The sequence below is a fragment of the Ylistrum balloti genome, unplaced genomic scaffold (genome assembly GCF_031769215.1).
Source record: "Ylistrum balloti isolate Yb309-2 unplaced genomic scaffold, AGI_CSIRO_Ybal_v1 Utg370728, whole genome shotgun sequence".
NCBI classification, from domain to species: Eukaryota; Metazoa; Mollusca; class Bivalvia; order Pectinida; family Pectinidae; genus Ylistrum; species Ylistrum balloti.
This window is the reverse complement of record NW_026782431.1, coordinates 522913-583860: the sequence shown is the minus strand read 5'-3', so window position 1 is coordinate 583860 and position 60948 is coordinate 522913. Positions and strand designations below refer to the sequence as shown.

The window sequence follows — 60948 nt, the reverse complement described above, 5'->3', positions numbered from 1 at the left end:
GTAACATGTTATTTGTAAAAAGTTTCAAGGAAGAAATCTGACGAATCCTGAAGAAGAGGAGCGAAAATATGGAGAAAGGACATAACAAGGTGATTGAGTTTTTTGTGATGACGTCAGACAGATATAAAACTCTTGTAGGGATTATACATTAGTGATATCCGGGATGTTAATATCTAACCACCGTAGTTCACGCTACAGTAAATATATCTAAATCAAAAGTAGAAATCAAACGAACGTTTAACATATTGTAATCTTTAATTCAACTACACAAACAGCTACATTACAGCGGGATCTAAGCGACCTGTATGTTCGGTTATGGAAGATATCGACACTTGTTTATCTTATAAAAAGGCTACAACATTATTACTGTAACCGAATGATGTAAACATGTCAAACCTTACCCTCTAACTTCTAACACTTATTTATACACTAACATTTAACTTATATTTCTTACTTATTCGTAACGGATAAATAGTACATGAAAAAAATAAATAACCAACGATAGAGTATAGTAATAACATGTAACAATATTGTATAGCTGCATCTATCTGGACACGGTTTTCCTAGATAAGTGACTCTGAAAGCACTCAATGCAACGATATGGATACTTGGCAGACATGCATTTGTAAAACCTCTACTATAGATGATAGGTGGACAAATGACCTGTAAATATGGAGATGAAAAAAGCATCCCGAGTTAGTACTCGAGATATCCGAGTAAGTAATCGAGATATCCTGAGTGAGTAATCTAGATACCCCGAGTGAGTAATCAAGATATCCGAGTAAGTAATCGAGATATCCTGAGTGAGTATTCTAGATATCCCGAGTGAGTAATCGAGATATCCGAGTAAGTAATCGAGATATCCTGAGTGAGTATTCTAGATATCCCGAGTAAATAATCGAGATATCCGAGTAAGTAATCGAGATATCCTGAGTGAGTAATCGAATCATTCCGTGTGAGTAAATCAACTTCAGGGTGATTATTTCTAGAAATACTCATAACAGGAAAATCTCGACAAGAAAAAAATGCACACAGTATCAGTTTTAATGACAAAGGATAAGATGGTAAATTCTATTATCATGGGCATGATATTTTAGTCAAATTTAGTATTTAGGTTGAACGCTATTTAGATAATCATCCCCTCCCCCAACCCCTATCTCTAAGGAAGGTAGCTGAAGTAGTAACTTAAACCAAGTTAAATAAAGTGAGACATCTTAATAATATTAAACAAAACAAATATGAGTGTAATGACAAACGACGTATTATGAGACGATATGAATTTATAAATAAGTGCGGATACTGTGGTTAATGTATGTCTATGTAAACAACTTAACAACAAACACATATGGGTGGGGGGAGGCTTTTACCCGTTGTGACCTTAAACCAAAACTACTGGGTCTATAAAACCGGGTGTAAGAGTCAAAATGAATACAGACATGTATTTAAGGGCGAATTAAAAGATATCATTAGCATTTCTATCTATGGAGTAATTGGTCATATTATAGAATTCTGTAGTTACTATAAAATCTATGATGATGGACGGATGAAATCAGATACAAACGTACCCCGTGTAAAGGCACTAACGGTCAAGATAAGGCATATGCTTTAATGTAAAATCTTACATTTTTATCACAGGTAGGCTTTTAAATAAACTAATTAACACAAAAGTACATAACCAATGAACATGTGCGGAATGATTCAACTAGGGGCTTTATATAGATAATATGTATAAACTAGTGTAATTAAATAATTTAATTAAAGTTTGTTTTAAATACAAGTATGTGTCCATGAGTTACACACATAAAAAAGTATAGCGAGTGTATTGATAGGAAATGCTGACGTGTCAAGGTGTATATCACAGGTACTGTATTAAATGGCATTAAGACTAATGGTAAGTGTTAATTACATGATATCACTACGGTATAATGTTAATAGTCATTAGTAGCTATCTACTATCTACTTAAAACGAGACGCAAATTGAAAATGAAAAATGTAAGCATTGATTTCATTAACGTTGGCATTCCTGGGCATGAAGCGCAAACTGGATAAAGACTAACTCAGCCAGTTAAATTTTCCCTAGTCTTATGTTTCCGTGACGTTTCATACTATTATCATCATCACCGGTAACAATTTGTCGGTAATAAGACATACATAACATCGTAAACAGATACACAGTCTAGACGTAAATGCAATTTTCTAATAAGAACTATTATATGAACACGGCCATAAGAACACGTCACTGCTTGACCAGACAACACATCACTGATAGACCAGTCAGACAACAAGTCACTGATAGACCAGTCAGACAACACGTCACTGCTTGACCAGTCAGACAACACGTTACTGCTTGACCAGTCAGACGACACGTCACTGCTTGACCAGTCAGACAACACGTCACTGCTTGACCAGTCAGACAACAAGTCACTGCTTGACCAGTCAGACAACACGTCACTGCTTGACCAGTCAAACAACAAGTCACTGCTTGACCAGTCAGACAACACATCACTGATAGACCAGTCAGACAACACGTCACTGCTTGACAAGTAAAACAACACGTCGTGCTTGACCAGTCAGACAACAAGTCACTGCTTGACCAGTCAGACAACAAGTCACTGCTTGACCAGTCAGACGACACATCACTGCTTGACCAGTCAGACGACACATCACTGCTTGACCAGTCAGACAACACGTCACTGCTTGACCAGTCAGACAACACATCACTGATAGACCAGTCAGACAACACTTCGCTGCTTGACCAGTCTGACGACACGTCACTGCTGGACCAGTAAGACAACACGCCACTGCTTGACCAGTCAGACAACACGTCGCTGCTTGACCAGTCAGACAACACGTCACGCATGACCAATCAGACAACACGTCGCTGCTTGACCAGTCAGACAACACGTCGTGCTGGACCAGTCAGACAACACGTCGCTGCTTGACCAGTCAGACAACACGTCGTGCTGGACCAGTCAGACAACACGTCGCTGCTTGACCAGTCAGACAACACGTCGTGCTTGACCAGTCAGACAACACGTCATTGCTTGACCAGTCAGACAACACGTCGCTGCTTGACTAGTCAGACAACACGTCACTGCTTGACCAGTCAGACAACACGTCGCTGCTTGACCAGTCAGACAACACGTCGCTACTTGACCATGACGTTTGCTTGCTACGTGTCTCATTTACGTGATTACTATTATATCAGCCATGGCAGGATTTCTTATAGTGTCTACTATTACAGCATTGGTAGTGTCAGAATGTACAACGCCAATTTTGTACATATCCTGTTTAACAATTTTTCAACCGAAAAACACGTGTAATTCTCAGTATTTGTTACTAACGTTAACGCATATTTCTGTCCATTGAACGTAACAAAAACAACATCTGGATCCGACTCCGTCGTATTTCTGGCCAAGTATTGACTGTTCGATGATGCAACCTGGCCTAATAAAGGTAAAGTCATGTGTCGGCTCTATCATTGGGAAGTGTCTAGGACGTGCTCTTCTTCCGTGTTCGAGGAACAGTGGTCTTGAGTTTATCTATGTACCGTATCTCCATCTCCTCCACCAGTCCCATCACCTGAGAAACAAATCCTGATTATCAACAAAGGAATAACCGACACAAAAACCATTGAAAAAACGAAAGGAAATCCAAGTGTTCAATATGTTTGTAGAATATAGAGACGTAAATAAATTTGTTGTATAACAAAAAGAAATCCAAGTGTTCAATATGTTTGTAGAATATAGAAACGTAAATAAATTTGTTGTAAAACAAAAAGGAAATCCAAGTGTTCAATATGTTTGTAGAATATAAAGACGTAAACAAATTTGTTATCAATTCTGTAACTGTGTAACTGGACCCTCTGGTCTATTGAATTGAATTGAAATAAATAAAAAAAAAATGTCGTAAGTTTGACTTTAAATCGACAACAACAAGGTCAAAATATGAAAGAAAAAAAAGGAAATGATTACAAAGCTACCTTCAACAGAGCCAGGGTGTTAACACCGCAAGTTCAAACCAGTAGGTGTTTTCAGCTTCATTGGCAACACGTGACCATCAGTGGTACACTAACATCATTAACGTTAATGTATAACTTTTACAACAGTATTATTTCAGTAAGATGACGTACCCACACGTAGAACGTGGCAGCTCCCAGACTGGTCACTCTGATGTCCGCCAAGTCGGTCTTCCCAATCATCTTCTTAGCTCCGAGGGCAATGTCCAAATCCATTTGGTTGATGTCGAATTCGTTTATGCGCCGTTTTAGAGACTCTTTACCTGTTCGACCAATGATGGCCTGTATATTCTTCCATTGCTTTGAAAAGAAGGGAATCGGGAAAAGATTAAAGGTGTTTCTGGTGAGTTAAAAATATGAAATTGTATGTAAAGGACAATACGAAAGACGCACATTTGGTCAGATTGGAATCAAACTATGGTCACGGTGCATCATGCGTATGTTATCCAGCTTGTATTTGACTGATATGAATTCGTCCCTTTCAAATGAGGCCCTATGTCCTTATAATGGAAAAAAGAGATATTTGAATCAATAATGAAAGAACTGAAGTTTGAAATCTTATTTAACATCATCGTTTTTTCTTACCTTTGTCTCATCCTCGTAGTTACCCAACAGCAACAGAGTTGCCTTCATCACATTATGTATTTCCGGAAGTGGATTGGAGAAGGACCGGATTTCCGCTATTGTAGGCTGCTCCAGTGCCATGACTGCGTGAAGAAGTTGTTGGATCTTCCGCAGCCTGGCTATCAGGTCTCGCGCCATCCTCATTTCCTGTGGCATATAGCGTTCGTACTTTTTTGTTTCTACTAGATCAACCGATGATTCCAGAGGTTCAAGTTTCTTTTCATCTATCGCTTCTTGCAGCTCTGTAGAAATAAGAAAATTATTTTAGCGTTAAAAGAATGAGGACGGTATAATGCTGTTATCGTTTCATTGCTCGCAATTTTACATAAGATGGAGATGTAATCATACACGTGCGAGTCCTTTCTCTCCTGAATCCATGTCATAACTAAAAAAACTTAAAAGCTCACACAAACTTTAACCCATAGTATCATAACATCAAATTCTACACCTTATCTTATCAAACAGTTTGTCGTCGGTAAAAGTATATGTCACATTTTACAACTTCTGCACATGCATTCGAATGGGACGTGCTTGTTCAGTTTATTTTTAGATTATATTAAAATTCACCATAAATCAACAAAAATAACGTTTTATGTTTTAGTCAATCCGCCCTCAAATCGATATCACATAAAGAAATACTGTCACACACAGTCACATGAAGTATACCACTTCCGGTAAGTGTAAGATATCTATTTCTCTTACCCTAGACAGGGATATCCACACGTTTTACCGGTGTGAGATTTCCTTATCTCACCCTAGGGCGAGACAAGCTACACGAGAACTGTGCACGTTCTTAACAATTATGTGACGTCAATATCTTGATCCGGAAGTGGAAACACATTGGGACATGGATTACGTGACATATAAATGACGTCATTTCAAAATATCGATTTGATAATCTGTGTTGGTTTTGTGTATATATATTGAAGCCACCTGATCAACACTTTCACATTAAAATTGGTTGTATATAATAAATATCATGCCTTTTTATGTTTAACTGTACCGTTAATGGGAATTATATTTTGTGCGGGATATCACAATAATGCGTGACGCGGCTGCGACAGTCTCGCCACTACATATTCATACGCTTTCCGCGTAATTTTGTTTACAAACATTCTATTTCGTCTTTACACTAAGCGGGGGGAACAGGGTAAGAGAAAAATAATCAAGCCTCGTGTTTGACAACTTAATAATCTCCCCTCGGGTTGAGATCCCCCTATCTCACCCCAAAGGGGGTGAAAGATTTTATTAATCTTACCAAGGTGAGACAGCCTGCACGCACAAGAAGTCACATTTTGGGTTCGCGTAATTATTAATGACGTCATTTTTATGACGTGTCGAGGTCAGTAGGGGTCATTGATGTTATGAAAAGTTTTCATCAGGGCTTCAAATGCAAAGGTTAAACCAACGGTTATAATGTCATATATGTACTTATTTGCTTATTTAGGGGGGAGGAGGGATAGAAAAAGGATCATTCCCTACCTTGAGGGTAGGCCATATAAATATCTCCCCTTAGAGGAGGTTCCTGACAGTCTAAACTTGGCAAAGCCCTCGGTTAGACAATCAAGAATCTCCTCGGGGAGAGATTTCTCTGTCCTAACCTCCAGTTAGGGAAAGATCCTATTCCTCTGTGTGATATTGCTTACAAAATTATGATAGTGAATTTATAATTAAACTGGAAAAACATTGCTCAGTTTATCTTATCCGTAGTGTCAACCAGAGGCATTATCCTGCTGTCGCGGGATATTTGAGCTCAATGTGTTGGCGGTGTTTGAGTCAAGGAAGTGATTCCGTTGGTAGTAAATCAATTGGAAACGTGATACTATATACACTATAGAGGATTTCTGGCAACAAAGTGATCAGAATCGAACATATAGGATTTCTTTTTTTAAACTAACATGTTATCCGCTTTAAGAAAGTTGCAAGTATAACTTACGTTTGCGGGTCTCTTCTATATCTCTGAAAAGAGAATCGTCGACTTCTTCCACCTCCGAGCTGATGACTAGATAATTACAAATGTTCTTTGTGATTGTCCCGTACGACGGATCATCTATCAATGCAAATATGCAGAGTGCACTTTCCTCGCCAGGTGGCGCGTTAACCTCGATGGTATATTCTTCCTCATCCTCTCTGACACCTTCTTCCTCCATTGGGATGTCATCCAATGCTTTATTCAATCCCACAATTTTGTACGAGAGATTAAGACCAGCTGCTGTCCGTTTTAATTTCTCAAATGATACCTCTACATATCCTCCCTCAGAGAAAATGATGGCATTAGGATCCGTGGTAGCGTCGAGGCACGACTCCTCCAGAGTCTTACCTGGTCCCCAACCTGCGGCACAACATTTCGGAAAGGAAATGTTTCCATCTGGTTTACCATTTACTTTTATTTTGTAAATTGCCACCCAATCAAAGTCATATCCTTTATCTTTTCTCCTGGAATCCTTGCCTACTATTTCGAGTTTGTAAACACCGATTTTTGGAAAACGACAACGAACTGCAACCGAACTGTCGTTTGGATAATATACGAAGTCGTGTTGACTCGTCTTTTCCTTAATATGTTTCCATTTACCGTCGACTTGGGAGAATAACAAACACATGAACTCAAACTCGTGTGCCTTTTCCTGTGGCAGTCCAAATAAGATTTCAATTTCCCCATTGTCTGTCACAATTTCACCTTTCTGATGGGAAAGAGCCCTCATTTCGAGCTCGAAGAAGCGCTCTTTTAAGTATGCTTTCTTTTCAAACTGTTTCATACTGAGACTTGTTTCCAGTAATTGCCATTTGGATTCTTCGGGAAAATGAGAGTAAATCAACTGTTCAGGATCTGGAAGAAAGAAGGACTCGTCAACGAAAAATCTAGCCGACTCGTGTTGATTTCCATCGCCATCTACGGCACATGCGCCCCAGTAGGCATTAACGAGTCTCCAGACATTGTCCACCAGCACCGCATTCCATTCACCGTATAAACTGTCCTTGTTGTCCTTGACCGATTGACCAATTGTATATGTGCTGCCTTTCATATAACCATGGATGACTACACAGCTCAGTTTAGCATGTCTATACAAGAGGAAAAGTTAAATGAAAGAAATCAATTAGTAACCTAATCCGTTTTTGTAAGAGCATTATTATGAGTCTGTCGTAATTTTGGCTACAATATGTCAAACAGTATGGCACTTATCTTCAAATATCATCACAATTTATAACGAGGCTCAGTCTGGTGTATGTCAAACTGTATGTCATAACATCACAATTCATAACGAGGCTCAGTCTGGTGTATGTCAAACTGTATGGCACATTATAAACAATGCAATGGATGTCATTAGCATGTAACAAAATTTTGATATTTTGACTTCAAATATAAAATTACTTTTCTATTAACACCGGAATATGAATATGTGATATATACAGAAACATCATTACTCCGTGAATAATTTTTGGGAAGCATGTTGTTTGAGACCATCAATCCATTCTGTACCTGCACATAAGACTGAGAAGCTGTGCATAATTGCCTTTCTTGTTCTTCAGCCGGCTCAGATAATATGGAACACTTCCTTCCCTGATGGGCGGCAGAGGCATCTTAATCTGGTTCAGGTTTTGTGACGTCAGCCAGGTGTAAATTGACCTGATTCTGCCGAGATCGTCTGTGCATGGCTCTACAAGGTAGGTTACAAGGTTGGCCATGGAACCTTTCTGAAGGTCACTAGAGACCTACAGGAAATCAACAACAGTTTTTTTTCAATTAATTTCAAATACATACTTTGAATAAAAACATTGCAAGTGAACAAAACTTCAGACACATTAACATATATATATATATATGATTCATACGGATAGCAAATTTAACAAACGAAAGAACATTTAAAAATGTGTCATTAGCGGGGACGAAGAGGAGAAATAATGACAGATTCATTTCTAACTTTAATATCTTCTTAAGATCATTTGAAACTGTCTTCCAGACCTTATTTGTTTAATACCTTGCTAAATCGTAGTTCACTTCCGATCCGTTCATGAGTAGTATTCAATTATTTTTATCATTCTTATTGGAACATACATAAAATATTGAAAACAACAACAAAAAATGCCGACATGTCAACAGAATCTGAGTTCAAACTCAAATTGGATGAAACTATGGCAAAATATGAACAAAGAAAGATTCATATGGATATTCCTTAAACATACAAATAGAATAGGCCCAGGTGTTCTGGAATGGTATGCGTCTTCTATTCTCTATATGAGAGTAATATTAATAGCTATGGAACCACTAGTCATACGAACAAGCATCAAACATTGATGCCTACACATTAGTTTTTATCACATCATATGACGTACCTTCAGTGCTCGTTCGTCGATATGTTTGTACATCAACAGATCGAAGATCTCGCTTTTCTTGGTATGTGGCACATGTGGTGGAGGGAGCGATTCTAATGACGATTTATCGATGACATACATGTGATGTGTTTCTGATATGTCACACTTGCGGCTGAATTTATATGTGGCATACTGGATAGGGTTGAGAGTGTCTTTTTCCTGTAAAATATAACTATCGTTAAACAATAAAGATAATGGCACACAAAACACTAGTTATATCTACCTCCTTATTCTTTCTTGTAAAAAGTGAATTACACAACATAATGTGGTACACTGAACATTACTGATTATATACCCTCAATTTTATATTTGTAAAAGTAAATATGATATCTGAACATCAGTTTGTGAACATTGACATATATCTTACATGACCACTTGTAATATTTCAGTCTTAATGGCTTTTGGTTAATAAATATTCAAATCTCAAATGTTTCATGTATCATCTTCGTGAAGATGACCATTTATTTTCGGTAAATACCAACCTGTAATATCTTTATCTTAATGGGAGTTTAGTAAATATATAAACACATAGGTATGTGTGAGAGCATTAATTTTTAGGCGAATATTCTGAACATTACAATTGTGGCATGTTTCCAGGAATTTATGTACATGTTTTATGTCGACGTTTATATGAATATCCTGTTTATATCTTTGTTCTTTGATAATTGATATTTATGTAATATTACACTGTTATATATGTACAGGTATATATATCTAATGAAATAACCTACACGCTATCAATATCATGTTAATACGGCACGTTGATTGGCTGGTATGTTTTTTTCTACCTTTCACCTCTATGTACCCGTAGTGAACTTACAATATGTTGGTATACTTTTAAATGCCTTTAGGGCGTCGTGTTCATTCGAGCGCAACTGACGAAAAAAATCCACAATTATTCATTCACAATTTAAAACGCAAACCAATGATTTTATTAGTTCCCAAGATGGAGCATTTGCACGCGACTAATTTGTGACTTTCATTCTATATCATTCGATACTTCAGTCTGATCAGATATTGATTTTATTGATTTGCATGTTATCGATTGAGAACAATGGTGTTTATTAAAAAAGAATTTCTCAATCGCGTTAGGCAGGTCGTTATGGTATGTGGCAGAAATGTCAGGTCTCCACACACAATCCGGTGTTTGTTTTCGTCTCGGTTTATACCAACGTACTGCAACATATTCGAAATATATTTGAAAAGGACAATTAAGATTATTTCAACCTATGAGAGATGTGTTTATGTGGTAGAGCGGTCTGGCTGGTCTGAATCACCAATAGGGTATGTGTTTGTCACTGGGATCTACTCAATAACACAGAAAGTTAAGCCATCAATTGAGTTTTAATCAGTCCCAACATGCAAGTGGAACTCTAATCAAAATCTGGTTACAAACGGCACTTTATAATCAAAATCGTGATCAAAGGGTTTTTTAAAAGTATATGCATAGCAAAATAATTTTATAGAGGAAGCTGTTTATTGTCTTCCTGGCCAGGCCAAGTCGTCTCTTCACCTATTCCTCAATAAGGACTGTACAAAACACATACTAAAGTACATGAGGATAGTGCAGCTCTATACAAAATTATACATAATTATTCATAGTGTTGTCAAACTGTATCGAATGTTTGAAGCTTTGTCATCGTCAGTGATGTATGAAACCTTGGAGGTGACTGAGGAAATCGAAATTGGTCATAATTCAATGCTTTTTATAATTGTTGTTTCATTTGAAATGATCGTCATCTTTAGATATAATTATCAACTATTCAACACGTTATTGACTTTTTGGGTATCTTGCCGACTATGTCAAGTTTACATATCAGTATTGTCATGATAACTTGATATTATAATTAAATATCTGTAACAAGTTGATTGTGGATAAGTACTACCTAAATAAACTGGCATCCCACGTAATCGTCAACTACTTTGAATTCACGAGTTTTTAAAGTAATGTTGTAATATTCATTTCTACACCTCACCAGCTGGAGTTAATGGGTGACTTTTGTCGTAATTAGACCTTATCAGAACCAGACATTTTCATTTCACTTCGTTTTCTTGCAACGAGATGATAATTGACATGATACATATGATTATGAATATATTGGTGATAACTTGTTATTTAATAATGATATCTTACATCTTATATATGATGCCTTCTAGTCTATAAGTAACAAGGTATTCCATGTATACTAGTTGTAGGTGGGCAACACTAGAGATAATTACAGCTAGACACTCCTTACACGTACCTACTCATACTCTCTCACTTCTACAACTTTCTTTGTCACCGTAACATGAAACTATAAATCTCCAAAACAGGCATTTGCTGCTATGACTGGAATGTCAGCTCAGTGACGTCATCAAACAATCACAAGGAGCATGTGTCCCATTACGTATCGATAGGAATCAACATGTAATTTAAACCCGCGATAAGTTAGAGATGGAGATATATTTAGACCTATGTGGGGGATAATGGCGGGCTACTAGTACTGGTGAGGTCATATACTGTGGACTAGAGTGCACGAGTATAACTGTACTTTTAAGAGTATTGGTTGACACTTTCTCTTGGAGAATCTGACACACAAATGAATAGCACATTTCAATGTTTTAGAGTTGGATAGAGTAGAGTCAAACAATGAATAAATCTACATCATACATCTGTTTCGTCCTTCTGGGATTCGTCAGTGATGATACATCATACATCTGTTTTGTCCTTCTAGGACTCGTCAGTGATGCTGAATTATACAGCTGTTTCGTCCTACTACGACTCGTCAGTGATGCTGAATTATACAGCTGTTTCGTCCTACTACGACTCGTCAGTGATGCTGAATTATACAGCTGTTTCGTCCTACTACGACTCGTCAGTGATGCTACATCATACAGCTGTATCGTCCTACTACGGCTCGTCAGTGATGCAAAATCATACATCTGTTTCGTCCTTCTAGGATTCGTCAGTGATGATACATTATACAGCTGTTTCGTCCTTCTAGGACTCGTCAGTGATGCTGAATTATACAGCTGTTTCGTCCTACTACGACTCGTCAGTGATGCTGAATTATAAAGCTGTTTCGTCCTACTACGTCTCGTCAGTGATGATACATTATACAGCTGTTTCGACCTACTACGACTCGTAAGTGATGCTGAATTATACAGCTGTTTCGTCCTACTACGACTCGTCAGTGATGCTGAATTATACCGCTGTTTCGTCCTACTACGTCTCGTCAGTGATGCTGAATTATACCGCTGTTTCGTCCTACTACGTCTCGTCAGTGATGATACATTATACAACTGTTTCGTCCTACTACGACTCGTAAGTGATGCTGAATTATACAGCTGTTTCGTTATACTACGACTCGTCAGTGATGCTGAATTATACAGCTGTTTCGTCCTACTACGACTCGTCAGTGATGCTAATGGCCTAAAATTTGAAACCTATGATTCCTTATATTAATTATTCTCGGTAACTATGACCAATCCATGGTTTCAGATTTGATCTCGTGCGTACTACACTAGGAAGTAAATACTGCATAAAACAGGACATTTCTGGCAGAAATCCACAGATATACGTGTTAAATTCCTTGTGTCCAATTACCGAATATATTTCAAAGTGTTTATTTGAACCATTTAAATCCTTATAAAAGTAATAAATCACAAACAATACCCAAGAATTAAATACAGCAGAGTCAGATAATGAAAGATACTGTTTCTTACCGCTATGTTGTCCTTCTCATTTGTAATGCAACGAGAACAAATATTGAGACCAAGGAACCGGCTGAGAAATACCCAAAGTGATCGAAAAAAAGTCGAAATCTAAACTGGCAGGTAGAACAGCGTAATAATGTTAAAACATAGCTTCATATACCCGTAACGAACGTGTTGTTGAAGCTTGTTCAGAATACGTGAGGAGATAAATAGTACCTTTATCCGTAGTTCATGATGTCTTATATGTATATATATGTATTTATGTCTTATATGTATTTATGTCTTATATTTATGTGTTATATGTATTTATATTTTGTATGTATTTATGTCTTATATGTATTTATGTCTTATATGTATTTATGTCTTATATTTATGTCTTATATGTATTTATATTTTGTATGTATTTATGTCTTATATGTATTTATATTTGTATGTATTTATGTCTTATATGTATTTATGTCTTATATGTATTTATGTCTTATATGTATTTATGTCTTATATGTATTTATGTCTTATATTTATGTCTTATATGTATTTATATTTTGTATGTATTTATGTCTTATATGTATTTATATTTTGTATGTATTTATGTCTTATATGTATTTATGTCTTAAATGTATTTATGTCTTATATGTATTATATTTTGTATGTATTTATGTCTTAAATGTATTTATGTCTTATATGTATTTATGTCTTATATGTATTATATTTTGTATGTATTTATGTCTTAAATGTATTTATGTCTTATATGTATTTATGTCTTATATGTATTTATGTCTTATATGTATTTATGTCTTAAATGTATTTATGTCTTATATGTATTATATTTTGTATGTATTTATGTCTTATATGTATTTGTCTTATATGTATTTATATTTTGTATGTATTTATGTCTTAAATGTATTTATGTCTTATATATATTTATGTCTTATATGTATTTATGTCTTATATGTATTTATATCTTATATGTATTTATATATTATATGTATTTATATTTTTTATGTATTTATATCTTATATGTATTTACATTTGGATATTTATATCAATGGTAGACACCACATATATATCGTCTTCATTTTTGTTAAATATATGGTTGATGTTAAATATCTGAATGGACCTAGAGTTCGGATTCACTTTACAATTGTTTATTAAAACCTTCATCTGTAATCTTTATTAAATGCAATATAGGTAAATAATTATTATCACTTGTGATATTTGTTTAAAAAAACAGCATGCCATTACTATTTTGATATGGGATTTTACTTGAACATCGAATTACAAGTTAAATGAAATTAAAAACTTTGGTCTTATTAAAGTCATGATCTCTATAAAAATCGTGATAGGTACTAGTTTCACCAGTGTTTACAGGTGTCAGAGGGACCGTAAAGGTGAGATATAGCTTTGTAAATCAATCATATGGGCACAACTGGTAAACAAGACGCCTTCAAAGGAGAAGAAACAGAGCCTCATTCATAAAACCGTGCTCCAACACCGCATTGTACAGTCCGGGGTCCAAACTTTATAAACTAAGTCTGGTACAGGAAAGAAATTGGACATTTTCTATTTCACTACCGCACAGCTACAGGTGAAATAAAGCATTTCTATGTAACCCATGTTGTATATTCTAAAAAGGAGATTTCAATTATATATATAAGTGTGTGTGTGTGTGTGGTAGGATGTGCGTGTGTGTGTGTGTGTGTGTGTGTGTGTGTGGAATCGAGACGCTGAAACAAATTCAAAATCAATAGTCGATGTAGTTATTCATATATATCATGAATTTCTGTAAAATACATCTTGGCCAAATCTTGAAATTCTAATGGGATGCCAGGAAAACAAGATAAAGGCCATTACCCTCGTATTAAGATCCATAGGATCACGTTGAAGTTTTTATAATCTAAGGACTAGATGTATTTTCTACCGCCGCATTATATTGACGCGTCTTGCTACACTTAGTCACCTTGTCACCCCCCCTGCCCTTACCAGTAAACACTAATTACTACTAAACATTAACATTGATCAACACGATATGTTGAATTCAATCAGGACTTCTGGCTGTACACACTTAATTGTAAAACATATTTAAGCTGTTTTCGCACTAAAATGTCTTTTACCACAACTGTCACGCATAAATTTATGTGTGTATATCAATGTGATATAGGCCTCAGGTGTAACCATTGCTTTGTGTTATCACAAAAGTGGAACATTGTTAGTTGGCTATAGGTCAGTACATAATGCATGATTAACTTTATAAGTAAATGATCTATCAGTGTGAATCACAATTCTGTAGGTTCTTGTGTCAAGTTTAATTGATTTTTCTGAAGTGGACACACACAACAACTGAATTCTAATATTAACATATTAAACATGGTTAAAATATGCGCTGATTAAGTCGTTAGCAAAGTAATTAAATTTAGTATTTAACTTTGATTCGTGATAATTACAGTTCCATAAGAAAGAAAATCTCTCTTCCTTGTTCAATATTGGCCTAGCTTAGCTTTTTTTTAAAAATTCCTCCAGGTGGTGAAGAAAGAATATCCCTCTCCTTTGTTTATTATTAGCCTGGCTTTGTTTATGTTTCAGTTCTTCCCGGTGATTATAACCAATCCATGTTTACAGATGATTTCAGATGTGATCTCACTATAACAGGGAAGTAAATATGAGTATGACACAGAGCATACCTGGCAGAATTCTACTGACACCTGTGTTAACTTCCTTGTATCCACTTACTGAATGTAACAGTAAATAATCACAAACGATACACAAGTAAATAGCACATTTCAATAAAGATTTAGCAGAGCCAAATAATGAAGGAAACTGCATCACACTGCTGTTTTGTCCTTCTCGTCAGTGACGCTAAGAACCTTATAATTCAGAACCAAATAGGCGACCGACAAAACACCTACATGAAATAGACAGTTAAGGACCGGACCCTTCACATCAAAAGCTTATATTTGGAGGAGTAAAGGGTGAGGGGTCCAAAACACACACACAAACGTCTTGTGAATGCCCTGTATATGCATGACACATCTATGTCTAGTCTAGGTCTAGTCCGTGATTTCAAGAGACTGATTAAAGTGGGAAAACCTAGAGGTTGATTAAGAAAATTTATATTCGGTGAAACAGAGATATAACTGTAGAAAAGGAGGATCCTTGAACCCATTTGTACTTTCTTAGTTCTTCAATATCGGATAATCAAAATAAATCTATCGGGTTAGAGGAATGTGGGGTAATGATTGGTTTGAAGAAAGAAAAAAAACTTATGAAGCAGTTCAGTCTTATATAGTTTTGTGATCAATGTCGGCTTAAAGATGTTTTTGAAGAAGCAAAAGACGGAGGAGGTCTTCTGAAGGAAAGAAGTTTAATCTTAAAAGTTTTGAGTAAAATGTGTGCTAATGAATATTCTGAAGGAGAAAAAATAACTTTGTGGAGGAGGTGGTACCAAAAAAGAGAATCACTAACTTAGCGGAGGAGGCAATTTGAAGAATGAAGAAAAAAAAGAACTTACCGGAGGTGGTGGTTTGAAGGGAAGCAGTTTAATTTTCAAACTACTACCGTTTCCCATGGTCCTTTTGATTTAACAGTCTTTAAAAGAATAATTACGTATCCATATTAGACGATATCTTCTAAGGACATCCGTTCACTACCGTAGCTGGCTTCAAAATGAGGAAAATGATCCGTGTAATTGTTGGACTTTAAAAGGACGCGATTTTCCTATGATGAAATTATCCAGAATAGTCAGTCAGCTGATGTGTACTAATACACAATTCTTGTGTACAGCACAATACAATAAACAACAGCCCTATTGATTGACGCAGTGCTCGATTGAAATAAATGTACATATATATAAAAAAAGGCATATATGGTTCGCATATACAGTGTAGTATTATTGACAATCCGAAATAATGTGGCTTTTCTTAATAACATACACTGAGGTATCACTGTTCAAATGTTACCATGATCCACTGGCGTTTGCTGCTAAATACTTGGTGAAGACGCGAATGACAGGAGATCTAAAAATCTGACAGTCTGACTTCCTTCCTCAGGAGCGTTTTTCACACCTTCAAAAAATAATGACACGTGTTTGTTATATTTCTATACGAAACGAGATAAGTATCTTTTCAGCTCACTGGCTGTTTAAAAAAGTATTTTATGAAAGCTTTCCATCAGATCGCTTCGTGAGAGTAATTAATACCACAGAAAGTAAAAGCGACTTTGTGAGTCAATTTTTTTAAAACAAAGGATGATTTGTTCTCATTCATGCCTCCCCCAAATTAGTGCCACTCATTGCCAACCAACTCCAAAGGGCAATTCTAGACAGACTCTTGGTGATAAAACGAAAGCGGGGGTGTAACCCACGGACAGATAACCACAAACTTACGCTATTTTACAGGATTTTGTCTTACGCTTCATTAAAAAATTCTAATCATGTGGAAGACTTTTATGAAAGTTTTGTCGCCGATTAACTTCTTGTTAAATTCTTGTTTGTTCAGTAATGGAAATAACACATTACTTTAACAATTGCCAAATCAATTAATTTCACCTTTATATTAATCAATTAAAGTTGTAAAAAACGCGTCCTACCGCTCTAGGGCTAACTGTAGCACATATTCAACTTTTCAGGTTATTTTAAATAAAAATGGGACATTAGTACAGTGTAAACCACTTAAGAAAAGAATGTAGTTATATCTGAATTATAATCAGCACTTAATCATACAAAAAAGATACGACAGTGCCACTGTCATTAAATGAAAACACAAAACCAACAAAAATTACGTTATTACCTAAATAGGATAATGTAATCACGTGACAAAAAACACGTCATGCCATGTAAAATCCACGTTATTACGTAATTGAGACACATGTAAGAGTATGAAAACAAGAGTCCCATAGGGCCGGTATCGTTCATCTGGTTTTGTTTTATGCAAGCGAAAGGAAAAGGATTAAAAGGATTTGCGTTTGTTGCTTCTTTGTGGCCTGCCCTCCTAAAATTTGGACAAATACTGTCATTTCTACAGTATAAGGATTTCAGATAAGTTGCTATATATATTCCCTTTTTGGTCCAGCCCATCTAACTCCTGGGGATCCAGAACCACGGTTGATATGATAATCGATTCCCTTTCATCCAAGGATGCTCGAAAATTTTATAAGTTATTGTCTATTTCCTTGTGAGTCCAATCTACCCAACTCTAAGGTCATGGCTCACCAGTTATTCAAACCATGTGTGCAAAAACACAGAAAAACTTGAAAAAGCCTTTTTTGCGTTATTGCGTGTTTCTGTTCACGTAATAACACAAAATGATTATTTTGACTTTTTTTATTCACAGTGACACTAATAGGATTTCGTACAAATTCAAGATCAACGTACCGACGGCAAACTGTGAACCAAAGAAAAGATAACAATTGACACGCAGAACATTGTACAAGGAGAATAAGACAAGATGTTCCATACGGTTAACATATTGGTTATCCTATCTGCATATCTAATACTCATCGTGTAGTTAATCAAATGTTTGCATTGGTAGCACCGAATATTGATTTTTGTTTACATTTTGGATTTAAGAAGCTCGTTCTTTTTGTGATGATGAGGATAATAAGTTCATTCTCTCATTAAGACAATCCGCTGCAAGAAAGTATCGTTTTACCCAGTTCGGCATAATCATTAACCTAATTCACGATTTGTTTTTTCTTACAATAACATGCGGCTGAATAGAAGGATTCTCTCCTAACATTGTCCCATGTATGAGATTAATTATTATTTACAGTTTAAAAACACAAAAAGATATAGAAGGAGACTTGCCATTTTTGATGTGTTGTCACGTATGCTTCCAAAAGGATGTTATATGAGTTTATTGAATGTTCTTGAAAAGCCGGTGTCCATGACCGAAGTCAATGACTTTTTTGCAGCCAAAACCCATACACTTGTTTTACAATCTCCCAGAATTGTCTCATTCAATAGAAAACGTATATGTCGTACGATCACTACTTCAGTGTGAGGCAGCAACGTCAAGAAGTCTCTTAAACGATTTCTAGGCGTAGAAAATACCGACATATCAACAGCATCATAATTAAAATTCATAACAGATAAATCAAGGGTGTAAAGAAGGTTTTAAAAGGCGACTAGCAGCGGAAAAGTACTAGCAGAAAAAGACCGGGTGTTCAGGAAGAGTAAGCGCAAATTGTCATGAAAAGTAAGCCGTAAGGATTGTTGTTGTTTACAGATTACACCAATTAAACAAAAGAAAAGGTCCACAGATACATGTATTATGTAAAGATAAGCCAAGCCTGATCGATGAACCTAGGTCAACCCAACACATATCATGTTCTCAAATCGAATCCTTTTGAAAATAAAGGATTGATAATAAACGAGAGAATGTTTTTCAATGTTTTCTGTCTATTATGCTTATATTTTACTAGTGCCAACCCTTCTCACAGAACCTTTCAGGTCACTGATCATTAATACCTCTCTTGATATCAGCGAATTCAATTTCTAGTACCGAAGACTTTTAACAATTCCTTATCGTTGGTTTCATTGTTTTTGTTTATCAACGTACTCGGGTAGAGCCAATGCAGCAATAGAAATGTTAATTGATGCAGGGGAGATTTCATCAGTAGAATAACATGCTGAAAAAAGGGATTTATACAACTGTAATACAGTAGACATACCTGATAGAATGGACATACAAAGAAGAAGCAAAACAACCAAGTCGTTTTCAAATTAGATTGGTGTAAAAGAAAAACCTCATTGTATTCAGTATAAGTGATTAGAATCACTAACCATCGCTGTAGGGTTATGTAATGTACATCAACCCTTCAACCAGCACTAATGCATAACGAAATGATTGTATCGCTTTTATGACCTAACCAGTGTATTTACCACCCACTCTGCTGGACGTAAGATTTTACCTTACTGCTTATTTTAACGAGCCAAACTAAAAGTGTCGTGTACCTTAAAATACTTATAAAGCCAGGTTACTTATCTCTGCTACAAACACCATGTCATTTCACCAGTTAACCAGTGCACCAGACAAATGGCGTCGAATTGGTTTGACATAAATATGAAAAACAATGAACATTCTATAATACAAACAAAATATGTAGTGGCATTTGAAACAAATAAGTAAATAAAAAATACCTACACAGGTGCGACTTTAAGCCTATCACATTCATTCTGTTTATAATGCTGCAGTATCTTAAGTTCGCGTGTGCTAAGTATGTACTAGAGATCATCCCTTGTTTCTTTATCTCAGCTGTCTAAAATAGCGCTCAACCGATTGAAATTAGAGCTAGTATTTACCAAGGTAACATTCCACATTCCATTATGGTACAAATAGCACCTTTCAATACGAATTTAAAATAAGATACGGTACAGACAAATAATTAATCGAACTGCATCTTGCCTCAAAATCCACGAGTAAAATCGATGCCTGTAAGGCAGTATCCCCGAGAGCATATACGAGGCTAATATATCAGATCATCATTATTTTTAATCCTCTACCAGGATTCGAATTCGGGTCCACAGCTAGCATTTATTTTGCAGGATATAGTTAATACAAGACGATTTATTGAGGATTTGATCTGGATTTAATAACATGTATATGGGTAAAAGTAATATTCAATCAAACTAGGGGGGGGGGGAGAACATCTGAAAAAGTACAAGGAGAATAAGACAACGTGTCCCGGAAGATTAAGCGTCTTCTGCTTCATTGACGAAACCCGCCATGTAAACCTTGGTTAATCCAAGTAAGTAATGATGCGTTCTTAAATGAAAACAAGGTATACAACAACGGAACCAACAGAAAAACTTATCAGATCCCATAATGTCCAGCTATATATTGCACAAAGAAAAAGAACTTTTCTCTCTTTTGAAAACCTGTGTCAGTTGACGAGTTCTTGCTCAAAAATCGTGATAATGGGACCAGGCCCTTGGATATTGAATCAAATGGGACATGTAAACACCATAGATTGGCGATACAGAAATGTAACCATCAAGAAATAAACGGTCTTGTCTTTGATTTGCAATTGTGGTGGGAATATAAGAAGGACGTAGTCAATATTTTGTGTAATATTAAGACAAGACGACATTAATATATCTGAAAGTGAAATCAAACGACTTTCCAATGTCTCCGATAATTTCAACCTCTAAAAACAAAGACAAGTGAGCTAACAGGTGGACACATTTAGTTCAAATAGGTATGGCAATAGTCTGTTGGAAGATCTTACCACCAAACTCGATATTGTTAACCAGAAACACGATCTTTTTTATGATTTCGCCCTTCATATATTTTTTCTTTGGTTTAGAAGCCTTTTTAGGAAACATTTCTCAGCGTAGTTCACAAACACATGCGTGTACCGCAGTTCACCTGCCTTGGAAAAGAAAGCTGTCATAACAAGAGAACGAAAGCCTTCTTTCAGTTTACAATAGAGTATAGTGGTGTAAGGAGAGGAAAAATCAAATGTCCATCACACTATTAGCATACCATGTCATATGAACACTGCGATGCTACATTTAGCATAGAAGTTATCAAAACATGTGATAAAGTTGTTAAACGTTTAGATCAACAAGCAACACGAAATTTGTTGACAATTTTCATTCTCATTATACAGAGTAGAAATGAATGTCAAGGACACGTCAGACTGTTAGAAAGCAACCAACAGTGACAAAGGTGTTGTATTTTTTTTATTTCTAAGTAGTAACAACTCACCTCATTCTTCGACATATGGAGTTCGCATGTCGCTTTTGATTCGATATTCTTGCGCGCGTTCCAAATATCAAGACTGTCGTGAGAGATGAAAGTTGGCCAAAAACCATACAGGTTTTTGATAGATGCAGGTTGATGAAACCTATAAGACGCCATTTTGATCATTTGATCATATTGAGAAATATTCCATTGCCTTGTATGATTTGGCGTTAGTTGTGTGCGGTTATCGGTGTATATAGTTTTGTGAGCCTGAAATATATCATTTGCTTGAATGATAAAGATTTACATGATGTTGTTGGTGAAGATTGAGACGTTAGCGATATACCTTGTATCTATATCGTTGTCTCTATGTAAATCATTTGATCATATTTTTTTGTAGACATGTGGTTTACCTCTTGTTGATCCAGTACAGGATATAGCAGACGAGCCATATACACTGATCTCGTTTTCAAAAGTGCGTTCCATACAGTAAATCACAGGTTACAGGAGACAAAAAAGGAAGGCCCGTGTATTTTGAATTTAGAGGTTATTGTAATGGTATTTAATTATTAACGCCATGCTGTTTTCAATGGTATTTTCCAAATATCTTTCTTTGTATATATTTGTAGCTGTTTACTTTTTTTCAAATAAGCTGGTAACTGCAGTATTTCATCATCATTATAGAAGAAAAATGGATGATCTGTTCATGAAGACTTTAACATAACCAGTGATCTTGAACGCCCCAGATGCCAAACATTCATTTCTATCTTATTTAGGAGATTTACCCTGTACCTGCGTGATATATTTGTGATATAGCGTCATACAACTTATCGGGTCTGAGATCAGAACACAACAATTTCCCGGGACTGGTAGCAGCCACAGAATCCATGTTTTAAGATGATATCCTATGAAAGTGTCCAAACACGGTAGAAATGATTTTTACCTTTTTATATTAATTTCCTTCAGTCAGATATATGAAACGGACCACATGTCACGAATGGTCTTTCGTCAGTTACCGGAAGTAGGGGGTGTGGCGGACAAGAAGAAACCTGTTATTTTATCTGTGACCGGTTATTGTTGGTGGGTAATAGGCCCTGTAGTGTCCTACAATGGGACGTTTTGACAGAGAGTGGTGACATTGCGTGCATTTACGTTATAAATTAGCTATCAGTAGAAATGGTAAATACTGTCTATAGACTGCAAAGTGTGTATATTACGGTGTGTTGTTTATAACTACATTCACTCATTAAGTACATGATGTACCGATAACAATATCATATGAATGTTCAAGGAAGTAAACACTTAAACAATAAATAAATTGTTCATAGACCGTTAGTGTCTCCCTGAATAAGGGTTCATTGAAAAGCACAGCTTCATTAAGCTGGATAACGAGATAACGTTTTTATAAAGTTAAGTAAAGATTTAACAAAGAATTTGGGAAACGAATTTTTATTTCTTTCAAAATTAATTCATTTTAATTTGCATTGTCTGTTTTGAAATACTGGAGTGGTGGTTAAATGAAAAAATAACACACAGGTCATCGGCATATTTAAATATGAAGTTTCTAATAAAAACTGCTTAGGCTTTTAAGCTCTTCGGGATGTCGTTAGTGGCAAAATATATTGCACTATGAGGAAAGAGTCCGAGAATATCGAAGTTCTATTTAACATTAACCCATTATTGTATCAATTTAACGTATGAGGAGCGAAAGAGTGTTTGTTCCTAGCCGGTGTTGCCACATAGGTACATGAATGGTGACTTGCAGAATTACAGTTGAAGTATTACAACACTAAAAAGGCACAGCAACAGAAACTCGTCAACCAGTTATCCAAAATCATAGCAGTGGAGACTGACGGATAACATCAATTTATATATCAATTAATAACGAATTTAAAAGATGTTGAATAGGTACGTAAGGAAAATTAGAAAAAAATGAAACAGGGCTTTGCAGTTGTAACATTCTATTAATAGCCTGGTGGTTTTATGACGTCATGCTTCTGATGATTCAACGCTTTGCATGTCATCCTGGCGAACCCAACAGTTACTTTATGATTTCTTACGTGTGAATATGTGAACCAGAAGAATGACAGATTACGTTTATCGTCAGTAACAGACATGACATGTAGGTAATAAATACAGTGTGACACTCATTCACGTGTTCAATGTACATACTCTCTAACACAAAGCATTCGTGATTTATTCGATAACTACATCCAGTGGTACAGTGCTGCAAAGACGTCTAATCGAGAAATTACGTCATCGTAAACATTGAAAGTTTTTATTTCTTTATTTTTGACAGGTTTGTCCAGTTTAATTTACTTTAGCAATACTGCAATCATGAAATAGATGTTTTCATGAAAATGGAAAAAAATGTAGGTGTTGTGAACACAATGTACACAAACGAATTAAAAACTTGTAAACATTTCCATGTCAATTTTCAAACTATAAATCATTGTTCAATTTGGACGTAAGATAAGACCAAACCAACATAACTGGCAAAAATTGATGGTCAATGTTTTTGTTATTGTGAATATACAATTATCCCGGAACAGATTATAACGATATCAGATATTACATCACGTTTTGAAAAAAAAAATAATAAAAAATGAAATTCAGGTACGACGCAAACATTTCGTAAAATGAACTGTTTTTTTTTTGCTTTTCATTTTGGTTGGTGTTTTTTGTTTAGAATATTCTTCAACAGAGATGAAAGTGACCAGTCCCATCAATACAACAGTGCGATATGAACAAAAAGCCTGAATTAAACAGAAAAAACATGTATGTTATGGAGGAAACTAAGATGATGTCCGATATGGATTCCACGTGGTTTTTATCTATATGTAGTTGGCTTGCCATCCTCCAGTTGTGATTAAGAACTGAACCCTAAACAGCTGGAAATATTAAAATGTTCCTACATAGATAAATTCATATAAATTTGTGCTGAAGCAAGAGGCTATAGTCTTCTTCAATATTTCACACGTTTCGCGGGTCTTTGAGAAATGTCATGCACCATATTGGCCTGCATGCAAGTATCTCGAGGTTTTTTTGTTAAGATAATAGGGTAGATTTGATACAAGTTATGTAATGTCTTCACATCACATCAATATTTTCCAATGGATATATTGGAAGAATCCGGCGCTAGATCTGACGGTTTGGTAGCTATCCTCGACTAATCGTTCTTTTCATTGAGCACTTTTGACACATTGACGACTCGTGTGCTACCGCCTCAATGTCCGGTGGTAGTTACAGGTTCGAACAAACCGTGCGCTCGAATATCATTAGAATTCTTGTCATTTGTTTTACACATCCTGGCAATAAATGCATATGTAAACAACGCAGGCTTTCTCCCGTAAACATCTTCGTCATCAAAAACATCAGCGCCTACTGCAGTCCTGGAAACGCACAGCATCATCAGGCCGGAAAACCCTACCACATGTGAGATGATGGTGCTTAGTTTAGGGTTGTCTGGTAGAAGCGAAGTTGTTTGTAGTAACCAAACGCCTCTCCAATAATGTATACTTACTAGTGACGCTACAACATGGTATGCTTTCTCCACCAACTTCCGCACTATGTAAAATCTATGTTTATCTCTGCAGAAAATTCGGACAGAACGTTCACCAGTTAGAATCGGTATTGCCAAAAATATACTCATTGCAAGAGAAAAATAAGCCGACAATACCGAATCCTCAGGATATAGGTAAACATCCGCGACACTCCAGTGACCGTGCCAATACGCTGAACAAGTGTTACAGAAGACAAGGTTAAACCCCGTCTCAGCGAAGACTGCAATCCATCCCGATCTATTCTGAAAAATATAAAACAAGTGTTTTGTTACAATACAGGAAAGGAAAGTGATCACGATTGCTATCTTATTTCTTTTTCTTTGTTTTTATCAAATCAGAGATTTTACAAAAGATATGTGAATGTCGCTTTTTTCAAATACAAAGATACCGTAAAAAAACATATTTAATTAAACCTAAGACTTGTCAGTGATACTTAGGACCAAAGTTAGTTCCTAAACATTAAATGTATTCTGAATCGTGTCTTGTATACAAAAGACCACTGTATGATATGAATAAGTATAGGAGTATCTAGTATGTCGATAAAAATGGATCAATCACAGAAGAAAGCCAAGTGTATACAAATTCCTATGTTCTGCCTATGTAATTAAAAGTTTGGGGAAATAACTACTAAATACTGCTAATTAATGACGAGATGATAATTTAGTTATCTATATACATACATATCTATATTTGTTTGTTGTTTAGAAGTGTGATATATACATTCTACGTCAATTTCCAGTTTTTTTTTTTTTTTTGGAGAATGTTATTTGTGTTCGCGTCAGAATTCCACTTAAAGGGGACAGTTTAATTTTATATTCGCCATTACGTTATGATATCCAATCGGTGTCAACTTTGGTGAGACCAGCTTACTTATGAATCAATATTCAATATAATAGGGACAGATACTCACGTCGGAGTCATCGTTTCGCTTAATGGGAATTACCGTAAAATAGTCCCGTTTGTCCGAATCATGCATGACCACTAAAGGTGGTCCAGTGGCTTGACCCATACGTCCAAAAATAGAAAGGGCCAGAAAGGACACCAAATAAGCAATCCAGTAGTTGATTCCGTAACATTCCAGTAACCCCCAGAGTCCTCGCCACTGACAAACGTATAACGTAGCCACAAGGTAGGCGTGTACCCTGGTTACGACACACAACCCAAACGAAGAAAGGTTTTCGGGAGTCAGAAGCATATTTAAAGTGTCCTGAAGCATTGTCATCATCAGGAGTAGAACATTGCCACCAAGACACGATATCCACAGGCTAAGTTCATAGTTTGTTGGGAGTAAAAACAAATCTAACATATCCCAGGTTCCACGCCAGAAAAATACAACTAAAGCAGCGATAATACTAAAGTTTGTAAACACATCGACAGACAAAATAAAAGCTGTATAGCTAGATTCCATTTTTACAGCAGTGTGTAACCTATATTTAGAAAAGGTGTCCGTGGTTATTTCGCTACGGTCTAATAAACATACCTGATTACCTAAAGGATGATATTCAGTGAAAGACGAACAAGACACCATGTTATTTGATTCTCTTGGTCGACACCAAAATCAGTTTAACCCAATTAGATAAAATACTGCACAACTGCGAACGCCACATATACTAACACGAAAAAGAAACGCCGGGTACACTAAATATACTACAAATGATTTATTGCTTGGCCTAGAATAATGACACTCGGTCAGGTTGATGTGTTGTTCGCGGTCACTAGGTACACGTGTTTAAAATCACACAATACCTGAACTCCGCGCTCCGTGCGAGGCACGTGCTAAAATACAAGAATCCCGTGCAGGGGAAGGTAATTGAGTTCGCCAATGGAAAATTTCAGTCTATTTGATACTGTTCAAGTATTCGGATTGATTTTTCAAAGTTTGATTCGAATTAAGCAATTTACATCCATGCCACGATTGACGGAAATCCAGCGGGGACAGGCTATAGGAATGCTTTTGCAGGGTCAGGGCCAACTTCAGGTTGCTGCACATTTTGGTGTGCATATTCGGACAATTCAACGTCTTGTCCAACGTGTGCGAGTGACGGGGAGGGTCATCGACCGACCGCGAAGTGGACGTCCGCGCGTCACGACGCCACATCAGGATCGGTTTATAAGACTTTCTCATTTACGTAATCGCCATATCACAGCTACCGAAACTGCAAATAACACTATAGGCAGTCATAACCGCCATATTCATCCTGATACGGTTCGAAACCGATTACGCGTCAATGGCCTACGAGCTTTACGTCCCTATGTTGGTCTGCCTCTAACTCCTGCGCGTCACCAACGCCGATTGGCTTGGTTACAAGCACACTCGCCCAGAAATTATGCTTCATTGACGAATCCCGGTTCACTCTACCGTTCGGACGGGCGACGTCGTGTATATCGACTAACGCCGCGATTGGGATTATCTTACAGGGTCTTAGCCCTCGACTGAGATACCCCGATCTCGCTCAGTTACAGGTGACAGATTTTATCAATATATCACTGGGATTTATCTGTCTCATCTGCGAGAAATATCCATACCTCATTTGTGCTGAAAAGTCCTTAGTTTTCTTTTGCATGTTCACTTTAGTTTTGAGTCACAACGACTGTGTATTCTGTCTGTTCTATTGATTGTTTTAGTGAGATAATGTCGTCATAAAGTGAAAGACAACAGACGTAACAATTAATTCCATCTCACAACAGCAGATAATTAGAAATAGATTATATAAATACATTCGATTTTGTAAATATCTGTTGTGTAGATGGTTTAGTGGTTTAGTAAAACTCTTAAAAAATGGTTATTTTTGTATCAATTTATTTCATTGTTACACTTAACATGTAGCGACGCCAATGTCTCCAAGTGGCCAAGGTGGAGTCTGGAAATACTGGTTTATTAAGAGATGTGACCCATAAAATTAGATTGAACTTGTACCTGCATCATATTGCAATTGTGCTTTTAGTACATTTGGTAAAAAAAATAATAAAATCGACGCTCTGGAAAAGACTCTCCGATTTTGGTCTATCTAGTCACTTTAACTGTATATTTCCGAATTTCAGGTCATAACTGGATTTATTCCTGGTTAATCTTGTTCATCAAATATTCATTGGAAAGATAAAATATGTTTTCTTCATTTTCCCGTTGGGAATTCGTACGAAATTCATATGACCAGGAGGCCATAATTAAGCGGGGTACATCTGTCACCTATTCAGAAGCGACCGAAAGCTGTATTTTAGCACATTCCTTAAATTCGACCGATTTACTTTTGTAAAACCTGCTTTATTGTCAATATTAATTTGAACAAGAGATTGGGTACAAGTTATTATGACATATTAAAGCAGTCTCCCGTCATATATTTATTATTACTTAACATCAGTGAATAGGGTATCAAATGAAGGAGAAACATTTATGTATAACTAAACCGACACTCGATCACAGCATCAAAACATTTCTCAAATCTGTTGCTGGATTTGATAACAATTTTTTACATGTCTTAACACTCATTCTGGAAGATGTTAAGGTCTACAGAAAGATCTGAACTCCCAAACAAAAAGGATCTAAATTCAACTAAGGCATTCAAATTTTGAAACATATCTCGCCTTTTAATGTCAAAAGTTGACATTCAAAGAAAAACCATGTTCACAGTTGCACACTGGATCTTCGCAAAGATTCACTTCAAAGCCATGTTTGAAACTACGACATTTCAGTGTCAATTTACTATGTATATAATTCAACTTTCGTTTTCCAACACTGAAGGAAGTAGGTAGGGATGCTGGATGGCACTGGTCACTGATAGTTCCATCAACGAAGAGTAGAAAGTATAAAAGAGAGATTTGTCAGAGAAAGTCTGAAACGGAGGGATTTGTCAGAGAAAGTCTGAAACGGAGGGATTTGTCAGAGAAAGTCTGAAACGGAGGGATTTGTCAGAGAAAGTCTGAAACGGAGGGGTTTGTCAGAGAAAGTCTGAAACGGAGGGATTTGTCAGAGAAAGTCTGAAACGGAGGGATTTGTCAGAGAAAGTCTGAAACGGAGGGATTTGTCAGAGAAAGTCTGAAACGGAGGGATTTGTCAGAGAAAGTCTGAAACGGAGGGATTTGTCAGAGAAAGTCTGAAACGGAGGGATTTGTCAGAGAACGTCTGAAATGGAGGGATTCTATAATGAATTTTGATATATAATGATAAAATAAATTTTATACAAAAGTTGTAGTTTTCTACATTTTCGTCGATCTGAAAGAGTGTCTAATCCTGATTCGAACTGCATATCTTTAAGGCCTGCATGCTATGATACGAGCAGCTGTTTTTATTCCAATCTAGTACAACCATCTCATAATTCTTATGCTGCAATAAAACTGACAGAATGAATTATTTAAAAATCTATCAACTGATTTGATTAAATATTTCATTAAAGATATAGATAAGAGTTAAAATAAGGGGTTTTGTTTGTTGTAATGAAAAGATTTTATAGGAAACTCGAATAAAATTGCTGTCATATCCAATGAAGTTTGGAACTAAATTCCGCCTGGTGTGATTTGTAGTAATTATTCTGACATATGTTAGGAGTGATACCAGGGTAAACAAGTGTTGAACAACAAGCTGCAATAATTTGAATTGATTATATCTTTATAGTCCAGAAATATAAACTGCTAATTTGATTCGCAACAGAAAGACAAAAGAAGTTTGCCGCTTGTGTGGAAGTCACGCGACAAAAATATATAATGTCGTACACGCGAAAATTCAGGTATGTGTATAATGCCACATTTCTTGTTACATGGTCTCGACCTGTTTAAAGATGAGTGAAAAACCTCTTGATGTTGTTTAATTCTTATTTGAAAATTTCAACTAACCCGTGGCTCTGTAACCAAGCTTTCATCAACAGGAAGCCTGAGACTTCGACACGTCTGGGCTCTTGACATGAGAGTGTTTCTCTGTGGATGTTTATGATTTAAATTCTTTTTCATAACAAGAGTCTGTGGTCGCTTTCACGAACCAAGCTCAAATTATTCAACCATAAACGGAATTACGAACGCACTATTCCACGGGTTTTACTTAGGTAGAAATCTGACTATCGCCCAGATATATAGCTGCGACCAAAATAAAAAATCCGGATAATTAGTCAGAACTTATTGGATAACGAACGCACCAAATGTTTGAATGCATAGTTTCGGGAAACAATGAACCAAAATAAAACATCACCCATGTTATCATTTACTTATAACATAAAAACATTTTCGGAAATATACATGTGCTTTGTACTGAAATTGTGAAAACTCAGAGTATTCAGCAAGTTTTAATTTCGGACAGACACACCAAGACACTCTTAAACTTCACATGCATAATATTCTGCAGTCAAACCTCTGACCCGATCTGTTCGGTCCAACAGTTTCAATCGCTTACGCAAGCGCTCCGGAGTTTGGGTCAATGTCCGTGTTCTTTAGTAGCGCATCCACAACAACTTCCGTATATAATAATTGCTATTGATTTTTAAGTCTTCTACAAGGTGTATGGACCATGCGATAAGCTATAACTATATTCCAGAGAGAAGAAGAATGCAAGGTATACATGTTGCTAAATTAGAATAATAGTAGAATGAGGTTAGATTTATTGTTTATGCAGGTGGTTGGGCGGAACGTCATCATATGATCAGATGATGATGGACCAGAGAATATTCAAAGATCTGATAAGCTGATCATTGCGTGTATTGTACCCGGTTAATCCTGTTTCCATCTACCGGTGTAAGCTTACATCTATGATAAGTGTTACATGTTGTTCTTATGTTGTTTATCTGCTCAAACTGCCCTTTCCAAAAACAAGCGATCGACCAGCATCTGATTATGCCAGTCGTATAATATAAGAAACTAGCTCCAGTTATGACTTATTTGTCCTAAGCTTTAGTGTGTGTGCGCTAACCCGTGAAGTCCCAAATTACAAATTTAACTGAATTTATTTAACAACAATTGCTATACATGTTTGAAGCTTATATTAAGCACTCTTGCTGGCCGGATAGAAGCACGTTTTTTTTTTGTGGGAGAAAACCTACGTAGTTGGGTAGGTAACCCTTTACATTTTCACGCTCATGCTGAGAATCAAACCCCAGATGCTTAGGTGAAAGGCGAGTGTGTTACCGCTGCATCACCAGACCACACAATTCTCAATGTTGTTATCTAACCTTATCTAGCTATGTCTATTTCACGCCTATGGCGAAGTGTTAAGGTAGGGAAGCCAACAAATTTTTCAACCTTGTCAAAAGTTCAATATGATGGCAACTATGTAACTTGATTGCACATTCATGGTTTCCCTGAGCAACGCCTAATTTTAACTTCTCTTTAGTTCTATCAGTTGAATTGAGCTGAAAATTACCTGCGATGATTTTGAGATGGCCTTGACCAAGTGTTATTTTATTTGGGTCTGTCTGAAATCTGATATGGCCACCATCTTGAAAAACACATTAAAAATTTCTGTTCAAGTTTCACTGGTGCCACTGAGCTTAAAATTGGTGGAAGTGTTAAGGAAGAAAAGCGGATAAAGTGTTGGTATTTTTTTGGCCTCAAAAGTTCAATATGGCAGGCATGTAAAATTCCATTTTGTAACATGATTGCACAGTCATGGTTCCATAAATAACATCAACTTTTAATTTCTCATGTTCCACCACAGGGATTTAGCGGGTCCTTGTCTGAAATGATCCTGAGATGGTATTTTTTGAGTTGGTCAGAAATCCAATATGGCAACAATGACAGCTGCCTTAAAAACAAATTTTAAACTTCTTCCCTTATTTAAGTTCCACTGATGCCAATGGTATGAAATTTTGTGGGAATATTGAAAAAAATGAATAAAAGAATGATTTTGCTGAGATACTCTGACCTGTTTTACTCAGGTAATAGTTATTCCCACTACTGTTGTTAACAGTTTGTCATATAACAGTCTTTATAGTCATCAGGTGACCATTAAACTCCTTGGGTCTCTTATCTTCAATTCTTATTTTGAGGCAGTATTCGTTACACATACATAAAAAGACAAACAGAGGTATAAAATATGACCTTTAAGTAGACAAATAGTTCCATCATCTAGAAGAATTTTTGCACCTTTTATCCTGTTAAATAACTTTCTTAAGTTTTCAAAACAACAAAAACTGAAAAAAACACTAATTATGAAGAGAAAACCCCCAACTTGTTAGTGTCCCAGTAGTATTGATTTAGAAAACACTTTTTTTAAGTATGAATTTAATGACAGATACTTACATGTACATTCAAGGTGGAGATGGTCTGTATAACAGAATGTCATCAGCCCACATGTTTAGGGAGGCTCAGGATGCAGAATTTGAACATAAAACAAAGAAAGGTATGTATATACATTTCTGGGGGTAAAGTGTTTATGGAATTCTAGGATATCCTCCAGAAATCTAGAAATTTATAAAAGATACTGGTGGATGATATCATCAATTAAATGGAAGAAAAAAGATAACTGCATATTTCATTTTACAATGAGATCAAGTCATAGAAATCTGCCAGCTGAGCAATGCATGCCCCTTGTGCCTCTTGTTTCCTCTGGAAAACCTGTGAACCAGAATTAATGTTATTTCAGAAACTTTCCAGACCAAAGGTAAACCCAGAATTCTATATGGTCCCTGCCCCCTGCCCCCCCAACCCCCAGGGGCCGGAGAGTCAGAGCCATAAAGTGTAGCATACTGGAATGAAAGGTGATTCAAAGGGCCAAGTGAGCTTTAGTGATACCTCAACCTTCATTGTCCATTCGTCCTTGCATTGTCTGTTAATTTTTCCTATGAATTGCAGCAAGTCTTGAACTACTGAATTTTAATAAAATTTGGTCTAAAGTATCTTTGGGGAAGGGGAACCAATTTAGTGTAAACAGTGTGTCTGGCCCCGAAGGGCCAAAGGTGCAAGGCCTTATATAGAAGATCTACCTTTTTCTTAAAGAATTGCAGGATATTGTCCAGATTTGGTCTGAAGCATACTTGGGTGAAGGGAAGTCAGTTTTGTATAAACCATGGGTTTAGGGTCAGAAGGGCAAGGCCCAATCAGGTACAAAAATTTCATTTTCTTTAAAATCTACCTTGTTCTTCATACATGATAGGATATGGTCCAAATTTGTTCTGAAGCATCCTTAGGTGAAGGGAAATCAGTTTGTATAAGCAATGGGTCTTAGGCCCCTGGGGATAGAGGGGCAGGGTCCAATATGAAAAATCTTTCAATTTCTTTCAAAAATGTATCTTGTTCTTCATTAATTGCAGGATATTGTCCAAATTGTCCAAAATTGGTCTGAAGCATAGTGAGCTGACAAGAAATCATTTTGATAGAAATGGTTGGTGTCTGCCCTCAGGGGCCAGAGGGGCATGGCCAAAAGGGGAAATAGAGCATATTCCTAAAAATCCTACTCCTCCTAAGAATGAATGGATTTTGCCCATATTTGGTCTGAAGCATCCTTTAATGAAAAGGAATCAGTTTTGTATAAACTTTTGGTTTTGGCCCTTTTGGACAGCCATGCAGGGTCCAAAGGGCGAAATGAATAATGTAAAATCCTTCTTCTGTGTGAATATCTTGATGTTATCCCAATTCAGCCTGAATTATGATTGGGTGAAGAGGAATCAATGTTATACAAACAGTCTCAGCCTTGTATGATGGGAATTATAGGACCCATTAGGGGAAGTAGGCAAATTGTTTTAGATCATTCTTCTGATGTAGGAATGCTTGGATTCTGTCCCAATTTGGTGTGAGGCATGCTTGGATAAAGGGGATCAATTTTGTATGAAAAGTAGGTTCTAGTCCATTGGGACCAGATTGGTGGGACCAAGTATGGGAAATTCTTCGAATCTTTATCATGTTGGAACTTAAGACATTCTTAGTATAAGGAGCTTATTTACTTACAAACAGCTGCATCTAACCTCATTTTGGAGGAGGGTTGAGTGTATTAAAGGGAAAATAATACAAGTTTTTTTTTTTTTTAATTTTTTTCCTAAGTTAAGATAATTTGATTTAAGCAAGCTAAACCAGATGAGTGATACAAGAACTATGGGCCTCATGGTGTGTTGTAACGTGTTTGAGGAAAAGGATTTCATGTTTGCAGAAATTGATTTTATTAAACAACAATTCTTCTTTGTAAGCTTTAGAACAGATGAGCAGTTCAGGCCCAATAGGCCCCTTGTTCTTTATGTTATGCAAGTTAGGGACACAACTTTTTTCTTGTCAAAATCTTCATGTTGAAGTTTGTTTATGATTCACCTTTCATTTTTTGATAGTGATCTATAAGGACACTGCTTAGAGGCCAAAGATGAAACATGGATAATGTTTAGTCAAAATGTGAATTCAAATTTGTTCCATCATGATAGTTGCCAGGGGCCAGTTGGGGTTAATTTGCTGGGTCCTGTAGAGGTAGTTGAAGGGCAGGAGCACAGGACATGGAAGGTGAAATTTTTGCTATATTACAGAAGAACATTAAAGTAATCTTTTATTATCTATAAATAGCTTTTCTTAATATATCCATTCTGTGTGATAACAACAGGTGAATATTTGTTATTCAAAACTAGGAATTGGCTTGTTTTATAATTTTCCGTATTGTTTTACTTATTACAGTGGCGGAGAAGATCTCAGAAGGTATGAATATCATAGCCAATGAGCCGTCATTAGCTTTCTTCCGAATCCAGGAACATGTGAGAAAGTCTCTACCACAGTTAGTGGAACAAAAGGTGATATTCTTATATTTCTCTCCAATCAGATTATTGTATTGAACATGTTATAAAAATACCTGCATATTGTGTCTCCCTGAACAACTTCATCATTCCTTATATACCATTAGTACATAATAGCTAGGCAGTTCAATACTTCTAATAACACTTTCTACATATATTTTTGACATTTGCAGATTTTAAGTCAAACACAAGCTGCAAAAGTCAGTAAATTTCATAGGTTTTATTTTCTTTGGATTTTGTAAGTATTTCAGGGGAACTAAACTACTTAGTGATCTCCTGAATACAATTTATCTGTGAACTCAAGTCCTAAGCAAAAGGCTATTTCCTCAAAATACAATAATCAATATAATTGATTGGTTAGAATATCAAGGCCTTAGACATTAAACAAAGCATCTGAATCATAATTTTATATTTGATTGTAATGGGATAGTAATAACTGTACATTTCAAATGATGTATTTCTTTCCAGCATGAAGTACAAGATTTACAACAAAAAGTCCAAGGAGCTAGTTTTGATACTGAATATGCTACAAAGTAAGATATATAGATTAAGTTGATCTATCTGTGATAAATAAGGTTGCTTCTCTGATTTCACATGTCCTCTGAATATCTGCTCTCTTTTTACCCCTGACAAAGGTAGATATATTAATCACTTAATCTGTGCAGGGATACATTTCTGTGTCTATGGTAACCATGTATACATGATATATCATGGTTAAGTTTAGTTTATATTCACACCATAGCATCACCCAACCAAGGTTTACACCGATATATTTTGGTCGTCATTGGTTAAGAGTACAGGTCAAAGGTCACTGTTGACCTCTTAAGCCTTGTGTATAACTGATAAAACCATACACAGTTAGTTGATACAGTAAAACTTTGATGAGTCGAACTTCGATGATTCAAATTTCTAAATGTTTCGAATTTTTTGCCAAGTCCCGATTTTTTCCCCTATATAATACTACTAATTTCACATTTATGAATCGAAGTTCTTGCTGTTTCAAACTTTTTTCCCAGTCCCATGGTTAAGAAACCATTAGAAATCACAACACATGAATCGAAGTCAAAAAAATTTACCTGTACGAGAAAAATCGAATGTCCCATGGCAGTTTTCACACCTCGGCGGAAGTGTGAACAATGGCCAGGCAAGGGCTAGACACAAAGTGGCGATAATCACTGACCATGTCTGATTGTCTACACAAGCTGTATTCTCAAGTCATTAACCGTTAAGTGGTGTGATTATGGCGTGATTGTTTGTTTGTCCACGTATGGATGTTGTTCCATCCTTTTTGAAATCAGTTGAAACACATACCGGAAGTGAACTGAACTCTCATCTCCGATATTCTGTGACAAAGTTGCGTTCGAACAGACATTTGATAGATTATGCAAGTGATCAACACGAGATATTGATAAGGAACTCTGCATATAACACAAACGGACACAATACACATCTTTTACAGGTGTATTTTTTGTGGTTGGACGGTCACCATTCATGAGTCGAAGTCCCGATGTATCAAAGTTTTCTTGATCGTCCCTTGAACTTCGACACATCAAAGTTTTACTGTATTCAAATATAGCATCACCCAACCAATGTCTATATTTGGTTACATGTTGGTTGTTATCAGTCAAGACTAAAGGCAAAAGTTCACTCCTGACAAAGTGAACCATTGGTATGGGATATGTTATGAACCTATGGACAGATTTCACCTGGTCTACACTTGATCTGATTGTGATGGTCATCGGTTACACTGAAAACTTAAAGGTCACACTAGACCATTTTTAAAATAAAATGCTTTGTGCAAGATATTACAGATAAAAAGACCGGCCTGTGCACTTTGTTTTTATTGTTAATGTAAAAGACAACAACTTCAGAACAAGGTTACAATATCTAACAATATTGAAGTATCAGTACAGTGTTATTCACTGTAAAAGCTGTGAACATTTTGATGTAACCACTAATAGCAAAATAAAGCAATTTTTTAGAAATGCTATGCCTGCTGTAGGAATGATTGGATATTGCCTAAATATGGTCTGAAGCATGCTGGAGTGAAAGGGAATCAACTGTTTAGTTTAGGCCACTTACGACAGGGCTCTTAGGGAAATAGAGCAAATTCTTTAATAAAATCCTTCTCCTCCTGAAGGAATGTTTTGATTTTGCCCAAATTTCGTCAGAATCATCCTTGAGTGAAGGGGATTCAATTTTGTATTAACAGTCTCATTCCCCTGGGTTGGGAGGAGTGGGGCCAAAGAGGGGAAATAGAACAAATGCTTTAAAGTCCTTCTTCTTCAGTAGGAATACCTGGATGCTGTCCCAATCTGGTCCAAAGCATACTTGGGTGAAATTTTTTTATATTTAGTGTATCTGATGATAACCCCCAGGGAGCAGAGTGGCAGGGTCTAACAGCAGAAATAGGTACATATGTTTTACACACTGTCCCTTCAGTTTAAATTAATCAATATTGGCAGATTTAACCAGATGAGTGATACAGGTGGTATGGGCCTCTTGTTGCAGTTGTGTGTCTGTCACCTCAGATACTAAAGAATATTTTCCATATTTCTGTCTCATGGACAGCTAATAGTAAAATAAACTTGCTTGTTATTTTTTTACTTCAGCGCTGTCAAGGGTCTGCATAAAAGCAACATCCACTTTCAGAACATACAGGACCTCCTAAAGAATGCCATGTTTATGAAGCAGCAGATTGACTATGAACGAGATAGAAGGTAAGTACATTACCTGTGATGGAAGTATTGTAGTGTATCAGAGTTTTACTTTCTGTAGATGGTGATGGCTGGTTTTAATAAAAAGTTTTGTGTTTAGTTTGAAATCTGTATTTTATGGTCATAATTGGGAACCTTTACTGGTTGTTCAGCTTCTTTCTGATGACTGATTTTATGTACATGTGTTTGAGATATACATAATGTCAATTATTATAAAATATATTGATTTCATTTTTATTTCTGTTTGACCTAAGGTAAACTATCATAACAAAATAGTGACTTTTTCTCTGTCTCTATGATTTAAGAGGTTTTGTACCAACAGTCCTGCCCTACACATATAGCCAATGGGAATATGTTATCTTAATCAGATTTTTGTAACATTGCTTTCAGCTCGACATTTGAAATGGGAAACTAAAAATATGAAATAAATCTGTTACATTGTAAAAGCTTAAATATTTGGAAAAAAGAATGATTTTAGGAGAGCAATGATCTTTGTTTATATTCATTTTTTAATACTAAATGGATGTAGGATCACTCAATTTGAAAGTTCATTCAGTGAAGTTAAGTAAATATTCAGAATTTCCATTCAATGAGTGTGAGTATTCAGCTACAAAGCCTGTAACTAGTTTGACAGATATCTGTCTTGTTTTGTGCTGCTTCCTCTCAAAGAGACCAGGAGAAGGTAAGACCTAGTATGTATGGTACAGCAAAGAAACAGTGTAATGTTCCTGGGGATAGGCATTCCCTTCCTCCCACCCCTACCAGTCCAGGGGCTCAGAGCCTGAACACACCCATCCACACCACCACCAGCACTCATACAGGTCGGAGGTCAAGATCTCTTCCTCCCTCTAAATTGAGTAGTTCTAGACCAAGGGTGACCACAGGATCAGCATGTAGTCCAAACTCTCTGTAAGTCATGGTTATTTTGTTTTCCACTAGTAAGCCATTGTTGTCTGACTTATAGACAAACAAGGCCTAACAGTGAGGATTAGAAATTATTTCTTTGTCCGGTGTTAATACATGATAAAGCAATGTTGTACATGATTTCTTATATCATTGAATACACTTATCCAACAGATTTTCAGACTTTCCCTTACACGTTGTTTAAATTTCAATAATTGTTAAATAAGTTATATCATCTGGTGTCATTATCACTCTAGTTACACTGAATGGACCCCTGGAGCTTCCTGTGGGATGGAACTAGATCTGTTGTTAAGTCCCATTTTCTATTGTTTATATTTTGTTTTCACACTGAAGTCATAAAAATTCCCAAAATACAGAAGTCAGGAATTCAAAATCAAGAAATAGATGGTCCCATTTTCAACCCAATTTTCCACCTTAATTGTGCAAAAAACCCCCTTTTTTCCGCTAGATGGCAATTTTGCAAACTGACCAGGAATAACACCCTGGTTTGATGGATGACCCTTTATACCTTTTCCTTAGAAATAAGATTCTAGTCACTTTGGTGAATGGTGATTGTGCTAATATTGCACCACTTAACCACCATTAGTTATTCATTTTATGAATCAAGATATGTAGCTGGAAGTTAGTGAGGCAACTTTCTGGATTTTAAGAGTTGAAGTTTGTTAACACTTTACCTCTATTTCACAACAGCTATTATTTTATATCATACCTATAATATCAGCAGTATATCTGTATAGTAATTAGTACTTGGACTCATTTACTGATCTCTGAATATATTTAGCTCATCTGGTCCGAAGAAACGGTGATCTTATGGTATAGCACAGCTTCCATCGTCCATCAACTATCAACTTTTCGTACCCCTTGCCATAAAATGATGATTGCCCATGTCTGTCACCCTATATCCCATTCTGTTCTGTCCTGTTTGGTCTTTTCACATCTCGTTGCATCCCGTTGCATTGTTAGCTCCTGGAATCTACATTATTTGACAGATTTTAATCAAACTACGTATGTAGGTCAATTTTGAGTATACTTTGGACATTGTTGTATTTCAGGGGCCCAAGGTCAAGGCCAAGGTCCTCACTGCTATATATAGAACATCATCAAATGATTCAAGTTTGGCCAAACCTTATCCAAGAATTAAACATGAATAATTAACAGTCACTACTAGTCTTAAATGAAAAAAGTAAATATTGACCAAGTTTAGTCAGAAGCGTCCATAGGGGAAGAAGGAACCAATTTGGTATAAAATCCTGGACTCTGTCCCAATTCAGTCTGAGGCATGCTTTGGTGAAGGAGATCAATTCTCTATAAAGATTGTGTTTTGGGCCTCCAAGGAAGTTCTTAAAAAGTCTTTCTTCTGTTGGAATGATTCAATTTTGTCTAAATTTAATCTAATGCATACTTGGGTGAAGAAAACTGTTATATATAAACAGTGCATTTAACCCCCATGAGGGCCAAGGGATGGGACCTTATAAAATATTTTCCCTCCAGTATAAAACAAATCAATTTCAGCAAACTTAACTAGGTGAGTGATACAGTCTCTGTGGGGCTCTTGTTTTAAATTACTGATTTTGTTTGTTTGTTTTCTTTTTTAATTTTTTTGTTTTGTTTATAAAGTCAATCATAGAATGAATGTTACTTTTCTGTATAATTATATAAATATAATTGAAAATCTATTCCTGTTACTTGCTGTACTTCCTACTTTGAAGTATACCTGTCTATTTTATGCCGTCTATACAGCTGTTATTAATGTATGTATGTGCTTAAGTTTGTTTAAGTTAATGCACTAAGAGTGTGAAACATATTCTTCCTTTAATAATTCCATTTTCAGATCTTTATAATTCTGTTTTTCGTGTGATGTGTTTGTGTATCTGTCATTAGTAGTTATTTATAGGTTGTTTGATCACCCAGGAATTATATTGGACACATCTGCTTGTTTTGAAATATCTTTTAAAATGTCTACACTTTTAATAACTTTTGAAGTATTTTTCTAAGCTTGGTTCCAACTGGATTTGAGAATATGAGTATTGTTACACTAAACACTTTATATGTGTATTGTAATAAATTTATGACTTGAGCTTGTGCTGACACAGCCTTTGAGCAGATTGAATGAGTAAAATGGTCACCAATTATTCTTGTAAGTTTCAACCCACTGTCTACAGAATCTTAGAAAGAACTAGAAAGAGTTTTCTTCAAAGTTCATGTGGAATGATATTCCAGGTGTGCCCTGTATATTGTATACATCCCCCCCACTATCAAAAAAGAGAAAAGTTTCTTGTTTTTGTTTAACTCCTTGATTTATTTTCAAACATATCGATAATACAATTTAATATAGAGGATCATAAAATGATGGACACAGAAATCCCCCTCAGATCACTTTAGTTTATAATTAACTGTGTTACTGTACAATTTTTGTTACATCATATATTGTTTTCAAACAGTATATTAAGTTTTCAGAGATCAACGAATGTGGAGATATTAAAACTGAATAGTCTTTGTTTGATGGCTAAAACCTTAAAATATGGCAGGAAATTTTGTCAACAACATTGAAAAGCATTAAATTTCAACATAAGGAAAGTGATCTGTAAAGTGTGGTTAAAATGGTAGAAAGTTACACAAGTTAGTAGCTTATGATCTGATACATATTAACTCATCAAAACACCTATAGCTATTTGTAATCCTGTTGCAGTGATGAACCTGTGATACCAGCCCCACAGCCAAGTATGCCTGTTGGGCCATCGTCAACATATGGATCCATCAACTCCTGACACAACAGCAAACTTAGGCCTGTAAACCTGATGCCTGTTTCAGAGCCAGATATCCCAAACCCCCCATCATCAATGTGCAGTCACTCCATCTTTGATTATCTCCCAAAAAAACCACATCAATGATGGAGTTACAGGCTGGTCATTAGATCCTCTAAAATCAGCTGATGTAAAATGAACTGTGGGAGATGATGAGGAAAACTATTTACTGGAGTAAAATCAAGTAATACTAGATATTTGATGCTTACTACAATCCTGTCTTGCTACAATTACCAACTAATTAATTATTCTGATTTTTGTAGGAATTATTCAGCTGATTGTTTCTTTTAGTTGACATTTGGATTAACATGCTTTCAACAAATACAGCATAAAACATTTTTATCCATCATGATTTGTCTGTCGTCGTGTGTCGTTAACTTTTCACATATTCGACTTCTTCTCAAGAACCACTGAATGGATTTTGACCAAACTTGGGACAAAGCATCTCCATGGGAAGCCGCTTCAAGTTTGGGAAGAAAAAGGGCGTGGCCCCAATAGGGGCGCCAGGAGGGGGAAAAAGGGGGTAAAATTAGGTAAATCTTTAAAAATCTTCTTCTCATGAACTAACAGTCAGATTAAGTTCATATTTGATATTTAGGGTCCTTATGGCAAGGTCTACATAGTTTGCGAATGAAAAACAAAATCGGGTCAAAAACGGCCCCACTAGGGGGCGCTCAAAAGGGTCGAAAATTCAACTTTGACCGATTTCAACCAAATTTGGTAGAAAGCATCCCTTAGTGAAGGACATATGAAATTATGTTGAAAAAAGTGATTATGTCCCCTTTGGGGCCCATAAGGGTTCTCAAGAACCAGTGGATGGATTTTCTTCTCAAGAACCACTGGGTTGATCATGTCCAAACTTGATACGAATGTTCAATACAAGGTCCTGGCAAGTGTTTTAACTTTTTGGGGTGATTCAAAATCCAAGATGGCCACCCTGGCCTCTGTTTGGCTAAGACATTTTGGACTTCCTCTCAAGAACCACTGGGTGGATCATGTTCAAACTTGGTACAGATGTTTACACGCGGTCCTGCACAAGTGTTGTTACATTTTTGGAACATTTTAAAATCCCCAGATTATTGACATATATTCATCAGGTGACCATTAAGGCCCCTTAGGCCTCTTGTTTTCCTCTCTTTTTCTCTCTCTCTCTCTTTCTCTCTCTTTCTTATCTCTCTCTTTCCTCTCGCTCTCTTTTCCCTCTCTCTCTTTCTCTCTTTGAAAGACAAATATTGGAAGTTATCATTTATTTATTGATCTACTTATTTTTTGGTAGATATCTTAATTTTGTATCCAAACATTCAAGTAATGGTGTATGTTATAGGGTAGTTATTGGCATTATTATAAAAGTACTGCAGTAGACTAAACATAGTGTTTAAATTATGAAGATTATATCCATGTTTGTATATATATCTGTTTATAATTATTTAACCATATGTTTTTGTTGTAGAACAATACAATATTTCTATATGTAACAAGTAATAATTTTATGATTTATGAAAAAAAAAAAAAATAAGATGATAGTAAGTACTATTTTGTTATATAGAGTGTAGCAATTAATTGAATTGAACTGTCTCTGTGTTTGATAAGTAAAATGTTGCATTATGCTATTTAGTTCCTCTGATATGTTTGGTAATTATTGATGTATGCACAATGTACCCACGTAATGTGTGCAGGTTTTTAATTTTGTTCTTTTTTTTTTTGGATGAAATAACTGTCCAAAACTGGGAATGTGTACATTGCGTAGCTATTGGATTTTCAAGTTTTTTTTTTTAATGGAAAAATCAAAGATTCTGTGAAGCGGCCATCATTGTTTGTCATGATTATCTGGTACTCAGAACTGACAAGAAAGGATTTGACAATTTATTTATGAACAAAATTAATAGATATGTATATACTGAGAAGCTTATTTCTGGACTTTCTTATGAGAATCATGAAAAGATTCTTGAGAATGTTTTCTTTTTAGTGAGTCCATCTGGGGAGGTAAAATGAAAAACTCAGAATGAGCTTAATAAATTGCAAACCAAATGAAAAGAAATTTTGACTGTTGTATTTCTTAATGAATCTACCAATCGAAAATGACAAACATTAAACCATAAAAACACTATGAATACAGCTACTCACATAATGGATAGGTGGCGTTTCTGAAACAGTTCTTCTGTATCTGTATTGTTATAATTACGTCATAGATTCTCAGCTTGGCTATAATATGACATTGATTTGTCATATTTTGGAGAGAGGGTGTTTGATTTTCAAAAGAATTATTTCAAAGATAAGATGGAAATCGGTACATAAACCTCACATGTTCGTAGAACCATACTAGAGACACGCTGTATTTATTTGCCCTATTATCATATACACACATATCTGTGGTAGCTAACATTATTGGTGAATAAAGATGTATGTAGTACCTGTGGATCCAGAGAACATCATTCTGATACAGGGCATTTCATAACAAGAGGCTCACAGGGTCTGTATCGTTCACCTGAATCTTAAAGCCCATCAGGACCAAAAGGTAAAATACAAAGCTATGAACGTTACTGAAAGGCTTTATAAAATAAATTTGAAGAGAAGGTAGGTAGTAAATAAAAACAAGTTGTTGTTTGTTTATAATAGTTTACTGAAGCTTTATTGTGCTTTGTTTACAATGACAAGGGATGGGTGATAAAACCAGTCGCATTGTGTACCGTGCCCACTTCCGTGTCTAGTCTCACCACGGCCCCGGAACCCCAAGAGTTAAGTATTATTGTACCAGACTGTGGTCAAGAGAACATGTGGGTTGTGGCATGACCTGACAGCATTCCCACACATTTGGCTGGTCCACAAGCCATGTTTGTTTTAACACTTTTCGCCGAGATTGAAGTGCTTGGCGACTTGTGCTGAGCAAATCTGAGGTTAGAACGTTGAAATTATAACAATTTTCCCTCAGATAGCGATCGATACCCTTGTGACAGCCTGTAAGTGTCCGGCCAAGCACCATCATTTTTTCTGAAACGACAGCAAAAATCCGTCTATCCGTATGCGTCTATTTTAACTAGTAGAATCTGAAGAAAAAAGGCTTCCACGGCAACTGTATTCTCTATCTGGTAACAGTTTATCATTTTTTAAATGACCAAACATGTGAAATAATCAAAACCAAACCCACGCAATTTCAATTTTCAGCATAAACAAACACTGACATCAGCGAGTCCAAAGCTAAGAACGCCAAAAAAGGATTTCAATTTCTGTGAAAACTTGGCCTATCTTGTTTATCAAACACCCGATGGAAATATAAAATCAATGTACATGCATTGCTAAGATATAAGGCCCTTAGACCATCGGAAAATTATAACTGAGAAAAAATGGTTTCCCTTCTCGGGAGTTACACCCCTTGTCACTATATCTGTTGGCTAAGATTTTGTGCCAAGTCCTCAGTTGTGGGCCTACTGGTTTTATTTTATTCTTTACCACTGTGTCCAATTGCCACATCGGGGTCTCGAAAATGCATAAATACACAGGGATGTACAAATCAAAGCATGTGAAAACGAGGTCAGGTAAGAAACGGCTTCATATCGCTCCATATATGGAAATAGCGCACGGACCGCAGCGATATCTCAGGTATCATTTAAACCCATATTTGGGGTTGATAATCCAGAATGCTTGACAAAGATTTACCAGTCAGAACAAATTTTCATATTTCACTTTTGAATCTCGCTTTACTCTCATTTCTAAGAAATGCATCATTACCATCCAATGTTGGGTCTGACGAGTTTTGCATAAAGAACTCGTCCGGAAATGAATATCGATTTCTTCGGCTGTAGAATTTCAGAACAACGATTATTATCATCGATATTTCATGTGAACACAGGGGTTTGTAAAATTGTGAACCAGTGGATGTCTAAAACACGTCGACATTTTACATTTTCCTGCATTATCTTTATATAAAGAGTAACTTAATAATTAATTCAGTCATACTTGTATGTTATAATTCTGTCATAACTGACATAAGTCCTTAAGTTACTTGTATTTTTTTAATCTTCCTTTTTGCAGTAAATTACAACAAATATTCGAGAGTTAAAAGGATTTAAAACGGACGGGAATACATCTACCGTTAACTACATCTGAAAGTAAGCCATTACACTAATTATACGCCCCTGACAAAATCAGATGATTTTTTCAGTCGTATATTGACTGTAGTAATGTTACATATAGGACATAGACATAGGGTCAAGATGACATATTGCTATCATACATCGTCCATCGCCGTATGTCATGTGCCATCCGTAAACTTTTCCTTTAAAACACTACTCCTGCTGATTGCCTAGGTGGATTTCAACCAAATTTGGTCTGAAACATAATTTGGGGTGAGGTGATCATTTCTTAAAGTCAACAATTGGATTCGACCCCTAGGGACCTAGGGATGGGGCCCCGAAATGGTAGTAAACCAATACTTCACTTCGAAACGCAATTCTTCCTTAATGCTTGAATGGATTTTATGCAAATTATGTCTGTGACATCAGCAGGGGTTGGCAAATAATTGTTAAATCCAGTAATGTGATTAGACCCCTAGGGACTTGGGGGCGGGGCCCAAAGAGGGGAAATTGGACTACATATTGCTTCAAAACGCTACTCTTCTTAATGGCCTGAAACATTACCAAGGAGTGGCAATGATATCAAACATTCATGAAGTGATCCTGAAATTGTCCTGACCAAATCTTATTTTTACCTTTGGTTCAATTCCAATATAGCTTATCTAGAATAAATAGCCTGAACTTCTTCTCATGTTTCATTCACACCAATGAAAAAAGTATTTGAAGTTTGATTTTTAAAGAAAAGAAAGAAATGATTTGTTTTATTTTTCAGTCTGATCAAAACTTCAACATGGTTATTATTTTGTAACATAATTACACGACTGTCTTTCATGAACAGAACCTACCATTTTTGAGTTTCTGATACTTTCAAGGAATGTTCAAAATTTGAATCTGTCATATTTGTCAGGCGACCATCAACGAACTCTGTGGTTTGTCTATCCATTAGTCTATTAACGGATCGTCAGGTGACCGTTTAAAGCATGGCCTTGTTGATTAACATTGTCTGAAGATATGAAAAATTGTTTCTGAATAAGCAAAGCAAGCATTTTCATTTGTATTATTATATTAATATTATCTATTATCATTGGTTTCTGTACTAATTTGACTAACAAATAATTTTAAAATAAAATGACAAATAAATTCCTCAAAATATTTGCACAATGTACATTGAGGTAATGGTTTGTTTTCAAAGTAATATTTAAATAATTAGTTGATAATTAAAAAAAATAATAATAATAATAAATAATTGCAAAATGATCATTATTATTGTCGATGTCCGAAAACAATGTATCAGGAACTAGAAAAAATCCACATAGCGGGAAATATTTGTCCTTTGAGATATATACAGAGTTACTGTTCTTGGCGAGTGAACAGTTTTTTTGTGCATGAGTTTGTTGAGTTTTCCGTCCGTTGTTCGCTATCGATGAAAAATTAACTCTATTACTTTCGGCGAATTATAGTTGAAGTATTCATGAAAATGTACAATTAATTTCTAATTTAAAAGCAAACGGAATTTCACCGTCAAAAAAGGTTATCGTGAAGTCAGGAGATAGTCCGTGACTGTATACCGAGAGTACGCCTTGCTTCAGCCAATCGCATATTACTTTTAAAATGACGTAGGACGGTTATACATCATCTTATTATACCAACCAATGAAATCGCTTGAATAAAGCAAATGTCGTCATTTCGATCTAATTTAGAGTCGGGAAATGGAATTTCTTACCCCGGTATTTGTCACGACAAACCCAGAGCTTCGCATGCTAAAATATGAGCGCATAAGAGTTTTGAATAATTTCTTGATATAAAAACAGTACACTTACTTCACAGTAAACGAGAAAGAACTCCTATCATGCTTAGCGTTGTAGTCAAGAACGACAACTCAATACCGCTTCAAGTTCGCGGGAGTGTTAATATTTCACGATATGATTACAAATCAAAAAGGATGTGTCTGGTAAAGTTTGCCATTGGTCGTCATATCGAAAGAAAACGCGGTTCGAGCCTGGTTTTTTTATGCGGAACGAAACCGTGCCATCTGCGTGTCGTTACTGTAGGAGAAACGAGAGCGGACCGGTCCCTCCAGATCTATACCTAAAATGTAATTACTATTTAAGTTGACCAATCGGTTTGTCCATGTAAACGGACACGCTTCTACGTTTTTATTTATGCCATATTCTACAATAAAACAGGATATTCGAAGTAACTTATGCACATTTTGTAACGTTACGTGTCAGATTACTCAGAAATCCGAAATAATGAATATAAAATAATCTGAAGTAACTATAATTCTTTGTTTCTTTCGATGAGATGTTATATACTATTATCAAACTGATGTCGTCTATATTAGATTATGAAAAGCATGCACAGCTTATTAAGCCAAACCTATGGTAGTACATAATAAACATTACATTTCGTTTCTATTTTCGATTCGTTATATGCATTTCGCAAGATATATGAAACGAGACAAGATGGCAGCTGATTTACAGGATCACATCTTGGAGTTAGTCAATTATGTTAAAGTCGGCGTCGAAAGGCAGGATACCGCTGTCTTGGGTATACTAGTAGCTGTAGCTGTCGTATTCTTAACGATTGGTAAAGTATTTTGAATATATATCCACTATTCAATATTTTTGAGATGATGTTCTCTTGTAAGGTGCCACATGGACAAATATCAGCATATGGTATCAATAATGTGTTACATTTTCAAAGATTTTAACCATAATCACTGGTAACTCAGACAGGTGGTAATTATAATTACATTATACAGCATGTATATATAAAGCATGCATGTATTATAATGTACATGCATGCTTTCCGAAAAGAGGTAGATGGACATGTATGACCACAAAACTATTGTTAGGTGGGGGTTAATATTGCTCGCCATTCACAGGCTACTCCAACAATGTTAGAGGTTTGCACGGCGATATACTTTTGACTGCGCAGATCCGTCAATGTAATCAGGCGGACTAAGACCTCTTATAGGTATAGGAGTATTCACAGGCATGACCTGAAAAAAATCGAGTGCGGACACAGAGAAACAATTTGTATCTCAAGCACTTGAAGCCAATTATCGGTTAACTTTAAATTATCTACAAGCATAACTCAACACATTTGTATAATCTTTCATTTAAATGAAACCACCATTCAAATAAAATGTGCACAGGCATCAGAAATTTCGCCCGTGTAACGTGACGCTACCAAAATGGAACACATTTCGCATATGAAATTAAAAACAAACATCATGCACATACTATGTGGTTTTTTGTTAGTTAAAAGAATATTTTCTCTCACATGGATTACAACATTAAAATCCCATCATTAGGTATAGACAATGAAGTAAAGTGCCGTATGTTAATTTGTTCCAAAGAAATTTATTTTTGAATATTTTTATTACATATAACAGCCTACAAACATTTTTCATCACAGTTTTAATGAATTAATATTCATTCTTTTGATTTTGCTATTATGTTTAATATTGTAGAAAAGCTTCATTGTATATTACACACTAAACCCTCAAAGGTCGCTCACAGTCCCTAACCAATACAACCATCACTTAGTCGTTTTAAAAAGGCTTTGCTTTCTGGTCAAAGAGAGTTGACTCCACCCCCTTATTTCAATTATGGAGAGAGAAAACTAAATATTATTCATACAAATTTAAGACATGCGTGCAGTTCTTTAAATTACAATCTTTTCCGTGTGAATCTCATGAATTCTCCAATGTGTTTCTGTGGCTTTGCCTGTGAAGATAACTATCATTTCTTCTTCGTTTGTCCAAATTACCAAAATCAGAGACTTACTATGTTAAATGACTTAAATACACTACGTTTTAATCACATAATTGATATTGATTTACTACTTTTTGGGGATAATCAATTACCTTTAGATATTAATATAGACATTTTTAGAATAGTACAAATGTATATAAGGGCCAGCAATAGATTTACAATTTAAGTTACTACAAAACAGCATTGTATATAGAAAGTTCGTTTGTTATTATGTTTCTGTTGTTTTCGTTATGCCATCACCTTAAAATTTATATAAATGTTAATCGGAGAGGGCATTGATAATGTTGAAATGCCCAATCCGTTGTTGTCAAATTTTGGCAAATAAAATATGTTTAAACTCTAAACCAATAGAGTAAAGTTCACTCAGGTTCGAGAACATGTCAGTCAGTTATAGTGGTTATATTTAGAAGTCAAGAAAGCGCTGTCAAATTAATTCAAATCAAGGGAGATAACTCTCCCAGTTTTCTCGGCAATTGAATATCTGTATTTAAGCAATGTCTTAAGCATGTCAGTCTACAGAACTTTAAACTTTGAGATGACAGGGATATTTATGCCTAACTCAAAAATTATATCAATTATTTTATTTCTGTGTGTTAGAGTCCTTCTGTTAGTCATCAAGATACAACCCAGAGAGCCAAAGCCCATTAAAAGTTAGGAGTAAAAAGAACAGGAAAGTTTCATCATTCTTATGGTCTGCAGGATTTATCATCAGTTTTAAAGCACCAACTAAAGTTGGAAAGTTTAGGTTTGGTGCAACATGAATGAGCCAATGGTACAAATTGTCTTGGAATAAACACTGTTAGGGGCGAAATGTTGTGGTGGGAACTAGTGAGGAGCCAAATATCAACATTGTTGACACACATTTTTTTTCATTTTCAGTTATCTTACTGTTTGTGTCTAGGAAAGGTAATGCACGTCATTCTGTCCTGCTATTGGGAACCTGTGATGCTGGAAAAACCCTCCTTTTCTCAAGAGTATGCTCATCAATGTTACTACAAAGGCACTTGTTGATATTAATGAAGGAAAATTATTTGTTAATTTGCTTTGATATAAAATTCAGTTAAAACTGCTTTTGTTTTGTGGCTAGAAGACAAATAAAAAAAGACTTAAAAAAGTCTGTACTGATATTTTTTTCACTTCAAAACCTACGGTACACGTACACATACTTTATCTTACAAATTTCTACAAATCTATGCAAGATTTTCTCAGTGTTATGGACATGGTATAGGTATTAATGGCTCTAATACCTGTAACAAATTAGTTTTGAATTATGAATTGTTCAAGTCATTGCCATGAATGCTTGTAATTGTGTGAAAGTGTGGTTTTCATTTAAACAGCTGGTTAAAGATATCAGGGATGATGTGATGACTGTAACTTCAATGGATACAAATATTGGAAACTATAAAGTTAAAACCAAGGTATGAAGATACTACAAATTGGATATCACTGCAATTGTATTATATACATCATAATCTTGTTTCTATAATAAATATGTAGAAATACATGTACATGTACAAACCTGAAATTTTCTGCTCCTATATCATGGTCATATAGTTGGTCCTGTGTTCAGGATAGTACTCTTCAACTGTAAGATTGTCAGTCTTTTTCTGATTTTTATATGCCCGTCGAAAGACGGACGTATTATGGTATGGCGCTGTCCGTCTGGCATAAACTTTTATTTGTCCGGAGATCTCCTCCTACATTTTTCAGTCAATCTTTATGAAACTTGGTAAGCTCAATCACCATGAGATAAAGTTGTGTTTTCCTGAACGGGGTATTGATTTGGTGATTTGAACAAGAGTTATGGCCCTTTGTTTATTTCACTTTAGAAATCTTGTCCGGAGATCTCCTCCAACATTTTTCAGCTGATCTTTATGAAACTGAATAGGCTTAATCACCATGATATGAAATTGTGTTTTCCTGAATGGGGTTTTGATTAGACGATTTGAATAAGAGTTATGCCCCTTTGTTTATTTCACTATAGAAATCTTGTTCGGAGATCTCCTCCAACATTTTTCAGCTGATCTTTATGAAAGTTTATATGCTTAATCACCATGATATGAAATATAAAAATCTTGTCTGAATATTTCCTCTAACCGATGTTAATTTCATACTGGACCTTAACTTGGCATGTGAATACACCATGGTGAGACAGCGTGTCCCATGCAAAATGTAGGTCACTGTGATCTTGACTTTGACCTCTATCAAAGAAAAGCCTTGTCCTACACCATTTGATACTGAAACGTGGGTGCACCATAGTGAGACGGTGTGTTGTGTACCAAAAGTAGGTCACTGTGACTTTGCCTTTGACTTCCATCAAAGTACACCAGGTGGAGGACTGTAATTCTTGAATTATCTTCTTTGTTTTGGAGATTCACAGGCGTATTTTGTTCTGCTCTGCGGTACTCTTCTTAGCTTATGCAATGGTGCAGTGTCCCCTATATGGATATTGCCCAAATTTCGTCAGAAACATACTTTGGTATAGTAAACCAAGTTTGTATAAACAGCTCCCTGGGGTAGGGCCCAATAGAGGAAATAGAATAAATTCTTTAAAAATCTGCTCCTCCTATAGGAATGAAGGGATGAATTTGGTTTGAAGCATTTTTGGGTGAAGGAGAATCATTTTTGTATAAACAATAAGTCTTGCCCCTTTGCAATGGAATTCTACTTCTTCTGTAGAAATGATTGGATTTTACGTAAATTTGGTCTGAAGTACTCTTGGGTGTAGGGGAATAAGTTCTGTATAAACTTTGCATCCTGTCCACTAGGATGTGAGGCTTGAGCTTAACTGGAGAAATGTAAGTTCTTCAAAATCTTTCTTCCATAAAGGGATATTGTCCAAGTATGGTCTGAAAGAATTTTTATGAATAGTGAATCAGACCTCTGTTTGACCACAAGGGCGGGACCCTAAAGGGAAATTATATTAGAAATGTTTAGCCACATTTAAAATTTTTCATTAAATGGCTAAATTAGCCAGGCGAGCTATGCAGTTGGATTGAGCCTCTTGTTTATTCACATAACCAGAGCAGAACCCATTTTTACAGTTACTTGGAACATGTTTGTTATTAAATTCAGAAAACCTTTGATATGTTTTTTAAAATTTTCTTATCTCAGTGGAAAATAATTAGCTCAATATATTCAAATTTTTATTCTTTATGGACATTTTTGATTTGTTGATACTAATTTGAATTGGGGTTAACTTTATGACAGAATAAAAGTCTGCGTATTGTTGATGTCCCTGGTCATGAGAGACTCCGGATGCAGTACTTTGATAAACATAAGCACATGGCAAGGTATGTTTAAATTGTTTAGAATTAATTTCTTTGCTTCTGATCTTTTCAGGATCATAAGTTTGTCCTCAATATTCCAATGTTTGTTTCCTTTGTATAACTACAGTAATGGTCTGATATTTCATGTATATACTCCATAGTTTTATTAAAACCAGTATTATTTCAAATGATGAATTGATGCTTTGTCATTCATTTATTAACACACAACTCTCATGACTGACTATTAAAACTGAATTTCATCAGTGGGTTTGAGCTGAAGCTTGTCTGAATGATCTGTAGATGGTCCTGACCAATGCAAGGGTTGTTATTTTTCGGGGGGTGGTGGGGTCTGAAATCCAATTTGGCCACCAACGTCGACATTGCTCTCTTGAAATTAACATTTTGAAACTACTTCTTGATATCATTAGTGTGAAAGTTTGTGGGAATGTTGAGAAACTGAAATATGAAGGGTCTTTTGCCTTTCCTGATGAAATATTTCGAACTGTTTTATTTATTTAATTTAAAGTGTTTCTGGTACTGTTGTATAATACATAGGTATTTATTGTCAGATAACTTAAGGTCCTTTGGGCCTCTTTCTTGTTTTAAGATATCTTTATATTGATTGTAATGTATTATTTTGTATTTCAGAGGAGTGGTGTTTGTAGTGGACAGTGGGACATTAATGAAAGAAGTGAAGGAAGTAGCTGAGTAAGTCTTCTGAAAATCATGGTCTGGGTCATGGAAGCATAGTGTTTCTGCACAAATCCTACCTACCACATGTCAGCATTTTCTGTTCAATTTTGCAGTTGTTCCTTTAAGATAAACATACCTCTGTACACAAACCTACTGTAGGCTTGCCTAATATCTATACTGCTTACCTGCAAATAATGATGACACAAAACTATGAATATAAAATGAATATTTGTGCATTGATTGTTTCATTTTGAATACTTTAATTTATCTCTGAATTTCAATGCTAAATTAAACTTGTTTGAGTTGACGACAGGCTTATCAAATCAAATCACCTTATTATGATAATGACTACCTTGTTAGAGACAGATGACCAGAAAGTTGATTTAACCACTAGGAACTAAGGGAGGGGCCTGAAGTGGGGAAGGGAGTCGGTGGGTTTGCTTCAAAACAATACTATTCCTGAATGATTGAATAGATGCCGTTCTTTTGTCTGAAACAATCAGAAAGTTGATTCAATCCTCAGGGACTTAAGGCCAAATTAGACAATAGGTTACTTTTAAATACTAATCCTCCTTAATGCTTAGGTATATTTCAACTAAATTTGTTTAAATTCAGAAAGTTGAGTTGACACTTAGGGACTTAAGGGCTATCCAGCCCTTAAGTCCCTAAAGGGGAACTTAAGCAATATTTTGCTCAGATGTGCATGATCAAATTTAAACTGCTCAGAAAACAAAATAGGTGCCCAGTTGAAGTTTGTTGTTGATTTGATAAACTGGTTCCTGATGGACTCTATTTAGAAGGATTGGAAAGGAGAGCAATGAGGAATGAAAATGTACCAACTGATATCATACAATACTGAGCACCAAGGTCCCTCTGGGATTTCTTGTTGTATTACTGATTCACTCTCGTTAGCCAGCAACTCTATTTCTTAAGGGATTTGGATATAGCATCATAATTTTATCTTCAACATTACATCAAATAACTTCATATCATGGGCTGTAAGATCAAGGTCATATTTTCTATTAATGGAAATTTCATGCTTTCTATTTATACTTTAGTGAAGGCAGCACTGACATTCATATTGTAACAGAGGTCATTATCTATTTCAATGTCTCCGCTAGGATTCGAACTCGGGACCTCTGTCGTACTAGTCTGAAAATTAACCGATTGAGCTTAAGAGATTTTCACTCTAGCCAATCGGTAAATTGTGGCTAGTATTTACCAGGGTTACAAGATCATAAAATTGACACATTTTCTTCCTGTTTGTATGCTGTCTCATGAAATTCATGATTTGTTATTTTCTAGATATTTTATGACCAAGTAAAGTATGCACTTTTGTATAGTAGTGAAAGTAGTGATTTTGGTTAATGTTTAGTGCTGCAATCTATAAACACTATTTAGCCAGCACAGCACCACAAGCCTGTAACAATGCATTTTGGCTTAAAAATTCTCAGGTTTGTCTATGATGTTTCCAGAAAAGTCAATAAGAGTTAACTATTAAAATTTGGTGGCATTCTAACAATGGATCCTCTTGAAGTGACAGATGTTTTTTTTTTTTACAAATTTTAATAGTGGACTATTCATAAAGACAAGTTACAAATTAGTGGCTGTAAATATGTACAGTAAAGCACTTTACAGTAAAGCACCCAGTGTGACTATGTGATCATGTGGTCACTACTGCCTTAAGTTATATTATAAGCATGTTTAATTTTGATGACAGGTATCTGTACACATGCCTCAGTGATAGTGTGATATCAAACAGCACTGTTCCTGTACTAGTAGCCTGTACCAAATCAGATCTGACTCTCAAGAAAGGCAAAGATGTCATCAAGAAAAATCTAGCAGCTGAAATGTAAGTTTTTATCAATTTTATTCATTACAGTCCAGCTTCAATGGTTTTAAGTTCAAGGGACTACCAAAAAAACTTTGAATCATTTGTGGTGGGTTATATAGAAGTTTTCATGTTCATGGCTATATGTAGTTGATGACACAATATTTCTACCTGAACAAACACAAATACCAAAACACAAGTGAAATGAAAAGATGTATTTTTAAAAATTTTCATTATCATAGGTGACCATGAGATAATATATCTTATGGTATTTCTACCAGGCTTCATTAATACTTGTATATATATATACATATATGAAAAGAATGAAATCAACATGGCAAATGTATACTGCTTACGTTTTCAGGCCAAACGGCCATCTTCAGGGGATACATTTATTGTGTGTATATATATATATGACTTAGTCACCAATTTAAAACCTGACAAATGTATTTTACTGTTTACTGAATAAAACTACATGTACTGGTATATTAAATATATACTTATTATGGAACCATTTGTTGAAATATATAAAATGTTCACCGAAATATGAAACATAACAGTATTGTTTAGAATTATTTATTACAGATGTACAAAAGTAGTGGTGCCTTCTTTAACCAACAGAAATAAAATTTGTAGGAACTTACTGGAATGAAATGTATATTGTATGCCTATAGTTGTTATTGTTGATGTACATGGGGTGTGTACTCACAAGTAAATAGAATATAAAAAACACAGAGCAACAAAAATCAACATCAAATTGTAATATACTGGAATCAAAGACTGATTATATTGTGATACATTGCTGTGTCAGACCAAACAATCAAAAGTACATCAATATGCCTTATTGTCAAGGACAGATGAATTGTGGTTCTAGAGAGTAAAACTGGGAAAATTATCAAACTTCTTGTTGGACTCATGATTTTGGAATGAAATGAATCAACATTTTGGATTGTTACTTATGATTTTTTCACCTGTTTATAATACTGTAAGATGAAATATGTTGACATCATGGAAAATCCAGGGGTTATGATCACTTTTGCTGTCCTTTGTAATCTTCAAAAGAGTGTACCAGTCTGGAAATGATCAGTGTTATTCTCTTGAAACCTACTGTAGACCAATCAGTTTAATTGCGTGTTCCTTCAATGAAATGTTCCAGAGGTGCAGTGAGCGATATTGAGCTTGACATATGTACTATCAAGGTGGTGTTTTTGTGACACTAATTTTTTTTGGTTTTCAAAAAATTACAATTTCATGCACACTTGGCTTTGTCAATATATTGCCCACTATATCTGATTAAACTAATTTTCATGATGACAAGGATGGTGATGATAGATTACAATGATTCTTATGATGATAACGATGATGAATGGTGTGACTTTGGTGATGACAATGAATAAAGATTGTTATGATGATGATGATGAAGAATAGATGGCAACTTGATGGTGATGAATGAATAATGATTGTGATGATGATGATGATGATGATGATGATACAATGGTGTTAGGGCCTAATGTAAATGAGAGTAAGAATGTGAATGACTTTCTCTATCAGTACCAGGTAAAATTTTCAAAAATTAAAAAAAAAAAAAAAAAAAAAAAACAAAGAAAAAAACAAAATTTTCACATTTTACAATAATTTTACTTTTTTCCTTTAAAGTCCCCTTTCTTTTTTTTCTTCTCTTTTTATTAACAAATACTCAAATTCATTAAATAAATACTATTCCAGAATAATGAAGAATTTACATTGTGATTTTTAGGAGCATCATGCGGGTGACTAGATCGGCTGCGTTACAACAGTTGGAGGGTCCAGCTGCAAATAACAACACATTCCTTGGGAAAAGGAATAAAGATTTTGCATTTGAAGATCTCAAACCACTCAAAGTAGACTTTGCAAGTTGTAGTGCACAGACTGACAACATGGATCTGTCTGAACTTGAGAGTTGGCTTGAAAAACTTGCATAAAATTGGCGAAATTGTTACAGTGAATGCTTGAATGTCTGAGCTCAGAAGTATAATTGAAGAATGACTGCTATGTGATCTTGTGTTAAAATGAAAATAAACCATTATGAAATTTCCAAAATATCAAATGTGATTATAGTATAGGTTGTAATTATAGCTCTTCAGTGATTTATTTGTTAGAATTGGATATGAACTATCTTATCAATCTTAAGAAATACTGGATGAATATTTCTCAAAATTCATTTGTATGTTTCATTTTTGTCCCTAGTTGTGCCTGTTTGATTTGAGACTGATTAGGAAAACAAAGTGGCTGACAGGGGGCCATCTTGGATTTTGACAATGAAAGTTTGTTATCATTATACTTGAGAGGAACTTGATGAATCTTTCTCTTATCCAATCCATAGGTTCCCCTTGGTCCCTAGTTGTGCCAATTTGATTTTGGGACTGATCAGAAAAACAAAATGACTGACAGGTGGTCATCTTTGATTTTGACCTTGCAAGTGTGTTATCTCTATTTCTTGAGAAGCACTCGATGGTTCATTCTTAAATTTCATATGCAGGTTCACCTTGGTTCCTAGTTGTGCAAGTTTTGGTCTGATCAGATAAACAAAATGGCTGAACGGTGGCCATCTTGGACTTTGACTTCGAAAGTTTGTTGTTGGTATTTCCTGAGAAATACTGTATAGATCTTCCTTCAATTTCATGTATAGGTTTATCTTGGTCCCTAGTTGTGCCTATTTGAGTTTGGTACTGATCAGAAAAACAAAATGGCTGTCAGATAGCCAACATGGATTTCACAAAGTAAAGATTGTTATCCCTTTTTCTGAAGAAGTACTGAATGGTTCTCTCTCAAATTTTATATGTATGCTCCCTTTGATCTTTGCTTGTGCCCATTTAATTTTGGAACTGATCAGAAGAAACAAAATGGCTTCCAGGGGACCACCATTTTTGATTTGGCAGGTAAAGATTATCGTCACTTCTTCTGCAAAGGAATGTTTACCAGGTAAATTTCTGATCATTATGAGCAAAAACAGAGAAGAGAAAAGAAGGGAAATATCCAACATTCAAAGTGCAAATAAAATTTAAAAATGGTGGGCGCCAAGATCCCTCAGGGATCTCATGTAATTCAATATCTTTCATATCGTTGTCAACAGTTTAACTCTTTGATAAGATTGAGAGCTTTGGCATGGTTCCTTGTTTAAAAGTATACAGTTATGGCTCCTGGTTTTATCACCTTTTTGCTCCTCAGCACATATAAGCATTTTAATTATGAAGATACGTCTAGTAATTTGCTTAGGAATAAGACAGCAAGTAAGTTTCTGGTGGATAGTATTCAAAAATTAAATATTTTGAATCATTTAGAAGCTTGACAATGCTGTCTTTTCCAAACGTGCATATGATCCCAGGAATATGACTGATTGTCTAGTAATTGAATTCAATAGTGTAAATTTAGGCTTATTGACAATGTTCAATGGCCTAGTGTGGTCAGGTCATCTAATTTAGTCAATATGTATTTAGATAGTTGTTTAGTGACTGCGGTCATTAACATAAAAATCAGGATTATTATACAATAAGTAGTTAAATATTTCTGTAAGTGAAATGCCATTGTGTCTACGAAATGCTGCTTAGTCCCAATACTGAGATCCTGTGACGTATGAATGGAGTGAAACATTTTACAAAAATAAATGGAAAAAACAAGCCTTTGCGCTAGGAAACGACTTTCAGTAGACAATTAATGTATTCACCTGTTTCATATGAAAACATATTTGAGAAAGAGAAAAGAACAAAAATGTCTCAGCTAAGCTTCCAAACATTTAGTCATAACTGGTCACATCGTCCAGACTATCTAAAAATTGCCACTTTAATCAGAACGATGCCACCATTTAGCGATTACCAAATAATAAACTTTGGCATTGATGTACATCTCATTGATATCATTTTTACGGATGGTACAAACCGTAAAATACCTCTGATTAACAAACATTTCAACGAACTACATAGACGTCGCCACTATCTTGTGTATGAGTAATGACAAACTAGCAACCCTGCCACCTCTAGCTGGACACTCTGCTGCTCAACTAAAGGTAGCCGATTAGGCTACTAACACAAACTGTTCTAAGGTACACATTAAAATTGTTGTTAGAAACAATTGGATTTCGCACTTACAATTTAGGGTTAGGGGTTGGAAGGGATTTTATTTTTCATTTCCGTCTATCCGTCTGTTGCTACATTTGTCAGGGATTCTCATCAAACATCAAAGTTATTAAGCATCAAAAGGAAAAAAAATATATTTGTATTTCAGGATTGTAGGACAAGGTCAAGGTCATTATAACCATTTTTCAGAAAATCATTGTTGCCACTCTAGCATGTTGGGTCCGGTGGGGGAGATGCATTTCATTAGCAATACTCAGTACGGTAGCATGTGGGGTCCGGTAGGGGAGATGTATATCATTAGCAATACTCAGTATGGTAGCATGTGGGGTTCGATGGGGGAGATGTATTTCATTAGCAATACTCAGTACGGTAGCATGTGGGGTCCGGTGGGGGAGATGTATTTCATTAGCAATAATCAGTATGGTAGCATGTGGGGTCCGGTAGGGGAGATGTATTTCATTTGCAATACTCAGTACGGTAGCATGTGGGGTCCGGTGGGGGAGATGTATTTCATTTGCAATACTCAGTACGGTAGCATGTGGGGTCCGGTAGGGGAGATGTATTTCATTTGCAATAATGCTCAGTACGGTAGCATGTGGGGTCCGGTGGGGGAGATGTATTTCATTAGCAATACTCAGTACGGTAGCATGTGGGGTCCGGTGGGGGAGATGTATTTCATTAGCAATACTCAGTACGGTAGCATGTGGGGTCCGGTGGGGGAGATGTATTTCATTTGCAATACTCAGTACGGTAGCATGTGGGGTCCGGTGGGGAGATGTATTTCATTAGCAATACTCAGTACGGTAGCATGTGGGGTCCGGTGGGGCAGATGTATTTCATTAGCAATACTCAGTACGGTAGCATGTGGGGTCCGGTAGGGGAGATATATATCATTAGCAATACTCAGTATGGTAGCATGTGGGGTCCGGTAGGGGAGATGTATTTCATTTGCAATACTCAGTACGGTAGCATGTGGGGTCCGGTAGGGGAGATGTAATTCATTAGCAATACTCAGTACGGTAGCATGTGGGGTCCGGTGGGGGAGATGTATTTCATTAGCAATATTCAGTATGCTAGCATGTGGGGTCCATCACGTCAGCGACACCACATATGTAAGTACCTTGTGTACAATCACGTCAGCCATACCACATATGTAAGTACCTTGTGTAACACCACATCAGACACCACATATGTAAGTACCTTGTGTATCACCACATCAGCCACACCACCTATGTAAGTACCTTGTGTATCACCACATCAGCCACACCACATATGTAAGTACATTATGTATCACCACGTCAGTCACACCACCTATGTAAGTACCTTGTATACCACGTCGGTCACACCACATATGAAAGCACATTGTGTACAACCACGTCAGCCACACCACATAGTTAAGTACCTTGTGTATCACCACATCAGCCACACCACCTATGTAAGTACCTTGTGTATCACCACATCAGCCACGCCACATATGTAAGTACATTGTGTATCACCACGTCAGTCACACCACATATGTAAGTACCCTGTGTATCACCACATCAGCCACACCACCTATGTAAGTACCTTGTGTATCACCACATCAGCCACACCACATATGTAAGTACATTGTGTACAACCACTTTAGCCACACCACATATGTATGTACCTTGTATACCACGTCGGTCACACCACATATGTAAGCACATTGTGTACAACCACGTCAGCCACACCACATATGTAAGTACCTTGTGTATCACCACATCAGCCACACAACCTACGTAAGTAACTCGTGTACCACGTCAGCCACACCACATATGTAAGTACCTCGTATACCACGTCAGTCACACGACATATGTAAGTACCTTGTGTACCACGTCAGCCACACCACATATGTATGTACCTTGTATACCACGTCGGTCACACCACATATGAAAGCATATTGTGTACAACCACGTCAGCCACACCACATATGTTAGGGCATTGTGTATCACCACATCAGCAACACCACCTATGTAAGTACCTCGTGTACCACGTCAGTCACACGACATATGTAAGTACCTTGTGTACCACGTCAGCCACACCACATATGTATGTACCTTGTGTACCACCACGTCAGTCACACGACATATGT

The 60948-nt window shown here is 35.9% G+C and overlaps 4 protein-coding genes across 4 annotated transcripts; 2 read left to right on the top strand and 2 right to left on the bottom strand.

Moving 5' to 3' along the window:
* Nucleotides 1–3492: 3492 nt before the first annotated feature.
* LOC132557805 (kyphoscoliosis peptidase-like) lies at nucleotides 3493–21564 on the bottom strand. Its single transcript, XM_060222334.1, has 7 exons — nucleotides 21412–21564; nucleotides 8975–9172; nucleotides 8121–8353; nucleotides 6579–7702; nucleotides 4604–4884; nucleotides 4133–4318; nucleotides 3493–3582 (listed from the first exon to the last, which is right to left on the bottom strand). The coding sequence occupies exons 1-7, from the start codon at nucleotides 21562–21564 to the stop codon at nucleotides 3493–3495; spliced, it is 2265 nt and encodes a 754-aa protein (XP_060078317.1).
* A 3049-nt stretch (nucleotides 21565–24613) lies between these two features.
* On the bottom strand, nucleotides 24614–26358 carry LOC132557804 (uncharacterized). Its single transcript, XM_060222332.1, has 2 exons — nucleotides 25861–26358; nucleotides 24614–25192 (listed from the first exon to the last, which is right to left on the bottom strand). The coding sequence occupies exons 1-2, from the start codon at nucleotides 26356–26358 to the stop codon at nucleotides 24614–24616; spliced, it is 1077 nt and encodes a 358-aa protein (XP_060078315.1).
* A 4041-nt stretch (nucleotides 26359–30399) lies between these two features.
* On the top strand, nucleotides 30400–43116 carry LOC132557813 (BLOC-1-related complex subunit 8-like). Its single transcript, XM_060222340.1, has 6 exons — nucleotides 30400–30486; nucleotides 32182–32268; nucleotides 34518–34630; nucleotides 35102–35166; nucleotides 37246–37353; nucleotides 40964–43116. The coding sequence occupies exons 1-6, from the start codon at nucleotides 30435–30437 to the stop codon at nucleotides 41040–41042; spliced, it is 504 nt and encodes a 167-aa protein (XP_060078323.1). The 5' UTR covers nucleotides 30400–30434; the 3' UTR covers nucleotides 41043–43116.
* A 4497-nt stretch (nucleotides 43117–47613) lies between these two features.
* LOC132557820 (signal recognition particle receptor subunit beta-like) lies at nucleotides 47614–56796 on the top strand. Its single transcript, XM_060222347.1, has 7 exons — nucleotides 47614–47737; nucleotides 49810–49904; nucleotides 50268–50348; nucleotides 52141–52223; nucleotides 52848–52907; nucleotides 54613–54744; nucleotides 56480–56796. The coding sequence occupies exons 1-7, from the start codon at nucleotides 47614–47616 to the stop codon at nucleotides 56682–56684; spliced, it is 780 nt and encodes a 259-aa protein (XP_060078330.1). The 3' UTR covers nucleotides 56685–56796.
* Nucleotides 56797–60948: the final 4152 nt, after the last annotated feature.

Coding starts and splice junctions, on each gene's coding strand:
- LOC132557813 (XM_060222340.1), top strand. CDS start 30,435: ATGGACCATGCGATAAGCTATAACTATATTCCAGAGAGAAGAAGAATG. Junction 30,487..32,181: donor AGAGAGAAGAAGAATGCAAG/GTATACATGTTG, acceptor TGTACATTCAAG/GTGGAGATGGTCTGTATAAC. Junction 37,354..40,963: donor GACTATGAACGAGATAGAAG/GTAAGTACATTA, acceptor ATCCTGTTGCAG/TGATGAACCTGTGATACCAG.
- LOC132557804 (XM_060222332.1), bottom strand. CDS start 26,358: ATGGAATCTAGCTATACAGCTTTTATTTTGTCTGTCGATGTGTTTACA. Junction 25,193..25,860: donor AGCGAAACGATGACTCCGAC/GTGAGTATCTGT, acceptor TATATTTTTCAG/AATAGATCGGGATGGATTGC.
- LOC132557820 (XM_060222347.1), top strand. CDS start 47,614: ATGGCAGCTGATTTACAGGATCACATCTTGGAGTTAGTCAATTATGTT. Junction 47,738..49,809: donor TGTCGTATTCTTAACGATTG/GTAAAGTATTTT, acceptor TTTCATTTTCAG/TTATCTTACTGTTTGTGTCT. Junction 49,905..50,267: donor AAACCCTCCTTTTCTCAAGA/GTATGCTCATCA, acceptor TCATTTAAACAG/CTGGTTAAAGATATCAGGGA.
- LOC132557805 (XM_060222334.1), bottom strand. CDS start 21,564: ATGGCGTCTTATAGGTTTCATCAACCTGCATCTATCAAAAACCTGTAT. Junction 8,354..8,974: donor TCGACGAACGAGCACTGAAG/GTACGTCATATG, acceptor GATTTCCTGTAG/GTCTCTAGTGACCTTCAGAA. Junction 4,885..6,578: donor TATAGAAGAGACCCGCAAAC/GTAAGTTATACT, acceptor TTATTTCTACAG/AGCTGCAAGAAGCGATAGAT.